Consider the following 70012-nt stretch of genomic DNA (forward strand, 5'->3'; position numbering starts at 1 on the left):
CCTAGAGTATTGCAATAGCCTTCAAATTGGCCTCCTTGCCTCAGATCTCCCCCACCCCCTTCACTCCCAATCCATCCTCCTTTCAGCTGCCAAAGGGATTTTCTGAAGACTCCCAGGTCAATAAAATACAGGGACTTCCTATTGCCTCCAGCATCAATTATATGATCCTCTCTTTGGCATTTAAAGTTTTTCAAACCCTGGCCCACTTTTATCACAAATGACCCCTACATTCCCCTCTAGGATCTTTGCATGGGCTGCCCTCGTGCCTGAAACTATTTCTCTCCTTACTTCTGCCTCCTAGCTATCAAGATCTCACCTGAACAATAGGTGGTGACCCTGGGCAAGGTAAGGCTCTTGAGGTGGGCTGCTTTACTCTCCAGCTTTCTGTTTTGCCTTTGGAGGTTGGGTTAAATCAAAGGTTCTCCCCCTGAGGTCTGCGAACTTGTTTGTTTTAATAGATATTTTCACATCTAGATGTAATTTAATAGATGTTTTAATAGAAATGTTGATGTCTATTTCAATCGAAACTTCAATGAATTCAATTTCAAGAAAAAAATTTTCAATTAAAAAAACAATCCCATCTCCCCTCAAATTCTACATTTTGCAAGAGATCCTTTTGTTCTTTCCTAATACTGATTATTTCCCTTGAGTTTAGTTGTTTTTTAGTGTCTCTTCTTAGAATGTGAGCTGCTTGAGGGCAGAGTGTAAAGACTTTGCTTTTGCTTGGCCCATAGTTGGTATTTAATAAAGCTTCCTTGTCTGACTGGGTAAAATCTAATTTCTAATGTTTTATAGTCAAACACAATGAAAATATCTTGTACAAATTCTTTCCTTTCCCGGGGCCTCAGTTTCCCCATCTGTAAAAGGAGGGAGTCGAACTAGCTGGCCTCAGAGGTCCCTTCCAGCTCAGGGGTCTGGGGTTCTTTTCCCATCCCGGGGCCCCAGTTTCCCCATCCCGGGGCCTCAGTTTCCCCATCTGTAAAAGAAGGGGATCGGACTAGATGGTCTCAGAGGTCCTTTCCAGCTGTGGTCTGGGGTCCTTTCCCGTTCCGACGCCTCAGTTTCCCTGTAAGGGCCCTTTAAATGGCCTGCGCCACAGCGCATCATTGAGGCCCGGAAGTAATTTCTGTGGATATTAGGACTGCCTTGTAGGTGGGATCCTGTCCATTTTGAGATAGCTTCGTAATGGGTGACTCTCTCCCTGATTGGTTGTGTGTGTGACCTCACAGGCCCTATGTAAGCCCACTGCAGGCAGCAGTCGCGCTCTTTAACCTGGCGTTCTCCACCCTGGCTTCCTAGCCTGGGTGGCCAAGCCGAGATGGGTAGCCAAAAGAGGTAAGGATTTTGGTAGTGAACATGTGGGTCTTCTGACCAGGTGTTCACTCAGGAACCAACAAGTCAGGGCATCAGTCAGGGCATTATGTGAGTAGGTATAATAAAGGCTTTTAAGATTACACGTGGCTGTTCTTGAGTGCACTACCGGTTATTAAGCTATAGATTCAAGAGATTGTGGCCAGAGACCTTTGAAGGACTCAGAGGAGGCGAGCCGGGTAGAGTTCACACTCCAAAGGACAGTGGTCAAAGGTACTCTGGTGGGTCTAGGACAGACTAGTAATTGTAACTGCCAGGAGGGCACATTACATTTCCCCATTTGTAAAAGAAGGCGGTCGGACTAAATGGTCTCAGAGGTCCCTTCCAGCTCTGGGTCTGGGGTCCTTTCCTGTCCCGGGACCTCAGTTTCCCCATTTGTAAAAGAAGGGGGTCGGACTAAATGGTCTCAGAGGTCCCTTCCAGCTCTGGGTCTGGGGTTCTTTTCCCATCCCGGGGTCCCAGTTTCCCCATCCCTAAAAGAAGGGGATGGAACTAGATGGTCTCAGAGGTCCCTTCCAGCTCTGGGTCTGGGGTCCTTTCCCGTCCCGGGACCTCAGTTTCCCCATCCCTAAAAGAAGGGGTCGGACTAGATGGTCTCAGAGGTCCCTTCCAGCTCTGGGTCTGGGGTTCTTTCCCATCCCCGGGTCCCAGTTTCCCCATTTGTAAAAGAAGGGGGTCGGACTAGATGGTCTCAGAGGTCCCTTCCAGCTCTGGGTCTGGGGTCCTTTCCCGTTCCAATGCCTCAGTTTCCCCATTTGTAAAAGAAGGGGGTCGGACTAGATGGTCTCAGAGGTCCCTTCCAGCTCTGGGTCTGGGGTTCTTTCCCGTCCCGGGACCTCAGTTTCCCCATCTGTAAAAGAAGGGGGTCGGACTAGATGGTCTCAGAGGTCCCTTCCAGCTCTGGGTCTGGGGTCCTTTCCCGTTCCAATGCCTCAGTTTCCCCATTTGTAAAAGAAGGGGGTCGGACTAGATGGTCTCAGAGGTCCCTTCCAGCTCTGGGTCTGGGGTTCTTTCCCGTCCCGGGACCTCAGTTTCCCCATTTGTAAAAGAAGGGGGTCGGACTAGATGGTCTCAGAGGTCCCTTCCAGCTCTGGGTCTGGGGTCCTTTCCCGTCCCGGGACCTCAGTTTCCCCATCCCTAAAAGAAGGGGTCGGACTAGATGGTCTCAGAGGTCCCTTCCAGCTCTGGGTCTGGGGTCCTTTTCCCGTCCCGGGACCTCAGTTTCCCCATTTGTAAAAGAAGGGGGTCGGACTAGATGGTCTCAGAGGTCCCTTCCAGCTCTGGGTCTGGGGTTCTTTCCCGTCCCGGGACCTCAGTTTCCCCATCTGTAAAAGAAGGGGTCGGACTAGATGGTCTCAGAGGTCCCTTCCAGCTCTGGGTCTGGGGTTCTTTCCCGTCCCGGGACCTCAGTTTCCCCATCTGTAAAAGAAGGGGGTCGGACTAGATGGTCTCAGAGGTCCCTTCCAGCTCTGGGTCTGGGGTTCTTTCCCGTCCCGGGACCTCAGTTTCCCCATCTGTAAAAGAAGGGGGTCGGACTAGATGGTCTCAGAGGTCCCTTCCAGCTCTGGGTCTGGGGTCCTTTCCCGTCCCGAGGCCTCAGTTTCCCCATCTGTAAAAGAAGGGGGTCGGACTAGATGATCTCAGAGGTCCCTTCCAGCTCTGGGTCTGGGGTCCTTTCCTGTTCCAATGCCTCAGTTTCCCCATCTGTAAAAGAAGGGGGTCGGACTAGATGGTCTCAGAGGTCTTAGCCGGTTCCAAGTCAGAAGGTGGGCGGTTCCCGGAGGACCGGCGGGGAGGGGCGGGGACGAGGGGGTGTGGCGTCCTCAGCTCGCGCCAATTTCAGGCCGGCGTCCCCGAAGGCGGGGACGTTCTCGCGATACTTGGCCGCCCAGCCCGGGGAGTCCCAGTCCGGGCACTCTCTCGTCAGAGCGCGGCTTCGGGCGGCGCAGTGCGCAGGCGCGGCCGGTGGGCCGGCGGGATTCCCGAGGCTACAGCGGCGGCCGCGGCCGCCGCCCGACGCCGCCGTCTGCCGCTCGCCGAGCCGCTCGCCGCGCTCCGAGCGCCATGGCTCCGGCCGCGCTGGGCTCCGAGGCGCGCCTCAGCCTGGCCACCTTCCTGCTGGGCGCGTCGGTGGTGGTGCTGCCGCTGCTCACGCGCTCCGGCCTGCAGGCCCGCACCGGGCTGGCGCTGTACGTGGCGGCGCTGAACGCGCTGCTGCTGCTGCTCTACCGCCCGCCGGCGCGCTACCAGGTGAGCCCCGCCGCGGGGCCGGGCCGGCCGGGGCTCCGCTCCGTGCGGGCGGGGGGCCTCGGCCCGGGGGGCGCGGGACCGGGCACCTCACTGGCGAGGGGTCCCTCCGCTCGGGAGCCGCGGGGCGCCCACGTGGGTCACCTCCGCGCCGGCTGGGGGCGGACTTCGGGGCACCGGGGCGCTAAGGGGAGCGGCGGGGCCGGGGCGCGCGTCTGTCACTCCTCGGGGGAGCTCGCTTGGGGCCGCCGCTGGGAGGAGGGGCTGGGGGCCGCTCCGGGAACCAGGTCCGGGGGACTGACGCGGAAGGGCCGCCTGCTGCAGTCGGGGCTGGGGGCTGGGGGCGCCGGGGAACCCCGGCTGCCATTCCCTTTCCAGCGATGGGGATGGGAGGGTCGGTACAGGAAGTAGCCGTGAAAAGCTCGCCGAGTGAAACCTGGTTTCACTCCGTGTGAGTATGGGGAGCTGTCACTTTGGGGGTCCAGGAAGCCTCCTGCCCCATGGACCTTGGGGGTCTTGTGAGTAATGGGGGCTCCTTGGGCAGGGACAGAGGGTCTTGGACGAGCTGCTCCTGTTCCCAGCTCGGTAGGAAGGACGTGGGCCCAGCCCCGCATGAGTCCTGGGGGCAGTGGGGGAGGCGGTGGTGGGGCAGGCAGAGCCCCCCGTGCAGTTGTGAGAAGCGGAGTTTGGAGGAGCGCGGGGCGGCTGTGGAGGGCTCCGGTTTCGGGTGGGGGCCGCAGGGTGCGGAGGGGCGCCCGGCCTGGGCGCAGCTGTGGAAGTGCGCTCCTGGGTCAGTCCTGAGTATCCCGAGAGCCCCTGGGGAGGATGTGTACAGTTAGAGGAAACAGTTTCTGTGGGGCACGACGGGAGCGGGGATTATAAGGCCCCGGGCTATTTAGCTGAGAGTTTTAGAGGGAGTGCTACATTAGGGGGGTAAGGTGGGTGGTAGAGAGCAGGGATGAGAAAGATTGATGGGGGAGGTCCCTGGGAGGCACTGGGGACAGAACTGGTTAATGGGGATGTGGCTGGCGCTGCCTTGGCGGGTGGAATTAGGCTGCTAATCAGGATAAAGGGAAGCCGGGGATTATGGGTCAGGGGGATTAGTGCCCGAGTGGTGGATGAGGAGAGTCTGGGGCTTCCCTCCCTCAGGAGAGAGTTCATGTGAGACTCCATGCAGTCGGGTGTTGTTGGTGGGGTGCACAGGGGGAGACTGAAGAAATGGATATTAGGGAGAATAAAGGACGTGGGCATGGGTGGGCCATGGAAAGGGAGTGGGGCCTGGGTTTAGGAGGGCCGCAGGCTGTGCTGGAGTGGTGGTGCCAGCGAGGAGGGGACACTGGGCATTAGGGGGTTTAGGGGAGCTGTGTGTGCAGGGTATGTGACAGGGGCATGACGGGCTCCAACATTAGAGCTGGCTGGTGGGAATCACTTGTTCGGTCAAGTTTAACTCTGTGATCCCGGTTGGGGGTTTTCTCGACAACTCATTTTATAGATGGGAAAACTGAGGCAAATGGGGCAAAGCGACTTGCTCAGGGTCACATAGCTTTGAACTCGGGAAGATGAATCTTCTTGCTTGAGGCTCTGACCACTGCCCCATCACCATCATAGTCACTCAGGGATAGGGCCGGAGAGCGGGCGCTGGCATTGGCAGGGGGGCTCAGTGCAGTGGGAGAGGTTGTTAGGGATGCCTGGAGCTGGGCAGTAGTGCCAGACCCTGGGGGAAGGGATGGAGGCTGAGGGAAATTTCCAGTGACCCGGGGATGAGGGCTGGGAAGGATGGGATCGTCGGAGTGAAGGACATGGGGCAATAGTCAGGGCCAGGGTTAGTTGGGGTCAGAGTGGGGGAAGGATTAGGGCAGTTGATAAAAATTGAAACTCAAGGGCTGCAGAATAGAGATAAAGTGAGGGATTCAGGGTGGTTGAAGGTATGGCCACTGGAAGGTTGGGGGTAGGGAGCCTTTGTGGGTGTGAGGCAGTTAGGGGAGGCTGCGGTGACAGGGGGCTTTGAGAAGGGCCAGGACCTTTAGGGGACTGCATTTCTGGTGGGAGTGGATGGAAGATCGTTATGGGAGCAGGGGAGCCCCTTGTGTTCTCCTCCACATTCAGGTCTGGTGGCTGAGGGGGCAGGGGAGGTCTTTGGAGGAAGGCCTGACACCCTCCCCAGCCCGGGAAGTGGGTGTTATTCACAGTTGGTGCTTGTCAGCAGCTGCAGCAGAGGCAGATGTGTGTGGGGTGCAAACATGTGACTTCTTTTATGTAACTGAAGGTGCCCTGCCAAGTTAAAAGGGCCAGTCCCTGCCTTGGCCCCAGAAGCTCGTGCCCTCTGGGGCTCTGCCCTACATCTCAGGGGTAACCTTGGGGAAGTACACGTTCTTTGGTTGTCCTCTCAAAAGATTAGATTCACTAATCCCCTTTACAAAATCCTGAATCGAGGCTGGGGAAAAAAGCTTGTCTTTGAACTGTCTGAATGTCTGTATAAAAGGTATTGCCACATCTGGGTCAGCATTCGCAGGTTTTTGCATTGTGGTGCAGAGTCCTGTGGGGACTGTGAGGTGATAGAGCCTCTCTCTCCCCTCCCTCCCTCTCCTCTTCCTCTCTTTCTCTCCCTCCCTCTCCTTTCCCTCTCCCTCCCTCCCTCCCTTCTCTCCCTCTCTCCCCCTCTCTCATTCAGATAGCCATCCGGGCCTGTTTTCTCGGCTTCGTCTTCGGCTGTGGATTGCTGCTAAGCTTTAGCCAGTCTTCTTGGAATCACTTTGGCTGGTAAGCAATAAAAGATTTGTTTTCCAGTGAGCGGGTGGGGTGGGTGGGTATGGCTGGATCAAGAATTAGAACTAGTGCCTCATTACCCCTTTCACCTCTTGGTCACAGAATTCCATCTCTGACTTTCCGAAGGCTGTTCTGTACTTGTTATCAAGTCATACCTTTCCAGTTTCTGATCAGACTCCTAGGTCTCGGTTATTTGGATGAATCCTTCTCATCTGGCCCTGTTGTTGTCAGGAGACAGGTCTGAATGACCATCTCCTGAAGGTGTCCTTCACCTGTGTGTTCAGTGATGTGTCTCGTCCTGACCCGAATGGGATTCAGAGCAATGACATCGAGGTGAAAGGCTCTGTTTGGATTCATAGGCCTTTTCCATCTCTAATTTCTATTAGGTCACAGCTAGTGCATCCCCCACGGGCCATTGTAGGATTTTCCCCTACAATATGATTTCAGTCCCTTGAGCCTTCTAGTCCCTGACCTGGATTTGAACCAGTGACCTAAAGGTAAAGAGCTTTATATCCTATTATCAGTACTGTGAGCCATCTAAGCCTTCTTTGCTGGAATTATGTTGCAGTTATGTTAACTTTATAATTGACATACATTGTAGCTTTATTTTGTGCTGTTACTCCATTTTCATGCTTTCTCACATGTAATGGCCATTTTTAAGAGGTCTGAACAGCGAACAATACAGTAACCTAATGTTTTATTGTTTACGGAATTGAAAAACCAAGTCCCAGTAAAAATTCTTGCTATACAAAAGAGGAATAATTCTGCAGCCGGTGCTCTGGTGTTGGCTGTGGACCAGGCGACAGCACCCATTTCATAGACTCCATGAACAAGTGAACAGCATCACAACCTAGTTCACTCTAGACTTTGTCATCTATCTCTCCTTCTCTTTTTTCTTTTCTTTCTTTTTTTTTTTAGGTATATGTGCTCCTTATCATTATTCCATTACTCTGAGTATTTAGTGACAGCAGTTAATAATCCCAAAAGTCTCTCCCTGGACTCTTTTCTTCTGAACCATAGTCTGGAGTATACAGTAGCTGCTGTCTCTTCTTGGATAGAGTTCACAGTTGAAAATTACTTTTGGCCAGGTTGGTATGTATACCCTTTCCCCTTGGGTATGGGATTTTAAGGAGAATAGCGTTTGACTTTCTCAGGGGGGGTATAGATAAAATTTTTTTCTCCCTTCATCTAAATCATTTAGGAAGGATGAATCTTTCTGCTGGGTAATATTCCTTGATTTTGAATTCAGGGCAAAATCACTGACTTTTTTTTCTTTGATATCCAGATATGATATTTTATTTAAATCCCCAGCCTTCTTGTAGTTGCAGATCAGCTGCTGTGGATCTTTGAGGCATTCTGGTGAAGCTTAGAGACCGCCCTTTTTCTCAGAGTCATGTTTTCAAAGTGCAAAAATAGAATACATAGAATTACATTAAAAACCAGTTAAATAGAAATAGTTATTTTAAAACTCCCTTAAAAAAACCAAATCCGTTAAACTCTCGTTTCTGTAACATACTCCGATATTGAGTGACATTAAGACTGTGGTTTTGTGAACTACTAAATAAAAGGTTGGTTCTCAAAGTCAAGTTCGGAAGTTGCCTTTTGAGGGCCCTGGCCAAATGTGCTTGATTCATTCCTGCTATTTCCTTCTTTGTTGCAACCATGATCAAAGTAATGGATGATGGGGTTGATGTTCCTGGCAGCTGTGGCACATAACTGCTCCTACAATGGTCAAGCTGATTACTTAGAGGAAATAGAAATTATGTATTGGAGCATTGCCCTTGAATTCCTTGCCTTGTATAGAAGCATTTTATTTTATGTAGATGTATGGACTATCCGATTTAGGAATATTGTGCTGACGTAATTTGGCTGCCGCTATATCATGAGTGTTAACATGTGACCCTGGCCAAATAATTATGTCATCTTTCTGTCTTTGAAAGATGTAATTTCTTGGAGCTGGATTTCAGAGAGGTAAGCTTCCGAGTAAAATAGTCTGATCTTTTTTGTTTTCTCTTGTGTCTTTTATTGCAGAAATGAAGCAGATAGTGTGGCTCAATGTCACAGGGCTGCTTATGGTGGTTTTTGGGGAGTGTCTTCGGAAAGCTGCCATGTTTACAGCTGGTTCTAATTTCAACCATGTTGTTCAGAATGAGAAATCAGAGACACACACTTTAGTGACAAGTGGTGTGTATGCTTGGTTCAGGCATCCCTCTTATGTTGGATGGTTTTACTGGAGTATTGGAACCCAGGTACTGTCTGTAATTGGGAATCCTTCTTTCCTGTACTTTTTTTTTTTTTTTTTTAATCTGATTTTAATTGTAACATGTAACATATACCTGAAGCCAGGAGTCAATAGGGGGTTTAATAGTGTGGTCTCTTCTGCTTGATTAGAGTCTCCCTCCACTCTCTCCTTTGCCTCAATATAGCAGGGTGGTGACCTTTCTTCCTGAAGTTGAAGGCACCAGAATATAAGCTGTGTCTGGTTCCCCCAAGCCAGAAGAACTTTCCATATAGACCCAGCATGTCAGTCCTTTGAGAATAAACATTGCTCCTTGGAAAGAGAGCACTCATCTTGTGGGTGAAGTTTCCCCCTGCAGGAACTCCCAAAGACCTTCCAAATAGTAGAGAGTCTGTATTAGTGAAAGGAGTACCCACAACCACAAAATCAGTGTGCTTTCCCAAAAGGGATGAAATAAGGTGGGTCTCAAATGGATGTTCCCTAAATTTGCAAGTGCCAGGGGAATATGGCTGCTGCTGCTGCTGCCTGTTTCTGCTTTCTTCTATCTTGAACAGTGAGGGGGACAGGTGATCACCAAGGTGCTAGGGAGAGGCTGGCCAAAACCTAGGGAAGGCTTGCCTTGCTAATTCAGCTCTGTCACTGGTTAGCTCATTTAATGAGGTCACACTGACCCTTTGGTCCAATGTGACCTAAATAGCCTCCCTCTATTCCTTGACCATGCATCATTACATTGCTTTTTGGAAGCCATCTCTAAGATGGAAAGGCCATCAAACAGGGCTCAGTAGGGGGAGGTCAGACCTGATCATCCACAGAGAATCTACTCACTCTCCAGATTCTACTTCATTCATTACATAGCATCTTATTGCCCTCAGCTACTTCCTCTGGCTTTGATATTTTCCCATGACAGTATTTGAAATCTTCTGTAGCTGTCAAGTCTTCGAACATCCAAAATTCACACTTGGCTTGATTCCTGAGAATGTGGACATTTCTATCAACTGCTCTGAGATGCTGTGAAAGATGTGCTTAGGGATTAGAGGTGGGGGTGGGATTGGGATGGACACATTTAAGGGAGGAGGAGGAGGAAGCTGTGGCTTTTTATTTTAGTTTACTATTTGGCAACTGGAAGGAGAGTCACAGTATCTGGACATTTATTACTCTAACTCACATTTATATATTTGGGAAGTACTTTTCACATATTATTTCATCTAATTCTTACTCTATGAGGTAGATGGGGAAAGCCTTCCCTGTTTTATATATAGATGTGAGACCTGAGGTTGGTGGGAGGGGAGGAGGCTTTCCCAAAGTCATAAAGCTTGTAATTGTCAGAGCTGGGATTTTTAACTCAAGTCTCTGCCAGTCCTAAATCCAATACTTTCCATTAACCCATCCACCTTCTCCAAGGAGTAGAAGGAGAATGGGAGATCATCTGATATTTCACCCACATCTGTGAGGGAACTGAGCCCCCCAGTGCTCAGTTTTTAATTTCTAAAAGGCTTCTCATAAGTGATAAACAGACAAACCTAGATTCAAATTCAAGGTTATTTAACTAATTGCTAGATTGATCTCAGCTCCTGAAGAACAGTAATAAGGTTCCTGAATAGTCCTCTCTGGCATAAAAAAATGACTAGCACCCAACCCCAACCATCTACTATCATCCAAGAGAGTGACTTGGGGAACTTAATGGAAACTGGATTGATTTAATAGATTCTGAAAACTTTAGAGCTGGAAGGAACCTGAAGAGAGCATTTCATGTAATCATTTGTAAAGTTGGTTTTGTTGATGGGAGGAAGGAGCCACAAAGAAAGGGGAGGAAGGAAAGGGAGAGAGAGAGAGGAGGAAGAGGTAGGGAGAGAATGAGTGAATATGGGTGAGCTGTTTGTGTCCCGAGTTCAGTACTCCTAATTTCCTCTTTTCCTTCCTTAGGTGATGCTCGCTAATCCAGTATGTGGTATTGCATATGCTTTGACAGTCTGGAGATTTTTTAGAGATCGAACAGAAGAAGAGGAAATCTCATTAATTCACTTTTTTGGAGAAGAATATCTAGAATATAAAAAGAAGGTGCCCACAGGCCTACCTTTTATTAAAGGAGTGAAGGTGGAACTCTAATCCAAAGCATGGCATGAAGGGTGACGGTGTCTCTCAGGAGGTGACGCCAGCTCTGGGCACATGAGGAAAGGAGCCACATGAGCTTCTCTGTTAGAAATGGAAGGATTCTCTTAGTCATTTTGTATTTTACCAATTATGCTGTGGAGAAGCACTAAGGGCTGGGCAGTCAGAAGGCCTTAAAATGGGTTCGAGAAGACACAGATCCATACTCATCCCTGCCCATGACAGGTAGGACTTGTAGCTAAAAGCAAACTAGGAGGAAGTGACTCCATCTCCTCTGGTGGTGTTCCTCAGAACAGAACTTGGTGACCAGCTGCTTAGCCTTTCCATGGCCCACCAGGGAGGAGCTGGCTGTGGAAGAATCTGCAACACGGGTGGATTAACTGCTTCCCAATAGTAATGCTATAAAAAGGCAAAAAAGGTGTTGTGGGTGTTTGGTGGGGATGGGGATATAAGTGCTTCTTATTTGCATTAGAAACTGGATTGTCAAAGTTAATTTAACAGGCAAGCTCAGACCTCACTGCTCTGACCTCTTGGTTTCTCTCCTTTTCAAGTGCATGAGCATCGGTACCATGTTGAAAATATTTGCTTATAAGATGCTTTGGCTTTCCCCATTTCTGTAAATTTTTTTTAGCAGCACTGTTATTCACTCATTTTATTTTTTGTTTTAGACTTCACATGTATATTTGGCAGCAAATAGGTGTGGGAACTTAACATTTTAAAATGATTATAGATTGTCTTAAGGTGAGTGAAAACTCTTTAAAATTGAAAATTTTCCCTACCAGGCAAAATATGTAACTAGCAACTTTCCAAATCCAATGACACGGTCCATGACCTTGGTGGGAAAATTTATTTCCTGCTTTTTATTCCTTCCCAAAGGGTGGCGCTTGTGAAAAGTGAGATACTTCCCAGTATCGGGACCTCTTTTCGTTGCTGTCAGAAAGAGGGAGTAGGGAACAGAAAGTTTTCATTGCAGATGTTTTGAAAAGCTCTGCTGGCCATTACTCACCCGTTTAATTGCCTGCCTATTGGCTGTACTTCTTGCATTTCATCCAAAATTTACAATCTAACGCTGTTAACCCCCAGTTCTTGGTGGTTCTCTTTTTCAAATTCCAGCGTGCTTCATGATTTTTGGCATTTGATGATATGTTACTACAAATTTGAGTTCATTTATGAAAATCAATTTTCTAATCCCAACTGGGATCCTTGTCGTTCTTTCCCAATGCAGGGGAAATAATTGGTTTTACAAGTCAGATGTACAAGCTTTAAGAGGTAAAATGCCTATTGGATTCTGGAATCGTTACAGAGTTAGTCTGGGTATGAGATCCTTTAAAGTGACACTAGCTAGCTATGAACGTGAAGGCATCTGGGGCCAGTGGGGAGAGCATTTCTACCACTGATTCACCATGAGGCCTTGCGCAAAGTCAAGTAACCCTTCTGTGCCTAAATCTCCCCATAAGCTTTGTGGGGATAATGACACCTACCTCACAGGGGTGTTGTGAGGATTCATTAGAAAGAATGTCTCTTACACATTTTTAACTCAGATGAATGAGAGAGATGTTGTCTAAGAGAAAACTACAATCCATGCAAAATAGAAAAAATGATTGTGTGTACCCATTATATGCACACACACCTAATATGTATGTTCCAAGCGTCTTAGGTCTTACCAATTTAGAAATGTTACTTATTTCCAGGTTTCATGGCTTCATTTATTTTCTGTTCCTATATACCAAAGAGGCTTTACAAGTTCTTTGATTACTGGTAGGAAAACTTGCTGGTAGGAGAACTGCATGAAAATTGCTAGACTTTCAATTGCTTTAGTTACAAACTTGAGATAAGATTAAGAAAAAGGCACTTGCTGAATTTGTGGTCCTTGGGGTTCTTGGCAGCAGCCCTTTGGCCCTTGATGGTAAAATTATGTGCACTGTTAGTGGCTCCAATTGAGTTAATTCCCACCTTATTCTTCTCCAAACTCAGCTGAGCTGAGAGACCGTCATTTCCCCCCCTCCCTCCCCAGCACATGAGGAAGGATTTTTCTTTGCTTGAATCCAGCAAGGACCAAATCCAGACTTTCATTTCTTTTTTTGAAAGCCACACATTTTGAACTTTAAACAGCTTTTATGGTGGCATGTGCTCTTGGGGTGGAGAGGAGGCAAGTTAATTACTATACCTGTGTTTCGTGGACCAGAAGCCTACAGGTATCAGGGTGTAATTATTTACTCATCCTCTTAGATCCCCAAGTGCATTATCTTCATTTGACCAAGCCCCAATCCCAGGCTACCCTAGACCTCCAGGTCTTCAGGTTGCACTGTGACATTTTGCTGCTATTCAGCTGCCCTGGATACTGTGTTTCACTCTGGTTTATAGAAAAACCTTGTGGCATTCCTATGGGAGCAGGTGAGAAATCAGTCCTACATTAGGGCAGATGTCGGCAATTACTCACAGGGAGAAAACAAAAATATTTGAGGGCAGGATTTGAGTACTTATGACTTCCATCTGATACCATGAGCTTCAGTTTCATTTAAAATATATAAACTTAGCAATAACTGTGTACAGTACAGATAATTAGATGGATAAGTTCACTGCTTCTCTGGCATTCACTTTACACTTGACATCACTAATTCCTTCTAAATAATGAAGTGGCAGGAGATGCTTTTTTATATTTCAAAGTTTTTTAATGGATATATATATATATATATATATGTAATATGTATATATATTCTTATCTAGAAAAGGAGTCCTGTGAAACCCTTAGGCCCAGAGCTGTGCAAAGCAGCATTTCTTTAGCCGGCCTTGCGGTTACTCACAGGACTCTTCAATGAATCAGGTTGGGTTGAGTTTACAGGGAATGAGTAGGACTAGGAGCCAAATCTCTTTTTACAAGGTCAGTAAATGATGACATGAACCTGACTGTTCCTTAGTACAAATTGCTGCTGATGCCGAAAAGGTAGTCAATTTTATTAGTCCTGTCTTTCCCTCCATTTACATAATATTCCTAATTCAGCTAGATTTCTGAATGGGGGGGGAAGTATATATACAAATATATTACTAAACCTATAGGTTATTAATACAAATATCTTTGTTTAAGGCTCAAGGAAACCTTAATCCCAACTCACATAGGCCATCACCTCTCAGTAATGAGTCCAGTCAACCACTGTTCCTCCTTGGCACTTTGTTACTTACTGCCTGGGGTAGTATCTGAGCTCCTATTCTATGTGGCTTTTGTACTAAGTTAGGGATGCTCTAAAAACCTGAGTGTTTCTCCCTTGGGGGAAGCTCATTGTATCATTGTTCTGCTCCTACAAAGGCTTGGTTACTTGGGATGGGCTAGGGACATGGTCCTGTGTGCCTGATTCTTGGAAGCTTGCCCCAGACCCAGGATATATTCAATTAATGGAGTAATTATTCTACTCTTCTTTTTACATGAAGAAAATGTTTATTTAAATATTTTTAAATGAATTTTCTTTCACAGATATTGATTATTTCCAATTCTTAAATAAAATTATTGATTTCAATATTAAGAATGTGTGGAGTTTAAAACACATTTCTCTCAAATTGCCTTGGATGCCAGGATGCTGATCTCTCTCTGTCTTTTTGTCTCTGTCTCTGTCACATACACACACACACACACACACACACACACACACTCACACTCACACACACTATAAGTTTGATGTGTGGAGAGGGGGGAGTATTGGTGACAACCAGGAAATCAGGAAAGGTGGCAGCAGAACTGAAAGTCCAAGAGGCAGAGCGACAACATTCCAGGTTTGGGACCAGCCTGTGCAAGGTCCAATTCTGTTAAGGGAACACGTTGACCTGTTCATCTGGGAGTGGGACATGTATAAAAAAGAGAAATGACAAATGAGATTGAGAGGCTTTAAATGCCAAGCTGGGGAGTTTTACATTTTTCCTTAGAGATCATCTGTAAGGGGCCATGGAGCTTCTTGATCAGAGAATGGTGTGCTTCTGGAAGAGAACCCTGATAGCTGAGTGGAGGATAGAGTGAAAGGGGCTAATGATGGAAGCAAGGAGATAGTGAAGAGGCTATGGCAGCTGTCCAGTGAGAGGTGGTGAGGGCCACAATGAGGGTTAGATGAATGGCTCAGGTGCAAGGTACATTGTAGCAGTGCATTCTGCAGAACCTGAGAAAATGACCAGAAATAGAGATGCTATCCAAATGTTGGCATAGAATAATGAAATCTGGGCAAGTCTTGATTTTGCCCTGCCTGTTTTAGTATTTCTTATCAGACAGGGCTTGAATCCAAAGCCTGCAAGGCTTAGGCTGCTTCTGCTAGGTATTAGTTATGAGACGGTCAAAGTCTCTGGTGGGATGCTGGAAAGTGCACAGGACTGAATTAGATGGGCACCTAGGTTAACATTGCACACCCATATGTATGTGCATCTTAAATAAATGACAACCATTACTGAACCTTTCCAAAATGAGTATTCGAAATATTTCATTTGTTTACTTCTAGATCTTTAATGCAATTAAATAATAAACTCATCTGCTTCTGTAGCCATAGTTACCAAGAAGAGGGATGTTTGACATAAGCTACCTGTTACTCAACAGACAGGAAAATCAGCTTCTGGATGGACCAGTGTGAAATATGGGTCTTATTGAATCAGAATGGGGGTGGGGAGGTATAGATTAATTTGGAGTCGTGCAAATTAATTTCTTTTAGAATATAAAAAGCTTTAATCCAAGTGGCTTTTTAATTAGAAGCAGTATCTGCCGAACTATGCTTTCATGTAGCAAGTGAACAAATGATAATGGCTGTATTTGGGGGAGAAACTGAATACAGAACTTGCTTTTGGAGAAGATAATCTTGATAGTTCTTTCTGTCACACACTTTATTTAGACAACTTTCCTGCTGAAAGAGAAGAGAATCTGGAAAGATTTGTTCCTTCCCTTTATGCTAAACCTAAACATTAATTAAAGAATAAACCTTTCCAAATTACATGGCCCTAGTAGGAAGACTTTGGCTGAAAAGAAATTGGAATTAACCATCTCTTAGGGGTTTTGGCAAAACCTCCCAAAACTGGGCCTAGGACTGGACAGATGGCTAAGGGATAATTATTGACATGTCCAGTGAAGATAGATTTTCACTCTGGTTTGAAGTTTAATTGAATAGAAGAGAGTTTCTAAATCTCATTACCCAAAATGGTAGTTTGATGCTATGGCTCACTTGTGGGTATTCAAAAAGGAAAAAGGGCAAAGTTAGCTCAAGCAAGAATAAAACCTTAATTTGAAAAGCCTGAGCTAAATCCACAATTTATTGTTGGCAAAATTACCCGATATATTCAATAAAAGTGATAGAAGGAAACCTTTAAATTTCCTTTAAAAAAAAAAAAAAGCCTGATAAAAGTAAGTTCCTTTAGCTAAGATATAGATTCTTTGCTAGCTGTGATATCCCAATTTCTCTCTGGATTTGTTCATGGCTTTTATTTTTCAGAAGTTCTTTTGAGAGTCTGTTCGGAATTTGGTTGTCCCTTCTGTTGTACTCCCCGTATCTTCTCTTTTCTCTTCAGAATTACTTGTTGGATCATTCCTAAAGAATGAGATTCACATGAAATTTTATATATAACTGCCACACTCCCCTCCCCCATTTCATGATATCCCCATATTCCTAGGGTTTAGCAGTTGGAGAATGAAACCTGACATGTCCCTTGCAAATGGGTCTTACCAAGGGTATTTTGTTTGCACAATATTTCAGCCTACCCTTTACACTGCAATTATATTGGAACAGGTAAGTTTCAATCAAGTTCCTTCTCACATTTAATAGAATTTGAACTATTTTACTCAAATCAATAAATCCTGAACATCCACTGGGCAGCGGGAACAGGATGTAAAGGTTACATAAAACAACCCTGATCCTCATGGAAGAAACAGTAATATTTTGAAAAGCATCTTTGCTAGCTAGACCTAGATATGTGATCTAGAGCCTTGAATCCCTTAGTGCCCCGAATCTTCTGGACCTGATGGCTTCTAAGATCTGTTCCACCTCATATGATCCAACATAAAATAAACAGACCTAAAGAGATTGGAAGTGGGTGGGGAGCATCAGAGAAGGCATCCTAAAGGAAGTGGGTTTTGCCCCAAGCCTTAAAGGATGGATAGGAACTGAGAATGCATCAAGTCAGTTTCAAAAGTTTGTTGTTTATCCATTCAATTATGTCTATTTGTGACCCCATTAGGGGTTTTCTTGGCAGAGATACTGGAGGGATTCACCATTTTCTTCTCTAGCTTATTTTACAGATGAGGAAACTGAGGTTAACAGGGTTAAGTGACTTGCCCAGGATCACACAGCTAATAAGTGCTGAAGATCAATTATCCCTATTCCAGGCCCTTGCTCTGTGCATTATTGCATTTACTAGCAGCCATGAGTCAAATTGCCAGGCGTAACTTAGGGTTCTCTCTCTTAATATGTTGCTGTTTAGAATTTTTCAAGTTTTAATTCTGCTAACTAAACAGAGGGGGGAAAAACCTTTTTGCATTGACTTTTCTCTCTAGGCAAGACATTTTTCATCTACCTGGTTTGATTCTCATTGATCACCACCATATCTTCATATATTTTTTGTAAATTCTCCGATTGCTCATCAATAGGTTCTTGGAATCTGTCAGAAAGAGAGTCTTTTAACTGTAACCCTTTGAAGGAACCAAAGACAGCAAACTCACTCTTGACTAACAAGTTTAAGCAAAGACATAGTGGGCTTTAGTTGTGAATTCCCTCCTTGCCCAGGTCTCCAGGAGTGTCTTGAGGTCTGGACTGTTTGTAAGGATGCCAGATCTTTTCCTGCAAAAATGACTACGTTTTACCACTCTTCCTGGCAAGCCTGTGATCTCCTTTTTGGTTCTTTTTTAAGTCCAGGTATGTTAACCTTGAATTCTGGGGAAGTTCTCACTGATACAGGTGGAACATGCCCCTGCCAGTTTTCTGACTGTTTTAGGAGCTACCCCACCCACCTTGCATCTTACAAAACATCCGCCACAAAAGCCTTTGCCGACATAAACCTGCAGATCCAGCGTCTCCACTTGTTCAAAAGTAGGTGAGGAGTTACCACCTTTTCTTACCTTGGCTCTAGCCGTTCCTTCACTTTAGCGATGGAGCGGACATAAGGGGTGATCTGCTTGGTGATATTGATCAGGTAGCTGTTCTCTTGTCTCAGCTGGAACAAATCGTAGAGCTGGGCTGCCCAGAACAAGAAAGTTCAATTTGAAGAATGGCCCTTACCCATTAATTTTTTATCATGGCACGAACGCATTTGCAAAGAGTTTCACAAATATCTCCACAACAGGTGCCATTATTGTCCCCCTTTCACACAGGAGGAAACTGAGACAGGTTAAGTGGCTTGTCTGGACTTGGTCACCTGGCTTGTTGGTGGAACTACTCAAGCTCTGGACTCCAGGACCAAACTCTATCCCCATTTCCACCCAGCTACTTCCTGGGGTTCTTAGTCTGAATTTGAAATATCCATCTCCTTTGCCTAATTTAGAACCTTTCTCACTGATTACCCATTTCATCTTGGGACAGGAAGGGAAGAGTAATAGGGCAGTTAATGAGGATGTTAGTTTACTCCAGATCTATATGCAATACCATCTAGTCAGTGCAATTTTCTGGGATGTTTTATTTCTTATTTCATATTTTAAACAATGTTTTATTGGTGCTTATGAAAAATCAACATCATTTCCCAATGACTTTCCTCTTCCTAACCTTTTTCCAGTTAATAAATCGGTCCCCTGGGCATGGCTGATAGGGGATGCTTCATTCTGCATTTGTATTCCACCATTTCTCTAGTGAGAAATTAGAGGCATCCTTCCTACTCAGACCCCTGAAATAATGTTTGGTCACCATCAACGATACATTTCCTTTTCAATATGACTACAACATTTCCCTTCCTATTTATTTTTCTCTAGTAGATATCTTCTTCCATCATGCAGGAAATTTGTTAGGATGAGTCAGGGCAGTTTATTCCCTTGGCAGGCACAATTCCTTGGGTACCTTCATAAATTTCTTGCTCATTTGCTATTCTCTGATAGGTTTCTTCCCATGTCTGAAAGAAAAAGGGAAAGAGTGGGACTGGCCTGGCCATCAGAGCACTGTGCTGTAATAACAATAGCTAGAATTATGCGTGTTACAAGGTTTGCAAAGCTCTTTACACCTCCACCCTGGGAAGCAAGTTCTAGGATCACCTCATTTTACAGAGCTGGAAGCTCGGCCAGGCAAAGAACAAATGGCTTTCCCAGGATCACATAGCTAGTGTCTAGGACCATATTTGAACCCGGGACTTACTGACTTCAGCCTCAATCGACTGGGGATAGTGGTCACTGAGCCACTAATCCATCTTATGCTTCTCTCTAGCGTCTCCTATTGAAAAGGATACCTGCTTTAACTGGGCTCTAAAGACCTTTCACTTCTATATATACATGCAAAAAGAATCATTGGTCACTTCCCTTCTGGCTCCAGCCTCCCCTACCACTGGGTATCTTCTGGTGGAGGAGGAAAGACACTCTGGGGACATTTCTTACCTCTTCAAAGACAGGTCTCATCATCTCTACCGAGGCGTACTTGGAAGCAATGTGCCCGTCCACCTGTAGGGATTTCTGCAGGATGTCACTCATGATTTCTGCCTTAATGAGGGAATGGTGCTTGGTGAGGTCCCGATGCAATTCTTGTACTTGGTCCTTCAGATTCTGGATCTCAGATTGCAAGGTCTGTGTTCAGAGAAGCCCAGGTTTGGGAGTGAAGATAGGAAGGGAATAAACACTTATATGGTGTCCACTGTGTGGCCAGCTGTGCTAATGTAAAAATTAACAAATACTGTGTCAACAACCCTAAAAGGTAAGTGGAGGTGTGAATGCAGCTTTTCCTGACTCCTGGCCCTGTGTTCCATGAGTTGTGTCTGGTACCCAGGCAGAGGAGAATGAGCTCTCAGAAAGGGCTTCAGGATCCCAGAGTAACTAATTTTTTTTTTCTTTTATCTACTTCAGGGGTCACCAGAGTTTTTGCCTATTCTCATGATGCTGTAGTCAGGTACCTCCAATGGCAGAGTACCGGCATCTGGTGGATGAGAGGAATCCGGATCTTTGTGACCCCTTTAGTGTTTTCTTGGCAAGATACTGGAGTGGTTTGCTATTTCCTTCTCCAACTCATTTTACAGCTGAGGCAAACATAAATAAGTGACTTGCCCAGGGTCACATGGCCAATAAGGATGATGGGTGTTCCTAGTACTAAATCCAGCACTCTATTTATTGTATCACCTGGCTGCCCACCATGAGAATAGCCTGGAATTGGATATTGTATGAACACTCAGGATAAATTGCAAAGGTTTTTGTCTTTTCAGGAATCCTGCAGTATTCCTCCCTCATGCCCTGAGAGGCCTCCTGTACTGACCAAGAAGGGGAGACAGGTTGCTCAGCTGGCCCCTCACCCTATATGTCTCCTCATAGTGGCGGCAGTGCTCTGTGAAGGGGGTGTCACTTCCCTCTGCCAGCAGCACCTTTGTACTGATGGATCGGTGCAGTGTGGGCTTGTGGATAGGTGACCCAGACATCTTTCCGCCTGGGGATGGGCAGCCAGAACTAAGCAGAGCCTTGGTAGATGAACACCCAGAAAGCCTGTGGAGAAAAGGAAGTGACAGTACTGATGTGTTGGGGGACAGGATGGAGATGGATTCGCTATGTCTTTCACCCCTAACACCAACGGCCGAATTCAGTATAAAGCCTGGACCCTCATCAGCAAAGCTTAGGAGAAAGCTTATCAGTGCAAACCATTTCTCAAGGACACATTTACCCATAGTCCCCTGCTCAGTGAATCTGTACTGGCGCCCTAAACCAGGCCCAGGGAGTGTGAGTGCCCACACAGGGTTATATGGAAAACTGCTTTGGAGACTTGCTGCTTTTCTCATGTCCTTGCAAATCCCACTTTATTTCTTTTATATCCTGCCATTATTTTTCTGAGAGAGAAGTATTCTGTCTGGATACATGGTATGGAGAGGGCACATGCTACCTCAGGCTGGGTGGACTGGCTCTTTCTCAAATTGAGCAAACAGGATTCAGGGAGTGGAGCTTCTCATCTGCCTTTGAGGCGGGAGACCTTGCTCCCCTCCCTGGGGACTGAGTGGAGCATATTGGGGGAAGCCAAGAATCAGAAGTGACGTCCATCAGCCTCTCCCTGGGCTTCCTTCTCTTACCTGAGCCTGCTTAGCCCCGTATTCCCCCAAACCACTAGAGTCCTGCTCCCAAGCCTTTGGCGGTTCCCATGATTCTTAAGGAGTGGGCGTCCTTCCTGTCTGGGAGGTGCAGCCGGTGTTTGGGAGGGAAGCCCGAGCCTTTGGCAAATAGCCACGTAGCTCTTCTTCCCTCCGGGCCTCCCAGGCCCACTCCCGCGCCTCCCTCACCCTGGAGCTTCCGCTGCCGGAGGTGACTCATGCGCCGAGGCTGCAATCCCGGGTGGAGAGTGCCCCCCGGGCCTCAGAGCCAACCTTAAAGTTTCCCCGTACAGCCCCCGCTTCCCACTTCTTCCGGGCTCCATTATCAAACCAGTCTCCAGATGGCCAGGTAGACCTCGGCCAGGAGGGCCCACGGGAGGGCCGGGAGGGGCCCGGGGAGCCCGCCGCCCCAGACTTCCGCCTCGGCTCCTCTCCTGGCTCGGAGCCAGGGCCCGGTGCCCAGGTTCGGAGACGCACCGCACCTTCCCTGAGGGGGGCGTGCCCTCTCCGCAGCCGGGCGCTCGCGGGAAGCGCTGGCCCGGGCCGGTATCCACCGTGTCAGTGAGACGGTGCCCCCGTGCCCACCCCGCCAGGGAGCCGACCTGAGGGCTGTGGGGACAGGGAAGGGCCACACTCCTCACATGGTGGCTGCAGCCCCGGGCGCCGGCGCCCTGCGCGCGCCTGGCAGCAGCAGCGGCTCCAGACAGCGGGCGAACTCGGCGCGGTGATCGCTGGAGATCTGGGGGGCCATCGGAGGCAGGGGCTCAGGAGCGGAGCTCGCGAGCCCGGAAACCCCTTGGCTCAGTTCCCCGCCCCCCTCACCCGGTCCCTGGCACCCGCATCCACCCCAGGTCCCCGCGTCTGCACCTTACTGCTCTGCGCGGGCTGCAGGCGGTGGGGCCGGGTGACGATGCCCTGGAGCCGGTCCATCAGTTCCTGTGGCAGCCGGAGGGGCGTTTTCAGGGCGCTGGGACTTCCCAGCCTCGGGGGAGTCTCTATTCCGACCCGCCCCCTCCCCCAGTCATTCCCTAGCTAGTCAGAAGCCTGGCGGTCTTCTGGGGTCAGGGAAGGCAGAATGAGTACAGGGGGGAGGGGCGCCCTCAGCCCTGTCCCGCACTCAATCCAGCTCTCAGGGAGCCCGAGTGCAGAGACCTGGAAAGGAACCAGATGGGAAAAGGAAAAGGGAAGGTCCCTTCTGGTCGACCTCCTTCCTCTGTGGTGCCAGGGGCAGCAGAAACAGCCGAGGCACACAGGGCTAGACTAAAGGCGTTTGGGTCACTCGGTGGAGTTTGTCCCAACTCCCTTGCTGCTCCTTTCTCTTCCTCCAGGTTCTCCTTCATCTCCCCATTCCCCTACCAGATAAGTCCTTTCTCTCTCCCCAGCCCCCAACCCCTAAATCCTCATCCCCTCAGAGGAGTTGTTCTTGGCAAAGAAATCTAGTTATTTAATCAGAATCATCCACGATGATGTCTGTGAGCCCCCAAGGCTTCCATTTGGGTTTTAAAGCTCCTGGAGGGAAGGGCCTGTTTCAGGTCTGTCTTTGTTTCCCCAGCATGATTCCTAGTAGGTACTCTGTAGATTTTTTTCTTGAAGTGGATGAAAAAAGGAGTTGGTCAACCCCAGTGATTCTGCACTTGGTGAAAAGCATGGGGAAAGATCAGTGAGCAGTGCCATCTGCCTTACTCCCACTCCCATTCTCAGAGAAACCTAGACCAGTGGTCCTCGAACTTTTTAAATAGGGGGCCAGGGGGCAGCTAGGTGGCACAGTGGATAGAGCACCAGCCTTGAATTCAGGAGGACCCGAGTTCAAATCTGGTCTCAGACACTTCACACTTCCTAGCTGTGTGACCCTGGGCAAGTCACTTAACCCCAGCCTCAGGGAAAAACAAACAAACAAACAAACAAACAAACAAACAAATAAATAGATAAATAGATAGATAGATAGATAGATAGATAAATAAATAAATAAATAAAGGGCCAGTTTCCTGTCCCTCAGACTGTGGGAGGGCCCGACTATAGTAAAAACAAAAGCTCACTCTCTATCTCTGCCCCTCGGCTCATTTGCCTTAATCCGGTGGCCACAGGTCCTCAGCCGCTGCAGCTAGCCCCAGGGCCGTAATTTGAGAACCCCTGCCCCCAGACAGTTCAAAAAGGTTGCCCAGCCCTGACCCACAGGTGAATACCATCCCTTTCCTGAGGAGCCCTCCATGGGGTGACTCACATATCCCAGGTCCAGGAACTCTGCCTTGTTGGCGGAACTGAGGAAAGCTGAGCAGGTGACCAGGTGGACCTATGGGGACAAGGTAGGGCCCACAACTGATCACCCACATGGGCATCTGAGTGGAAAGAATGATTGCCAAGGAATGATGCTGAAGTCCATGGGAGAGGGGATTCTCTATACAGCTGACCTCCCAGGTCCAAACAACAAAACTTTTTTATTTGTGTATGAGTCATGTTCCCTTCCTGTCAGCTAACCTCCGTGGGGGCAAGGGCCTAGACTCATTTAAACTCTATACCTTCCCCAGTTTAAATCAGGGTTCTGAACAGAAGAGACCCCAGTTTTCTCAACTGGAAAATGGGATAATAACAGCACCTACCTTGCAGGTAGGTGAAGGATCATGAAGATTGAATAAGATAAGATTTGTAAACAGTTGGTGCTATATAGATGCTTATTCCTTTCCCTTTCCTCATTTCCTAAACATTTATTGAATGTTGAGGGACATTCAGGTGGCATGGAAATTCTAGGTGAGGGAAAGAGGAGGGAAGTAATTGCCCAGATATCTCTTCCCCCACCCCAGCAAAGAACTTGCTAGTTCCCTGGCCTTGCTCACTTTGGGTAATCAGGAAGCTGACTCTGGCTCTTTACCTGCAGTGTGGGCAGCAAGGATAACAGGTGGGAGAGCTGATCCTTGAAGGCCTTGTCTTTCTCTTCATACTGGCTGGGGAGGCAGGAGAGGTAGGTCAATGAGCACCCTGGATTCAAGGTTCAGTATGAAGAAGGGGGAAGAGAAGGGAATATGCATTTATATAGCACTTCCTACATTCCAAACACTTTATAAATATCTCATTTGATTTTCACAACAACCTGCAAGGCAGGTGCTGTTATAGTTCCAATCTTACAGCAAAGGAAACTGAGGCAGACATAAGGTAAGTGACTGCCCAGGGTCACCCAGCAAGTAAGTGAATTTGAACTCAAGTCCTCCTACTTCCAGGCCCAGTACTCTATTCACTGTATCACTCAGATGCTATCACTTAAGCTGAATTCACTTAAGAACTCTGGGGATTCACTCCTCCTCACAGTGCAAAAGGAGAAGGTTCTTGATTCAGGCTCTAGACTAATCCCATGATATTGGAGAGATAGCTAGCAGTATCTCACATTGGTGCATTTTAGAAAATGGTCCTTTCCCTTTGGATGAAGATGCCCCATCTCAAGAACTTTCTTGAACACGATGACAAACACTATGGGCATGCAGTTCTTAAATGCAGTTTATAGGGAGAGTGCTAGGAAAGTCCCAATATGGGGGAAGCAGTGGACTTGGGAAGAATGATCTAGAAAGCAGTGGACTCGGGATGAATGACCTGGTGTGAGTCCCAACTCTGCTGTGACCCTAGTTTTTTTGGGTCTCATTTTCCTCACTTATAAAACAAGCAAGAAAGCTCCCACTACTTACCCCACAGGATTGTGTGAGGCAAGTGCTTTTTCAACATTTAAATGAACCAATATGATTCTTGGCCCTACCAACCTCCGAACTGCCTTCAGTAACAATGCCTTCCTCTCCGTCAGCTTCTCCTACAAGAGACCCATAAGGCAGCAATCTGAATTTGGGTGGGGTAGAGGGGATAAAGGGTTGCCCAGCCTACCTTTGGAGGATGGGAGTCTGCAACTATTGTTCAAGAAAGCAGAATGGGTTGAGAGTTAGGTAGGGTAGAGAGTTCCCTAGCTTTGAAGGTCATCAAGTAGATAGTGTAGAAGGAGCCCAGGTATGAGTTGGGACAAATGTGCATCTGAAATTCTTTCCAGCTCCAAGGATTATAGGTTCGTATGGCTCATGTGGCCATCTTCATACCTGGCTCTGGTGGCCACCGTCATACCTAGGCGGAACCTCGGGAAGGGCCACAATGGATGTCGTCTGGCTCTTGGAAGGGGGGGGGGGGACTTACTTGCATGCTGCTGAAGAGTGTGTGGATGGCGCTCTCCTCCTCGGCTGCACTGCGCCTTACCTCCTCCACCATGGTCTGCAGCAGGGTGATTGCCTCCCGAGTGGAGGTCTGCAAAGCCTTCACAGCCTTGGGAAGAGGGGCAGCCTTGAGATGACCGATCCCTCTTCATCTCAATTCCTCCCAGCTCCCAAAAGCCAGTGCCAATTACTCACCATGACAATTTGGTCCAGCTTCTCACAGCCCTGCACATAGGCTGTCTCTATGTCGATACAGTGTGCCCGGCTTTCCCTGCAAAGATGACCTGCCTCAGGAAACCCCTAGACATCCTTTCATGGGACCCACAAATCCCTCCCTTGTTCTCCTGATATCCCAAGCTTGGGTTCTATGGAAAGACTGATAGGATAACCAGTTGGCGTGACTGTCAGACTGGATTCTCCCTCCCTTCCAACCCATCCCTGGGAAAGGATGAAGTTAAACCCCAACCAAATAACCCCAGACCCTGTCCCAGAATCCATGGTCAAAACCACAAGTTGATCAATTCAAAGTCCTTCAGTAGAATGGCAAGTCCATGAAGGTGAGACTGTTTAATGCTCCATCTTCGTATCCCAGGTGCCTAAGGATAGGGATGGGACCTGTGCACCTTCTCTGGTAATTGTAGCATTACAGATTATGATGATCACGGATCATACACCAAATAAGTATCTGAAGGTTGATTTGAACTTGGGTCCTCAATAAGTGGTTATTCAATAGAAATCCACAATGGAGTGGAACCCATTTGTCCTTTCCAGCCTTTATTTTCCTTCAACTATCTACTCTCCACTTAAACTAGACTAGATTCTTCCCATCTCCTTTCTCTAAGGATCCAACATTATCTTGCTCCACCATATTTTTTTTTCTGTGTGAAATTTCTCACCATTCAAGGTCTTGCCTAATGATTCCTACCTTATACTCTTCTTCCTCCGAGAAGTTTTTCCTGATCTCTACAATGTAATAACAGTCATGATCTTCCACTCTTGTTACTCACATAGAATTTAGGAAATGTGGTTTATCGATTTGTACTTAATCTAGTACACTGTCAGTTCCACGAGAGCAGGTGTCTCCCCCAAAATCCAGCATGGTGCTTCATCAATGTTAGTTGAAGGATGGGAAGGAAGGAAGAAGAGAATGAAAAAAGAAAGGAAAGAAGGAAGGAAGGAGAAGATGAAGGGCAAGAGTCTAGAGAAGGAAACAAGGAAGGAAGGAGAAGAGGAAGGGCAGGAGTCCAGAGAAGGAAACAAGGAAGGAAGGAGAAGAGGAAGGGCAGGAGTCCAGAGAAGGAAACAAGGAAGGAAGGAGACGAGGAAGGGCAGGAGTCCAGAGAAGGAAACAAGGAAGGAAGGAGAAGAGGAAGGGCAGGAGTCCAGAGAAGGAAACAAGGAAGGAAGGAGACGAGGAAGGGCAGGAGTCCAGAGAAGGAAACAAGGAAGGAAGGAGAAGAGGAAGGGCAGGAGTCCAGAGAAGGAAACAAGGAAGGAAGGAGAAGAGGAAGGGCAGGAGTCCAGAGAAGGAAACAAGGAAGGAAGGAGAAGAGGAAGGGCAGGAGTCCAGAGAAGGAAACAAGGAAGGAAGGAGAAGAGGAAGGGCAGGAGTCCAGAGAAGGAAACAAGGAAGGAAGGAGAAGAGGAAGGGCAGGAGTCCAGAGAAGGAAACAAGGAAGGAAGGAGAAGAGGAAGGGCAGGAGTCCAGAGAAGGAAACAAGGAAGGAAGGAGAAGAGGAAGGGCAGGAGTCCAGAGAAGGAAACAAGGAAGGAAGGAGAAGAGGAAGGGCAGGAGTCCAGAGAAGGAAACAAGGAAGGAAGGAGAAGAGGAAGGGCAGGAGTCCAGAGAAGGAAACAAGGAAGGAAGGAGAAGAGGAAGGGCAAGAGTCTAGAGAAGGAAACAAGGAAGGAAGGAGACGAGGAAGGGCAGGAGTCCAGAGAAGGAAACAAGGAAGGAAGGAGAAGAGGAAGGGCAGGAGTCCAGAGAAGGAAACAAGGGATGAAGAGAGGAGAGGGGAAGAAAGGAGGAAGAGACAGAAGTGGAAGAGAAGAAGGACCTACGTACCCCTGCATGTCCCGGAAGCATCGAATGCACAGCATGGACTTCTTATCAGTGGAGAACATAATGTAAGGCTCACCATGCAAAGCTACAATAGGGAGACAGGTTCACTGGTTGGTGAGGATAGCAGGATAAAATGGTACTCGGTGGTTGCTTATTTCACTTGGGGACAAGAATTGGACACTCACAACATTTCTTGTGGGTGTCCTTGATACGTTTGCCCAGGGCCACAACATCGTGACGGGAGAACATTTTGGCTCTGTGAGTCTCCTCCCGGCAGTGAGCACAGAGTGGCTGACCACAGGTGTTACAGAAATAGGTGGTCTCTGCATCCTAGGGAGGAGGAAGAGGAGGGAGAAAAAAGAGTTTGGGCCAGATGGATCGAACCTGGATCAGGCTTGTTTCACATTTGAACTCAAGAAGCAAGTCTTCTTGACTTCAAGATGGGTGCTCTTTCCCATGCTCCACCTGGTCCGTAGTAGGTGCTTTGTAAATGTTTAGTAACTATTAACTATTGGTAGATATAGGTAATTCTTTAATGAGGAGCCTTCCAATATCAATACAGGTCACCATCTTCTCTGAAATTTACAATTCACCTAAAACACCGAACAAGATGAAGTGATTTGTTCTATAAGAAGTTAAACTCCCTGGGTCTCAGTTTCCCCTCCTGTAAATGAGACTTGACTAAAAAGCCTATGGGATCCCTTCCAGCTATAGCTCTATAAGTCTGTTATTCTAGGGCCGGGACTGCAGCCAGCATGTGTCCGAGATGGGGCAGGGTCTTTGTGGCTTCAAGGCTAGTTGCTTCTCCTGGAACAAACATAACCAGGCTTAATAAATGTTTGATAAATGAATGACTCAATGAGATTGGTGCAGGATATAGCAGAGAGATTGCTTGGTTTGGAGGCAAACTATGCATTTAAGCTCTTCAGACTCCGGACAAGTCATTTAAATCTCTGAACGCTATTAATCTACGGTCTGATTCCAGTTCTTGGCTTAGACACATGTTTTGTGACTCTGGGTATTTTCCCCATCTGTAAAATGGGAGGAAAAAACACACCTACTTGTGCTGTCTACTTCACAGAGTTGGTGAAAGAAAGTGTTTTGCCAACCTTCAAGTGTTAGAAAAAGGTGAGCTGGTGCATTTAGTGTCCCAACAGCAGAGGGAGTGGGTGGAGAGCTGGCTGAAGAGTCAGGGAGATTCAGTCCCTAACTAAACCCCGGTAAAAGCCTCTCAGTGCCCCAGGGAACTCTAATGCTATAAACTGTGGAGAAAGTGGCTGCTTGCATTGGCGAAGGGGATTTCCTTGTTGATGAATTCCCTGTGCTGTTGAAATCATAGATCGAATCCCTCCCTACTCCTCTGTTTTTGTTTTTGTTTTTTTGTTTGTTTTTGCTTTTGTTTTTGTTTTGTTTTGTTTTGTTTTTTGTTTTTTGTTTTTTTTTGTTTTTTTGTTTTTTTTCCCTTGGGCTTTTATTCAAAACCTCTTTTCACAGAAAGGGAAATTGATGCCCAGAAAGTTTAACTTTTTTATGCAACAGATATCAATATACATTTGCAGAGGGAGTTTCCTAACTGGGAACTTGTTTACATCAATAATGACAGATTAGTCTACCGATCCGTAAATGAATATTTCTTTTTAATTAATTAAAACAAATTCAAAAACAAAGATGGTTATTATTGTTATCCAAAATTCCAAGATATCATCTCCTAAACAAGAAAAAAAAATCCCTTATTTTGGGAGGCAAAAGATAACTTACTGATCTGTGAACAAGGGACGAATTGTCTTAAATCTCCAAGGAGACTGAAGGATTTAGAGTTCCTAGAGAGTTCCATTTTGCCAGTAATTGGTAAAGATGGAACTTGCACCCAAGTCTTCTGATTCTAAACCTTTTTTTTTTTTTTTTTTTTTAAGGATTTAGAAGCATTTAGAGCTGGAGAGAGTTCTTAGAGAGTTCCATTTTGCCAGTAAGTGATAAAGATGGAACTTGCACCCAAGTCTTCTGATTCTAAACCTATTTTTAAAAACCCACTAATAACTGCTCATATTTTCATAGTCCTCCAAAGGTTCTCCAAACACTCTCATCACAACATTCTTGTGAAGTAGGGACTGAAAGTATTATTTTCTCCATTATACAGATAAGAAAAGAGAAGTTATATGACTTGTTCAGGTTCAGTAAACACCAAGGGTTGGTTTCCAACCCAGAGTTCTTTCGATCTCAGCATTCTGTTATCTCTGGTTTCAGCCCCCAGGAAAGTGTGGGTGGTCATGGGAAAGGAGTTGGGGTGGGGAAGTCCAGTGACTGAACCTTAATGTGTGTTGGGGGATAGAAGGGTGAAATTTGGCAGCGCAGTTTAATGGAAACAATGCTGGGTTTGGAAGAAAGGAGCAGGGTTCAAATTCCACTCTTCCCTCCCCTTCCCCCAGTCTCCTGATTTATAACTTGAGACGAGTCACTTGTGTATTAGCTTCAGTTTTCTTGTCTGTAAAATAAAGGGATTAAATAATGTCTAAAGTCTGTTCTAGTCTTAAATAAATGATCTTATTTCCCAGAGTTGTTGAGAGGACCAAATTAGATATTTGCAAAGTGCTTTGAAAACCTTGAAGTGCCATTAAAAGCTATTAATATAACGCTATATATTAGTGAGTGCTTTAAGAACAGGGACTGTCTTTACACTTACAGTACTACCATCATCATCATCATCATCATCATCATCATCATCATCATCATCATCATCATCATCATCATCATCATCATCATCACTGCACCATCACCACCATTATCATCACCAGCACTACCACCAGCAGCAGACATCTGCATCACCACTACCACCAGCACCATTCTCCTCCTCTTCCTCCTTCTCCTTCTCCTCCTCCTCCTCCTCTTCCTCCTCTTCCTCCTCCTTCTTCTTCTCTTCCTCATCCTCATCCTCATCATTTATCCACGGCTCTTAGCGCAAAGCTTGGCTCACAATAGGCGCTTAATAAGTGTTGATTGACTGACTTACTAAAAGCAAATCTTTTGGGGCAGCTAGGTGACACAGTGAATCGAGCACCAGCCCTGAAGTCAAGAGGTCCTGAGTTCAAATCTAACTTTAGACACTTAACACTTCCTAGCTGGGTGATTTAACCCCAGTTGCCTCGGGGGGGGGGGGGAATAAAAGTAAATCTTTTTGAGACTAAACGACGTCTGCCCCCTAAGCCGACGCTTCTCCGTGGTTATCCTCCCCAGTCCCTCCCCCATTCTTCCTTGCCTGGCTCTGGCATTCCAGGTCGCAGTTGGCGCAGCGCACAGCCTCCTCGGAGTCCGAGGAGCCATCCACCAGGAACTGCAGCAGCCGGTCCACGGGAGGCAGCCCGTTGGCCCCCTTCACCACGGTCTGGTGGCTGCGGACGGGGCAGAGGCTGGAGGCGAGCCCGGGTCTGGTTCCCCTCCCTGGTCCGAGCCCCAGTTCCCTCCCGACACACTTCCACACCAGGCCCTAAAAATAGCGCAGAGGCGCCCGGGAAAACGGCCGTCACCTGCCTCTAGTTTCGGTTATAAATAGCTTCCCGGGCCCACTTCTATCGCATCCCTCGGACTGGCCGAATGCTTGCTTAAGTGGGACTTCTGCATTCGGGATCTCAAAGCTCATAAAAGCCTCCCTTCTCTCCCCTTACATAAGTCCCCTCTCTTCCCTCTCCCCGCGGCTTTAACCTGGCCTGGGGGTTTCAATATTCACTCAACCCCAGCGCTCTTGGGAAATTTGGGGTGTTTAGCTCCCAGGCTCTAAGGTCCGGGAAAGCGGCGGTGTAGACCCGATCCCGAAGTCGGGGGATGACTTGGCAGAAAGTCGGCTGTTCCGCCGCGGGGAGTGAAGGCGCATAGTTGTGCTATCTGGGGCCTCCCGCAGGGCTCCCATTCCGGGGCTGCTTAGTTTCTGCGCTCGCCCATCCCCCTCTCTGCAGCCTCCCTGGAGGCCAGGGAGTGATAGGGAGCGAGCTGCCCCGAAGTGAAGACTCTCCCCCGCCCCCCAAGCCTCCCAAAGCAGGAAAACTTCCCCCTCTGGGGCAGCCTCCTCCCAGTTTCCGGAGCATTGATTTCCACTGGGGGGGGGGCAGGAAAGCCTCGGAGACCCTGGCGCCCCGGGCCTTGCGCCCAGCCTCGTGGCCTCTCGGGGCACAGAATCCCCTCACTGGGCTCAGACCCCTCGCTTTGGTTCCCGCCAGCCCAAAGCGACCTGGGGCCAGCCCCGAGCCTCGGGCCCCCCGGAAGGCGCACCGCTCACCCACAGAGAGGGCAGGCGAGCCGGCTGTCCACGGCCCGGCCCCGCAGGCAGCTGGCGCAGAAGTTGTGGTAGCAGTCTAGCAGACACGGGTGCTCGTACTGCCCGTGGCACAGGAAGCACACGAGAGGGTGCCCGTTGGAGGCTTCCAGGGCAGCGAGGCTCTCCAGAGGCAAGAAGATCTCACCCGACATTTGCTGGGTTGGGTGGGAGAGGAGGAGGAGGAGGAGGAGGTCACCGGGGAGAGACCCAGTCAGGTCTGCTTTGACCTCGGCTTCCAAGGACACCTGCCTGGGATCATAGAGATGGGGGGAGTAACACTGAAGGCCCAGCAGGCATCCTGGGGATCATGGTGGCTCAGCGCGCGCGCGCAGGGAGGGGGTCAATAAAAATCGCTCTTAATTTGAGGGACCCCCGAGTTTTGGGCAAATATAACTCTCCCCTCCGGGCTGCCTCCCACCGGGACTGTAGCCATCGCCGACGCCCCGGCCCCGTTGGAGAGTTGGGGAGACACTTCTGGCGCCCACGGCCCACGAGAGACCATGGACGCGATCTCGTGGATAAGATACTTCATGATTCCCCTTGGGGTGAGAAGGCAGGCAGGCAGGCAGGCAGGCTGCAGTTCCCCTCCTACCTTCTCCGCAGATGTTCCCAAGGCACCTTTCCCACCTCTGCGCAGTTGTTACTCCAGTTGTTGGGGAAGGCGCTGGCCAGGATGCCGGACTAGGTTCTCCACGGGCACAGAGTGGGGCATCGGGTTCCCCGTGGATGCCAGAGCTTGTCCCTCTACTCGGGGGAGATCATTTGGTCGGCTTCTGTCCTCTCGGGGGCAGGAGGAGGGGCGGGCATCGGGCCTTCCAAAGGCCAGGGGCTGGGCTGGACGGCATATGCCCATTCCTGAAGCGGGGCGGGGCAGCGGGAGGCGGTGGGGTGGGAGTCTGGCACTCTTTGGGGCAGGGAAAATAGACCAAGGAGGGAGGAGGGCACTGGGGAGTTCTATGGCACCTTGGGGCAGAAGCACGGACTGCTCTTGTGTGCTGGGACGGATCTCTTTATCCTTTTTGGTCTGGCTGGGCCCTGGACTGAGAAATTCCAGACCTCCTTTCCTGCCTCTCTTCCTCTGACCCTATTCTCTATTCAGGAATCCCTCAGCTGGCGTTCCCTGGGTCGTGCTCCCTCTGTATTGGGCTCCATTCTACAGAGAACAAAGACCTGGTTCCCAGGAACACTGTCTGCAAAGCCCACTTCTGGCTACCTTCCTCCTCAACCCGGATTTGGAATCCTCCCACCTTGGCCAACAAACCTGTCACCATTCCACTTAAAATGTATTCCATCAGGCCTTGACAGAATGATCCTCATACTTAGAAAACTTTCCCTCCCCCTCATCTTTTCTTGGAATCCCCAGTTTCCTTCAGGTTTTGTAAAATAGCTAGCATTTATATAAAACAATTCGAGTTTTGCAAAATTTTGACAAATATGTCATGGGGCAGCTAGGTGCGCAATGGATAGAGCACCAGCCCTGAATTCAGGAGGACCCCAGTTCAAATTTGGTCTCAGATACTTAACACTTCCTAGCTGTGTGACCCTGGGCAAGTCACTTAACCCCAGCCTCAGAAAAAAGGAAAAAACAAAAAAAAAACAAACATTATGTCATTTTATCCTCACAATAACCCTGGGAGATAGCTACTATTATTATCCCCATTTTACAGGTGAGGAAAAGGAGACAGGCAGTAAAGTAACTTACTCAGCATCAGACACTATTAAGTGCCTGAAACTGGATTTGAACGTACGTATTCCTTATTCTTAAAGTAATATTCTTGCCATCTCACCTAAAATTTAGCTCAAGGGTGACCAGCCACATAAAGCTATTTCTAGTCAACCCCATTGTTAGGAAATCCTCTCCTACAGTTTACAAAAAGTACTTTGCATTTTCTTCATATATTCCTTGTATTTGCATGTCTATCTTTATGTAGTGTACAATATGAGATTCCTTGTTTACTGTAGAATGTGAGCTTCCTGATGGCAAAGGGTGATTCTTTTTTTGCTTTTATATTGCCTGTATCTAGCTCACAGTGGCTGGATTTTTGCAGAACCTTAAAGGCGTGGTGAATTGAATTAGCAGAATTATGCCAGATTTTGTTTTCTAATCTTTAAAAAAAACTTAATAGTATTTTAATTTTTCAAACACATGCAAAGACAGTTTTCAACATTCATCTTTGCAAAACCTTGTGTTCCAAATTTTTCTCCTTCTCCTCCTCCCTCCCCCTCCCCAAGACAGCAAGCAATCCGATATAGATTAAATTTGTTCAATTCTTCTAAACATATTTCTGTATTCATTCATACTACTTAAAAGGGGGAAAATACAAAGAAAAAAAAACCCAAGCAAACAAGTAACATATGTTTTCTAATCTTAACTGGATTCTCTATTGAATCTCTATGGTACTCTTTCCTTGAACATTTCAAACTTTTTTTTTTCTTCCCTCAAGTCTTCCATAGAATATTTTTCTGATTTTCTCAGCTGAGGTTCTTATGTCTTATATCACTAAAACCCAGTCATCCCATGTAAGCTCTTTTTTTTTCCCCTCTCCTTATCTCACCACCCTCATATATCTCCTGATATCTTCTTCTTTGCCCTATTCTCTGATGAAGAGATGGCCCTTCTGTTAGGCAGTCAATCCTGTCTCCATCCCAGCACTTCTTATCACCCCCAGCAGATTGCCCTCATATCATCTCCCCATATCTCAAATTTTTGCTCTCTCTCTGTTTACTAGGTCATTCCCCAACCTCTCTTCCTCAGCCTTAAAAATGATCACTAGATCATATCATCTGTCTCTTCTCTCCCCAGCTAAAATCCTTGAAAAGAGGCAATTCCAATAGACTTGTGATGGAAAGAGCCATCTGCATCCAGAGAGAAAATTAGGGAGATTGAATGTGGATCAAAGAATTACATTTTCCCCTTGTTATTGTTGTTTGTTTGCTTGGGATTTTTTCCCTCTCTTTTTTGTGTTTTTTCCCTTTTTGATCTGATTTTTCTTGCACAGCATGATGAATATGGAAATATGTTTAGAAGAATTGCACATGTTTAATTTGGATTACTTGCTGTCTTGGGGAGGGAGGAGGGGGGAGAGAAAGAAAAAATTGGAAACACAAAGTTTTGCAAAAGTGAATGTTGAAAACTATTTTTGCAAAATTCAAAGCAGAACCCCACAAAATAGAATTTTTATTGGCTTAAAAAATAAAGTCTTTGAAAAGACTCCATTATGGAAGTTGGAAAAATCCATCTCCATTAGGTGCCTCCATTTCTGTTCACTCACTTCCAAACCCTCTGTCTTGACATACCTCCATCCAACTCAACTGCTTCTTACAAAGTTACCAGTGATCTAATTGGTCAATTGCATAGCCTTTTCTCTTTTCCATATTAACCACATAGCTAAAGAAAACACAGACTAAAAAACGTAAAACAAGAACAAATCAAGATAAAGTTAAAAAAAAAAAAGTCTGTTTCAATTTACATTTGCATTTTGTCAGTTCTTTCTCTGGAAGTGGATAACACTCAGAGAGGCCTTGAATCATTCATTGCATTGCTATTAGCTTGTCTTTCATAGAAAACTTTCCTGGCCTCCCCAGCTTTAATTCCCTCTTCATGTCAACTTGTATCTACTTTGTATGTGTTTTGTGTGTGTGGATATGTTTATATTATCTACTCATAGAGCCTAATGAGTGTGGAACGAATGAAAGCTTATTTCTGTCTTCAGCTTTGCTCCACCACAAGTGTTTTCTTCTGCTAAACCACACACCTGAAAGGTGATCACTCTTTAGCTTGTGACCTCTGTTGCAGGTTGGAATTCAGGCTCATCAATTTGCCACATCCTCTATAACCCAGAACAACTAAGGAAGCTCTATGAAGCACATTCCCATTTATCAATCAGCAGGGATGTTTGTTCTGCTGCTCTTGTTGCTGATTCCCTGGATACACAGCCATGATGATGATGAAATACCACCGGATGCCATGATTCAGTGCATCCTGGGAGCCCAGCTCTCTGACTTGTCAGGCAAGATTCCTCTAGCTCAGGGATCCTGCTGACATCTGACTTGGGTACTTAGCCAGCCTGGGAAGTTACTTTATAAATCTCTTTCCAATATCAATATATTGGCTTCATCACAGAAATCCCCCCGGGGTGGGAACTTCCACTCTCCATCTTCCATCTCCATCCTGCCTCTAAAAATGATTTAATTAGTTCTCTAAAAAAATAATTTTGTTGATGGATTTATTTTAATACCATAGTCATTTCTAGTCTAATTAATTATAAGTCCTTCCTTCCATCAGTCCTTAATCCTTCCACCATAGTCACATTTCCTGCTCTACTCCCAATGCCAAGGAGCCTTTCTTTGAAACCAAGAAAAACAATAGCCTACTGACTCAGACATTGTGTACACATTTCACATTCTGCATCTGACTCACTTATTTCCTCTGAAAATGTTTTCTTATGTTTTCTCCAGGAATATTGTTCAATTGTTTAGTCTTGTCTTAACTTTCATCACCTCGTGGCCCATATTATCCATGAGGTTTTCTTGGCAAAGACACTGGAGTGGCTTGCCATTTCCTTCTCTAGTAGTTAAAGGCAAACAAAGGTTAAATGACATAGCTAGTTTAAGTGTCTTATGCTTTTTCCCGGGGGAGATCAGTCATTTCTTCTTTCTTGTTCTTGTTCTTGTTCTTGTTCTTCTTGTTCTTCTTCTTCTTTCTTATTCTTCTTCCTCCTCCTCCTCTTCCTTCTCCTCCTCCTCCTTCTTCTTCCTTCTTCTTGTTCCTTCTTCTTTCTTCTTCTCCTCCTCCTCCTCCTCCTCCTCCTCTTTTCTTCTTCTTCTTCTTCTTCTTCTTCTTCTTCTTCTTCTTCTTCTTCTTCTTCTTCTTCTTCTTCTTCTTCTTCTTCTTCTTCTTCTTCTTCTTCTTCTTCTTCTTCTTCTTCTTCTTCTTCTTCTTCATAGCCTTTATTTTTCCCAATACATGCAAAGATAATTTTCAACATTCAACTTTGCAAAATCTTTTGTTCCAAAATTTTCTTCCTCCTTTCCTTTCTTTTCCCTCCTTTACACACAACAAGCAATCCAGTATAGGTTAGAACACCTGCAATTCTTCTCAGCATATTTCCATATTCATCATACTGTGCAAGAAAAATCAGATCAAAAGGGGACAAAAACCATGGGAACAACAACAAAAAAAGGTGAAAATTGGCATGCTTTGAAGATTAGTCATTTCAATTGTTCAGCAGGAGGCTTCATTTTAGGGTTATGTTTGTTGTTAATTCTTGAGGTCATTGAGTATATTATATAATTTGTAGATTTCTCATGAAATTTGATGTGTGTGTGTGTATATCTAATATTCCAAGTGAAAGATGTCATGGCTGCTAGAATCTTTGAGTTGGAAGGGAATTTGGAAGTATACCTGATCCAACCCTTTATTGGGGTGCAGGAAAGAGTGGCAAGGTGAGGCTTAAATGTAGGTCTTTTATTAAATGAAAAACAAGTATCAAGCACTACACTATCCTAGTGGATCTCACCCTGGTCTTGGAGCCAAGAAGATATGGATTCAAATCCTACCTTTCATGGGCATCTAGGTGGGGAAGTAGGAAGAGACTCATTTTCCTGAATTCAAATCTGGCGGCAGATGCTTTCAAGCTGTGTGACTCTGAACAAGTCATTCCACCCTATCTGCCTCAGTTTCCTCATCTGTAAAAATTAAGTTGGAGAAGGAAATGGCAAATCAGCCCAGTTTCTTTGCCAAGAACATCCCCCAAGATCACACACCTTTTTTGGATCCCAGTTTCCTCATCCATAAAATGAGAGGGGTTACGTCTATACTCCTATGACTTGGTAAGTTTTAACTACGTATTCCTAGATACATGATTGGGGGGTGGGGCAGGGGAGATTTATTAAGAGCCTACTGTGTGCTAGGTGCTGGTGAGAAAAAGACAAAAACGAAATAGTTCTTACTTACTCTCCAGGAAATTGCTTTCTACTCAGGGGATTGTGTAAAGAGATAAGGAAAACAAAGTATCTATTAAGTAAACTTTAAGCAAGTTAAGTGTAGGCAGAAATGTGTAATGGCTTCTGGTAACACGAGTTGGGGGGAAAGAGACAGAGGAAAAGAACAGGCTTTGATTAAGCACCTATTAAAGCAAAGAGCTTTACAAGTATTATCTCATTATCGTCCCCTCTCATGGGGGGGAGGGGACTACTATTATTCCCATTTAACAGTTGAGGAAACTGAGGCAGATTATTCAGTGTTTTAGCCAGGGTCCTTCAGCTCGGAAGTGTCAAAGAAGTCACAAAACCCTCACCACCTGCCTCCTTTCCCACACTTTATTCCAATGATACGGCCTCTTTATTGTCCCATTTTTGCCTCCTTTTGTATCCTCTGCACCAACACTGTTGGCGCACAAGATTGTCGTTGTTGGTAGTATTTTATTTTTCCGAATACGGGCAAATACAGTTTTCAATATTCATCTTTTCTCCCTGTTCCCCAGACAGAAGCAATCAGATGCAGATTAAACACGTGCAGTTCTAAGCGTGGCATTTTCTTGGTGAGGACATTAGAATGGTCGGTCATTTATTTTTCCAGTCCATTTGACAGGTGATGAAATCGAGGCAAACAGGATTAAGGGACTTGACCAGGGTCACCAGCCGAGGTCCGATTTGAACTCGGGGCTTCCTGACTCTGCTGGACCATTTGGCTGCCCTGGCATAGAGTCAGAGCTTAATCGATTGGTTAATTACATCCATAAGTTAGTCAATTGCTTCTTAGAGAGCGTAAGGGTTCGCAGAGCATTCTCCATATGTTATCTCATTTGATTTTCATAGTAACTCTGGGAAGTAGATGTTCTTAATAAACCCATTTTACAGAAACAACAACTGAGGTACGTTGCAAAGTCTTGAACAGGGAGTGTCTGACTCTAAAGAAGAAACAGCCCCTGCCTTCAAGGGACTTACTTTTAACCGAGGATACACGTTTACAAATCGGTAAATACTCTATACTGAAGAAGGAGGGGGGAGGGGCCTCGCGTGCACTGAGAGCATTTCCCCCCTCCCCCCTCCGTTCTTCTTGGAAGAGTCCACAAAGCCGGGCTCCCCCTTGCATTCCGTCTCTAATAGAACGTTCCGGCTTCCCGGCGGCGGAAGGAAGGAGGGAAGTATGCATTGCAGGTAACACAAATCGCTCCCCGATCGCCGAGCCCAGGGAGGAGGCGATGGCAATCCAGAGGCTCGATTGAGGGATTGGCTGTGCCTGGACCCTGCGTGCTGGGCGTGCTCGCGGAGGGTTTTGCGCCTGCGCGGTGCTCGGCGGTCTCTTTCTGGCTCCTCGATCGCCATGGCGCCCGTGGTTAGTATCGCGCTCCGTGCGCGGCCTTCCCTGCGGGCCGCCCCGCGCTCGCCCTTGGGCTCCCGGGGCTGCGGTCCGACCCTAACCCTAGTTGGGGGGTGGGTGGGGTGGGAGATCGGGGCCAGGCTCGGCCGCCTTCGCCCCCGCCGGCTCCGCCTCGGCGCCGTCCGGTTGCTGCACGCTGCTTGGGGAGGAGGCCGAAGTCGGGGCCTGGCGCCCGGAGGGGCTCGGGGCAGGCTTGGGGCCCGCTGCCCGCGAGCGCCGGCTTCTCTCCGGCGCTCTGGGCCCCCAGCCCCGGGTGCGGCCTCGGCCTCTGTTCCCTGGGTCTCCCCTCTTCGCGAGCAGTGGAGCCGTGGCGGGGGGGGGCGTCCTGGGGCATACCACCTGGCCACCGCCCCTGCTTCCCTTGGCCGGCTTAGCGGCGGGACGGGGGTGGGGGGAGTCCGAGGTTCCCAGGAGTCTAAGGCGACTTCTAGGCGGATCATCAAACTTCTGAGCCTCAGTTTCCCCTTCTGGAAACGGAGAACCGCCGCTGGAACGGCGGCGGCCGTGTTTGAGAGAAGAAGGAAGTCTTGCGAACTGCAAAGCGTGTGAAGACGCGGGCTTGCGAAGTTCGGGGACTTGCGTGTCCGCGAGCCCAGTTCATTAACGGGGGTCCCTTCTTCCGGGACTGAGCCACGAAGCCCGTGTGTGGCCGGAGGGCCCGAGCGAAGCCGGGAGGAGCTGGGTTCGAGTCCCACCTCGTGCCTCGGGTTGTGTAATCCTCGGCTCCCGCCTCGCTTTCCGGGGCTTGAGCTTTAGCCTGCGAGCTTCTGGAGGGCAGGGGCTGTACTTGGGTCAGTTTTTGCATCCCTCCCCCCAGAGCTCTGCACAGCTGAGGGAGTGAGCGAACACATGGCAGGCGTCAATTTCTTGCGGTCACGGGAGGAGGTCAGTTTCTTGCTGGGGGATTTCTAGTACCGGCCTACCTTCATAGACTGAGTGAGGAAGCTCGGCTTTTTTGATGGGAAATTCTAGAAGAAAATCATCAGCTTCACGATATCATTCAAGAGTTACTGGGTGGGAGGGAAAAATCTCCGTAGTTGTCCCAGTCTTTGTATCTCATCTGATAGTCCTGTGACAGGCAAGGCATGTACCCTCTCATATATATATATCCTCCAAGATTTGGAATAGGCCCCTCGAAGTCTTCAGAGTTTTGTGATTCTAAAATGGGTGGTCTTCAAGTACTGGAACTATTCAGGAATGGCGGAATTTTGTGAAGTGTTATTTATTCTTTTTCCATTCTGATCTGTGAAAGGGATAACGTCCCCCTTTTCCCATGGTTGTTGTGAAGATCAAATGAAATAATTACGAAGTGTTTAGTACAGTTTTTGGCACATAGTAATTGCTGTATAAAATTAGCTGCTATTATTGTGTAGGGAGCTTAGGGAAAGAATTTTTCCTTAGTCTTTGAGCATGTGGTAGCCTTGCTCGGTTTCTATTTTGAATGTTTTTAAGAGTTGAGTAATTGCAGTGAGTGTGGGGGTAATACTATATATAATTGGTGGCTTAGGGGACTCCTGATTAAAGATTAACCCTATTTAATGTATTAAGAAGGTTTAAAAAACCCTATTAAAAAACCTTTGAGAAGGGTATTGAAAATGAAAATGAAAAACTTAGTCTATCAATTCTAAAATTGTTCAGTACCGACTGTGTATCGATAAGTCACTGGAAGTGTAAAGATGCAAACAGGACAGCCCCTGCAGCTTAGGGGTGGGGTTAGGGCACTAGATACATATCATCGGTCTACACATCAGGAAATTACTACAGATAGGAGAAAAGTTAAACAGTGACCAGATTCTAGGAGGGAGAGAGCTCTCTTAGGGCTTCTGGGAAGGTTTCAGGGGCAGTATGATACAGCAGAGGGCTGCTTCTTGCTGGGAAAGGAGCAAGAAACCATAGACATGAAGTCTTAGAAATAATATAACTTAGTATTCAACAGGTACAGAGTAAAAATAAAGTGAAATTCAAGGATGGTTTGACTAAATCCAGACACTTATTTCCATGCCAGTGATTTTTAGGCCATTATCCTCTTGGTATGAAATAACTTATCCTCTTTTATAGAATGTCAGACTAGAGGAATCAATCACTGTTTAATTCTTTTAAAGTTAGAAGTTTTAGGGATTTTGCTTTTGACATAGGTTTCCTCCTCCCCAATTCTCTGTTTGGGGATTAGCTACTTACAGACAATATTTGTGGTTTTTTTTTCTGCAGAAGAAATCAGTGATGAAGGGCGGCAAAAAAAAGAAGCAAGTCCTCAAATTCACCTTGGATTGTACCCATCCTGTGGAAGATGGGATTATGGATGCAGCTAATTTTGTAAGTTACACTCCTGAAGCTATTCATTTCTTACATGGTAATAAATTTTGCCATAGTTGTTTAAGTATAGGTGTGAGTTTCATTCTTGAAAAGACTTTTCAAAAAAAAGAAGGGTCAAGAATCTTAAGTAGAAACGTTTAAAGATGGGAGAAAAGATATTTTGGTGGCTAATTTCTGGACTTTGATTGTCTGAAAGTGATGACTTCATGCCTTTTCATAGGATTAGCATCTCAGATTTGGAGGTGAAGTGGATAGTGTCTGGCTTGGAGTCAGGAAGTCTCATCTTCCTGAGGTCTAATCTGGCCTCAGACACTTTCCAGCTGGGCAGCCTTGGGCAAGTTAGCTTTACCCTGTTTGCTTTAGTTTCCTCCTCTGTTAAGAGTTCGAGAAGGAAAAGACAATCCTCTCTGGTATCTTTGCCAGGAAAGCTCCAGTTGGTGTGGGACATGACAGTTCACCGTACTTGATGATTTGTTTTTAGATTTTGGAGTGCATTTGGGTATCTTCTGAATTAAAATATAATTGCCACTTTGGGTTAAACTCTTCTGATCTCTTTTTTTTTTTTTTTTTTTATTATATATATATATATTTTATAATATTATCCCTTGTATTCATTTTTCCAAATTACCCCCCCTCCCTCTATTCCCTCCCCCCGACGACAGGCAATCCCATACATTTTACATGTGTTACAATATAGTCTAGGTACAATACATGTGTGTGAATATCATTTTCTTGTTGCACAATAAACATTAGAATCCGAAGGTACATGCAACCTGGGCAGACAGATATTAGTGCTAACAATTTACATTCCCCTCCCAGTGTTTCTTCTCTGGGTGTAGCTACCTCTGTCCATCATTGATCAACTGGAAGTGAGTTGGATCTTCTTTATGTTGAAGATTTCCACTTCCATCAGAATACATCCTCATACAGTATTGTTGTTGAAATGTACAGTGATCTTCTGGTTCTGCTCATTTCACTCAGCATCAGTTGATTTAAGTCTCTCCAGGCCTCTCTATATTCCTCCTGCTGGTCATTTCTTACCGAGCAATAATATTCCATAACCTTCATATACCACAATTTACCCAACCATTCTCCAACTGATGGACATCCATTCATCTTCCAGTTTCTAGCTACAACAAAAAGAGCTGCCACAAACATTTTGGCACATATATGTTTCTTTCCGCTCTTTAGTATTTCTTTGGGATATAAGCCCAGTAGTAGCGCTGCTGGGTCAAAGGGTATGCACAGTTTGATAACTTTTTTGGGCATAATTCCAGATTGCTCTCCAGAATGGCTGGATTCTTTCACAACTCCACCAGCAATGTATTAGTGTCCCAATTTCCCCACATCCCCTCCAACATTTGTCATTATTTGTTCCTGTCATATTAGCCAATCTGACAGGTGTGTAGTGGTATCTCAGAGTGGTCTTAATTTGCATTTCTCTGATCTTCTGATCTCTTTTTGAGCTAGCTTCTTTCAAGTACTAAATTATTTGCGTTTCTGTTTTGTTTTTTCTCCTTATGCCCATGAAATCCATTTCTGCTTTGTGAGGCTACTAATCAGCTCTTTGGTCTTACTTTGCTTTCAGCACTTATTGGTGAGGAGAGTTCACACATAACATTGTTTGGAGAAGACTCCCCAAAAACCTTTTTCCTCCCCAATGCCCTTTTGTATTTTTAGCTCCTCAATCTCAGGGAATTCACCTAGTGTTAAAAAGAAAATATAACAAAAGTATTTGTGAAAGCAAGATTCCTAATCCCCGTTTTGAGCAAGGCTTTAAAGAACATAATTGGTATAGTTCCTTGTAGTTTGTAGAATGTCTAAATTGAGAGCCTGAAAACCCGTTTCATCCAAAAAGCTCTATGCCATCCAGACAAGTGGTGGTCCAGAGTGAGGAAACAGTGGTTAAGATGCTGGGGTTTAGATCCAGGCTCTGCCAGATATCCCAGCCAAGTCACCAGTTTCTGGGTCAACCATCAGATTAGGGGGTCCACTTAGAACAATTAAGGTTCTTTTCACGGCTCAGTATTTGACTATGTTCTTTGTGGAAAGCTCCCTTTTTAGCTCTGAGACATTTCCCCCCCCCAGGCAATTAGGGTTAAGTGACTTGGCCAGGGTCACACAACCCGGAAGTGTTAAGTGTCTAAGACCAAATTTGAACTCAGATCCTCTTGACTTCAGGGCTGGTGCTCTGTCTACTTCACCAGTTAGCTGCTTCCAAATGAGGATATTTTTTATGTCCAGCTGAAATCCACCTTGGCTGCTGTCCCTCCTCCTTAGCTGGCACTCACATGTCCTATCACTGCACACACAGGTGTTGCTGATTGTGCCTTCTGTGATGAAGAGGAAGATTGCTTTTTCCACATCTCATTTCAGCTGGTCTTTGTTGCTCTTGCACAGCAATGCTTGGAATTTTTCTCTGATGAACTTGTCACTCTACTGAGGCAGTGCTCCACCCTTTCTCTCCCCATCCACTGACCTTCCCCATCTTCATCTTCTGTTGTACTTCAGTGGCTCTTGGCCCTTCCCAGATTTTCCTTTTACTCTGCTCTCTTTCCCCTTGTTCAGATCCATTCTTTCACTGCCCTTTTGCTCCTACTTTCCTTCATTCTCTTTTTGTTCTTTTTAGTTTTCATTTCTTGTCTTTTTCCATTCTCCAGACATGACCTGGTCTTCCCCGTGTTTAAGAAGTCTTTGTTTGGTTCAACCAAATTCCTGGGAAGGTCTGTGTCTGTACTGCTTGCCTCCATTTCCCTGCCTTCTATTTCCTTGAGTACTTCCAAGGTTGTTATGAGGATCAAATGAGATAATATTTTTTTGTGTGTGTTTTTTTTAATAGCTTTTCATTTTTCTAAATATTTGCAAAGATAGTTTTTAATATTTACCTTTGTAAAACCTTGTGTTCCAAATTTTTCTCCCTTCTCCCTCTCCAAGACAACAAGCAATCCCATATAGATTAAACATATGCAGTTCTTTTAAACACATTTCTCCACATTCGTCATGTGCAAGAAAAGCCAGGTCAAAATGCAAAAGAAAAAAAAGCAAAAAAAAGAAAATACTATACTTTGATCCACATTCAGTCTCTATAGTCCTCTCTTGGAATGCAGATGACATTTTCTATCCCAAGTCTATTGGAATGGCCTTGAATCAACTCATTGTTGAGAAGTCAGGTCCCAGTCAGGTCCCTCACAGACGATCATCACATAATCTTGTCATTGCTGAGTACAATGATCCTGGTTCTGCTCATTTCACTCAGCATCAGTTTCCTGTAACAATCTCCAGGCCTTTCTGAAATCATCCTGCTTACGGAACGGTATTCCATTGTATTCATTTATCATAACTTATTCAGCCGATTGAGCATCCACTCAGCTTCTATTTATGAGGTAATATTTGTAAAGGGGCTTTTCCCTGCCTGGCCTATAGTGGGTACCCAATAAATGCCTGTTTCTTCCTTTCCCTGCTCACCTCTGCCATTGAGGATGCGTGGCTTTCTTCAAAGGCCAGTTGAGGTTCTGTTTCCTATTGAAGGTCTTTCCTAATCCTCCCTTTCCACTCCTCCTCCTCATGTGTTAATGCTTTCTCCTTCTTTGGATTGCTTGCTGTGTAGGCACTCCCTGTTGGTGGAAGTGACGAGAGAATGATGGTCTGGGCAGACCAGGGATGGGGGGGTGCTGTGACTGCATCTGTCCTGAGCAGCTGTCAGGGTTTTTCTTTTTTTGTTGGTTGGTTTTTTGTGAGGCTTTGGGAGTTTAAGTGACTTGTCCAGGGTCACACAGGGTCAAAACATAGCTATATTTTACTCCATTATTATTTGTGAAGTTGATTTTTAAAACCAAATTTAAGGCACTGCCTCCACTCTTCTGTTACTTCTTATGTTTAGTTGTATGTCATCTATAATGTAAATGTGATGAGCATCACTGAAGCCATTGATAAAAATGACCCTTCAACCTCTGGCCCTTCGACCAGTAATTGTGTGATGGTTTACCCTTCATGAAGGTAACATAAGGAACTTTAGCTTATGCTTTCTGGAAATCTCTAATTCTCTCTTCCAGTCTAGTAAGAATCTTGGCGTGACTTGCTCCTCATGAAACAGCAGCCGCTCGCTTCTTCTTTAGCCATTAACAACCTTGTGATGCTTCAGGATTTGATACTTTGTAGGGTCCAGTCTGCCTCCTATTTTTGATAATTTTGATAATTAGAATATTATTTGCTTTTTTCCCCCCATGCACTGTAATTTCCTAGGATGGACATTTGAGTTAGATGACTTGAATTTACTATTGTGGTGTGATTGATGTGATTTTTTTTTTTTTTTTTTTTTTTTTTGTCTTGTGTAATGAACTTTATTAACTGTTTGTTGTGGCTTTTCTCTTTGGTAGAAAAATTAGAAGCAAAATAAGAGCTGAGCAGGTCTTTTTTCTGTTCTGTCCATCTTTGGCTATGGTTCCATTTCTTTTAGATCATTTTCACATTGCCCCACCTACTGACCCCCAATAATTTATGAAAAAAAAAACAATCGTTTTTGAGGGCATGTGGGCCCTTCCTAGAGGACCCGACAATGGATTCTTCTGCATCCTTTTTTTTTTTTTTTTTTTTTTTTGCTTTCAGGTTCTCTTGTCTTTAAAGCGTGGAGGTAGTTGGTAAATAATAATAAATTTGTTGTGTACCTACAAGATATGCGCTCCTTTCTTTGTGATTGGAATTCTTTTTGTTTATAACTTGTAATGATAACATAAAAAGTATTTGTAAAACTTTACACAGTCTTAAAATGCTATAGTAAAGCTACCTAGTATTATTTGAACTGCTACTATGTTCTTTGTGTTTACCATATTGCTTCTTCCCACAATGCTTCCTTGTTGCAGTTTAGGGTTCACCCATGACCTAGTTGTTTGTGTTGAGCCCCATCTCATTATCTTCCCTTGCGATGATTGCTTTCCATCTAGCTGGATAATTCCTTTGGCCCGTGCTTCTAATGTCTTGTTCATTCCTGTATCCCCATTTTAACCTCGGTGTTATTGCAATATTTCTATGCCATCAACAACCTAGTCTATCCTGTACTGTAATATTTGTAAGTGGTAATTGTGTTTGTTGTGATGAAAAATCACACTGTCCATTTCTTCTGTACTTTATGAATCTGTGATGATCCCTCTTGGTGTGAATTCCCCTCCCAGGGAATTTTCAGGTTAGATTCTCTTCCCCCCCCCCCCCCCCCCCAGGCTGGAGTTAAGTGACTTGCCCAGGGTCACACAGCTAGGACATGTTAAGTGTCTGAGACCAGATTTGAACTCCTGAATTCAGGGCTGGTGCTTTATCCACTGCGCCACCTAGCTGCCCCCCCTCAGGTTAGATTTTAATTGCAAATCTCCATAGCGTTAGTGTCCCTCACCCATCTTTGGTAGTGGCATCCTCCCATATTTTCTAGGAGGTGAAAACATAACCCTCATGGAAGTTACAAGAATAATCTCAGTGCCATTGGTTTTATTATATTTATAAATTATTTCAAAAATTGTAAATTCATATTTGTATTGCAAATAGTCCTTTATGGCTATAATTGTACTTTTTGGGTCTTGGAATTTGGACCTCTCAGGACTTCAGCTGATGGATCCTAATTGCTTATGGATGCGGTTTCCTTACATTTAGAATCTAGAGACAGTTGAAATAATAAGTGTGGGGGGGCGAGTCTGCTGTGCAGCCAGACGCTCTCACCAGGCCCTCTCTCGGTTTTACAGGAGCAGTTTTTACAAGAACGAATCAAAGTTAACGGAAAGGCTGGCAACCTTGGCGGCGGAGTCGTAACCATTGAGAGAAGCAAGAGCAAGATAACCGTGACGTCAGAGGTTCCATTTTCTAAAAGGTGAGAGGGGGCTGAATGTGGAGGAAGTGAGAAAGTGGGGCCTGGACACAGGCGGGCCCAAGGCCCAGGCTGGCGGGAGTGGGAGAGGAAGTGCTTTGCCAGAAGAGTAAGCGGGGTTAACAGTTGGCGAGGTGTTAGTCATCACCGCCATGGGATTAAAGGAGACAGTCATTATGCCTGAGACTTGTCAGCTCTCCCTGAACATGAGCACTTTATATCAGACAGCAGTTTCTTACCTTACCCATGCACTTGGGTGCGGTGCCTATCTACTGGATTTATCCAGGACATACAAATAGGAAGTGACATCACAGCTCCTAAGTTTTGGGGAGGTAGGGAGGCCCTGTAGATACAGGTGGTCTCTTCAGGGAAGCTTGTACTAAATCATAATAACTACGAGATGTCTTTTTTAGCAATTTCATTGGAAATGTTACCTTTCCCCAGTGTTTCAGCATAAATTGGAAGAGTTTAGGGATTTATCTTTGATCATTGAATTTCAGTGTTAATAAATTTGTCTAGTCATAAGGAACTCAGGTTAAATGTGGGAGCCTTAAGGGGACATTCCAATTTTAAAATGTATCTTCATGTTTGCCTCTGGAAATAGTCTTTCTCAGATGAAAGTAACATTGGTTTTTGCTGTTTCAGGAGTATCAGTTACTTGGTTACATTGATATTTTCTCTCTCAATGCTAATAGGAAGCTCTTGAATTTACTTTCATCTCCAGCTAAACTCTGGCTAATGGTTTTCCTTTGCACTCAAAATCAGCTCCCCATCTGGATTCAGGGAGTCCCCTATGTTTATTCTGAAAGAAAAGTACATAGAAACACAGAGCCTTAGGAAATGGCAGGGCTTCTTGTCCTCATCCCCTGCTTCTAGGTAGCCCATAAAAAAATTCTTCCAGTATGGGGTATGTGCAGTGCATCTCTATTCAGTGCCCTTAGATTGTCAGGGAAAGTATCTAGAGAATTCTTTACTTTTTCAAAGTTTTAACACCTTCCTTCCCTTTGCTACAGAAAAGGTTTTCCTGTATATTTAATCTGATTCTTTCTCCACTTTAAACCCATTTCAGTTTGTTTCTAGAGGGAAGGGAAAGCAATTAATCTAGACCCATACATTCTTGATCTTACATTTTTTTTTTCCCTCTTACTAACCATCTTAAATTCTTGAAACATCTTTTCTGTTTTCTAATTTCTGTTTTCTAACTTTTTTATTATTCCTTCTGAGAGTATAGGAAGAACCTTGTCAGTATATAGAAGATAGCAGCAAGAGTATATGTGGCAGTAAAATGTAATACCCTGGAGCTAAGACTACTGTTTGTTCCGTGTTTCTATTTAGGAATTTAATTGGGTGATGATTTTTAAATTTCTTGGCTTAGTGTGGGTGATCTTTTCCACTAAGTTGTGTAGGTGTGTGAAAATCCTTTATCCCAGTGACCTTTTGGGGCTTAACACATATTTAAAAACCTGTCATCAAATAATAGAAGAACCCTGGCTAAGATCCAGAGTGGAAACTAGATGGTAACCCATTAAAATGGCTGCAAATCTTTTTTTTTTTTTTTTTTTTTTTTTCATTGTAATGGTTGGTATTTTACCATTGGACACAAATCCATTCGTTAACTTTTTAGAAACTAACTTAAAAGGCAAAATAAGTAAATACCAGTAGGTATCTGCATCGTGAATAATAGTGACTTATTTGGCCACTGGTGGAATGAGGTTAGCAATTAGGCCAACCGATTGAACCTCCAGATAAATTCACCCTCAAGAGATGAAGTATCATTTTAGGGCGATAGTCTTTTTTCATTTTTCATTTTAAAAATTTTAAATAGTATTTTATTTTTCCAAATATATATAAAGATAGTTTTTAGCATTCATTTTTGTAAGACTCTTGTGTTTCAAATTTTTCTCCTTCCCTGCCTTACCTCCCCCCTTCCCAAGACAGCAAGCAATCTGATAAAGGTTAAATATGTGCAAATCTTTGAGACGTTTCCATATTTGTTAGGTACAAACAAATCAAACTGAAAGGAAAAAGAAACAGATTATACTATGCTTCTATCTACATTCAGTCTCCATACTTCTCTCTAGATGTAGATGGCATTTTCCATCTTTGGGTCTATTGAGATTGAAGAGTTGATAGCATTTAGAGAAGATCTATATATGATACTATTTAGGAGACAACTTAATGTTGACTTTAAAGAATTCTGTTTTATTTTTCTCACAATTATATGTAAAAACAGTTTTTCAGATCCTTCCTCTCTCCTTCCCCACTTCCTGCATATAGGTTACACACGTGCAGTCATTCAGAACATTTCCATATTAGTCATTTTTGTGAAAGAAAACAAAGACCCCACCAAAACAAAACAATAACCTTGACTCTTGCAAGAAGATTCAGAGTAAGGGAGATAAGCTATCTTGGAACTTTTTGGAAAATGGAGTTAGAAAAATTAGACACATTAATATCGGGTACTTGTCTCTCAGCTTGAGATCATGACATCTCCTTGCAGCAATCCTTAAAAGCCATGTAATATTCTCTGTTAGATGGACAGCTTTTCTTGCCTTTATCTCTTCTTATTACTATTCTTATTACTGCTGCTACCCTGATACTCAAGTCTGGTTTGGGCCCCGTACTTGGGGAGTGCTTGAGACCAGTCCTCAGATTCTACTCCCCATGCAAGGTGGGAAAGACGATGAGCTTTGGGTCTGGGTGTTGGCCTTCGTGGTGAGTGTGTTGGAAGGGAGGCCTCTTGTTTGGCCTGCCATGTGGCCTAGTCACTGAGCATCCTCTCTCTGCAGGTATTTGAAGTACCTGACAAAGAAATACTTAAAGAAGAACAATCTTCGGGATTGGCTCCGAGTGGTGGCCAATAGCAAGGAGAGTTATGAATTACGGTACTTCCAGATCAACCAGGATGAAGAGGAGGAAGAGGAAGAGGATTAAACCCTCTTGGGTCTGGAAACCTTTTGTATATGATCTTGAATAAAACTTGAACCAAAGTGGTGGTTATCCTTGTCTTTCTGCACTGTGGATTGTACAGGATACTGGAAACAATTGGAAAGGGCTTGGTTGGGCTGCTGTGCACTCATCAACATTGAGCTGCTTCTTCTTGGGGATTTCAGTTTGGAATGTAACAGTGCCAAATTGGAAGTGAAAAAAAAAAAAGTCATTTAAGGGACCTGAGGCAAATTCTGACTGCTTTGAACAGGGGCCTTCTGCTTAGAAGAAGGCAGTTAGAGATTTGAGCCCTTCCACTTACTGACTTTGGAGGAAAGTATTTCCCTCAATGAATAAATCTTGTCTGTCTCTTTCCTCAAGGAAATTGATATACAATTGAAACAAATCTGGGGGCTCTTAGTTCATTAAAAAAAAAACAAAAACCAAGAGTTGATTACCCTTTGAGGCCCTTTAAATCAGATTGGAAACTTAAAAGTACTTAAACTCCTGGGGCATTTGGCCGAATTATTGAATTTTTTGATGGAAAAATTAGACCTGGACAGGAAGCTGCTTTGAATAGCCCTTTTCCTATCCAAAGTAAAAGACAGTCCATTATCTTGAATGACAATCTGTCCTGCAGAATGGGGAATGGGGTGTGACAAAAATATGATTTGAATGGAGTAAGTCTGTACAAGGATATATTAGTCAATAGCCATTGTTGGAAAAATCCTCGTTATTTTTGCTGTTCAGCTGCAGACAGTGGCCTCCAGCAGGGGGAACCAGAGATAAGGAACAGGCCTGTTTTTTTACCTAGCTGTAATGGTGGTCTACATTGGCTAGACCAGTGGCCAACAAGAAATACTTCATGTTGATAGAGTGTGTCTCAAGAAATGTTAAGAGGAAGCAATTCCTACCAGGCTGGTTCTAGAATAAAAACCGACAAATTGCCCTCCGAGTTGGCAAACTAAAGGAAATAGAATAAAGCCTGTGTTCTTGGGGAGGAGAATGAGATAATTTGTCTCTATTTCGATTTTCAATTTGCCATGTAAAATTAGAAATGGGGAAGGGATATAATTGAAATTCTAATGACATTGCAGTGAGGCAGAGGGCCACCTTGAGATAGACTTAAAGATGCATTTTCCAAGTATTTTGGGGAACAGTTATGCTGGAGTTCTCTCCTGTTTACAATTAAAGGTTCTTGCATGTGTAATGCTCCCAATGCCTGCAGCCAATTTCCCTGGCTCAGCAGCATGGTTGGAGGTGGTGGGCCGGTAGCCAGGAATCAGCTTAGACTAGCTCTAGAATCGACTCACCTGGGAGGGGTCCAACTTTAACCTCCTACTTGCGGGTTGAGGTAATCATGTGAAAGCTTGGTATTTGGACTTGAGGAAAATTTGCCCGGACAAATTTATTGCTATGTAAATAAAATATCCCTGAAAAACTTTCTATAAGAAGAGAAGGATCTCCCCAACTTAGAAAGTCTGGGTCATTCTTTAGAGTGGCATGGGGATTATATATGGCTTTATTACACTTATTAAATTACATTAAATGTTAGCTGTGAGAATATAGCCTGTTCCAGGGATCATCCATCTACCTGAGAAAGCACTGTCTGCAGAGGATTCTAGTGAGGTAAAATGTTCTGGGTTGAAAATTGGCTACTAAGAATTTAAAAAATTAAAGCTCATCCCAGATTTTTAAACTTGTATAAGACTTAAATTCATTGATTTTTTTTTTTTTAAAAGATGCTTTTTTGAGCTCTTGTAATGAGGCATTTGATCATATTTTATATTAAAGTGGCTAATGTGGCTATGGTTCTTGTGCGAGGACTATTTTTTTTAAAGACCTGACTGTTTTTTTTTTGTTTTGTTTTGTTTTTGCTATTTGTTTTTTTTTTTTTTTTTTTACATTACACTCATTTCCCAGTATAATCTAAACCAAGTCTATCTTACAGTTTGTGCATTACTCCATACTGGATTTTGAAGTTGGAAGTTCCTCAGTTCAGACCGTGGTTGGGCTCTTTACTGCTTATGTGGCTTTGGGTAAAACATTTAACCTCTGAGATCTCAGAGGTCATGATTTCTTCCCATCTCTTCATTTTAAAGATGAAGAAATTGAGACACAGAGAAATTGTAAGTTGCCTAACGGTTACACAGCCAGGAAACAACAAATCTGTCCAGAGCGATCCCTTTCTAACTGTTAAGTGAGATTTGGGTTTGTGACCTCAGAGATGCCTTTCAGCTCCAACTCTGCCTGACTTCTACTGGAGAGGTGGGGTGGCTTTCACTTTCATGTTTAATCATGATCCAAGATTGGTCAGTGTAATTCCATTTTGAATTTAGCTGCCTCTTTTAATGTCACTTAAATTTCCTTCGATGGCTTTTGCATTCCCCCCATGAATCTCCCTGTCCTATTGAGCCCTCCTATGTGCCAACATTGAAACAGCCATAGTGACCACATCAGTATAAACCTCATGTCACAACATATTTCCCAGAGCTTTCGACTTAGTGGATGGAAGGAGCTGAGACCATCAATTCTTTAGGATATAGATTGGTTTGGTTTTTTGCACTTAATTTGCCTTGTTTTTAGTTTTTGTAGTCATTGCCTATATTCTCATACATTATTTCTGCTTCTCTATTCATAGCAAGTCTTCCCCACATTTTAAATTCCTTCTGATGGTCATTGCTTATGGCACTTGTAATACTCCATCACGTTCATATGACAAGTTGTTCAGTTGTTCCTCAGATGATGGGTACCCATTCTTGTTTCAAAGCTTTGCCACGATAGAAGGTACAGCTATGGATATTTTAGTGCCCATGGGACTCTTCCCCTTTGGTTCTGACTTCTGGCCATATATCCAATAGAAGAATCACTGGGTTACTGTGTAGGGATAGTTTAGTGACTTTATTTAGCTGATTATTTATTGGTCTCTACAGCAACAGAAATCCAATCTCTTGGAGTTATCCAAATATTTCTTCTTCAAGTGAGTATGTGACAGGTTACATTTTTTCTGAAAGTGACATTTGTCCATCCTGATTCAGTGCCTGCCATATGTTGGACATTTCCTTTTTCGTGGTTGTGAGACGGGTGCTAACAAATTCTGGATAGTACTTTAGATTTACTTTCTCTTCGGTACATGGATTTGCTAAAATCACTTGAACATTAGATTTTTTTTGAGCTCTTGTAATGAGGCTCTCCCAGTAGGGAGGCTGCAGGAACACTTTGATTTTTAGTTGGATTCATGGGGTACCACTGCCCATGAGAATGAAAATCTGAAGTGTGATTTTTCAACTGCTAAAGCTGAATTTTGGACCATTTGTTTTTGGAGATGCTGCCCTCCCTATCTGATTGACTAGTGGGTGATCCTGCTTGGTTTGAAATCACAGTAGCATTATAGACCTGCATTAAATGAATCCATGATTTAAAATGTTCAGGGTAGTTGATGTTCGCCGTAAAATACTTCTTCACTGTGGATGTTGTAAACATTGGCCATTACTTGAATGATAACAATCTGAAATGCTGACTTCCATCTAGAAGTTCTTAACGCTTAATATTTGTTCACTCTCAGCCTTCAAGGTCATTTTTCTGAGTGTCCCTTTTCAAGTATCAAAGGATTGGGTTTTTTTTCCCCTATAGGTACCAAACAGCATGATGGTAATTCTAAAGAAAAAGCTTCCATATATCAGAATATTCTCTCATGTTATAGAATTTATCAACCCTTTCAAAACCAAAAATTATTTTTAAGGCCCATTACTGATATTACCTGTGTGAACTGAAGGTCCAGGGATTGCCTACACAGATTTGTACTTCCTGTATGACAGTATAGACTTGTGCTTATTTGTAGAATTAATGAACAAAATGGAAAAAAAAAGTGGTAAACGAAGGAAAATACAAATTTATGAAATCCACAAAGGGCCAGATTTAGTCATGTCTCTAATGTTGCTTTTAGAGTCTTAATAACTTGTAAGCTTGATTTGAGTCAACAGACTATTGGGCCACATTGGGTTCTCCGGTCAGGTTACATCTAGAGTAGTCATTTTAGTTAAAGACTGACAGACTGGAGGACACAGAAATAGGGTGATAAGGATGGCAAGGGATTTTGAAGCCATGCTAGATGGGATCATTTAAAGGAATCGACTGGTGTGGAGAGGACGGGCTTCATTTTCCTGGTTTTCAAGTCTTTGAAGGTGCCCAGGTCAAAGAGGGCTGATTGTTTCTGCTTGGCTTTGGGGGCAGCACTACCCATAATCCCAGGAACCTGCAGAAAATAGAATGAAGGTTGATGTAAGATGACCGCCCTCGTGCTTCTTTCAGCTTGAAATGTATGACTTTTGTGAATTTTCCCCTTTTTAGTTTATTTTCTTTACTTAAAAGTGTGAGAAAGACAATTGTCATCCTGGTCCACTTGAAAGTTAAAAACTGGGATTTTGGCTTATTTCAATGACCACATAAGGAACTTTTACCTAGGCACAGTTCTAGGCTCTGCTGGCCATGCAAAGGAAAGTCTAGCACACCACCCTCAGCTTGTAACTTGCAGCTTGTGTAATAGTTGGGAGATTCAGGGGCACCCTACATAAAAAGTATATGGATCACAAAGCTAGGAAGTAGAAAATTGAGTTCTTTGCCTCTTCCTTTGTGACTCATAAGTCACTTTGTGACTCATAAGTCATTGAGTAACTTGTGCCTCAGTTTCTTTATCTGCCAAATGGAAGTAGCTGCTGTCTTATCTACCTTTATGGAGATTGTGAGAACCAAATGAGGGAATATTTGCTATTATTCAATTAGATAATTAAGGAAAATAAGCAATTATAGAGTAGCTAACTTGTGCTGAATACTGCTAAGTGCTTTACAAATATTCTCATTTTATGTCCTCACTACAATACTGCAAAATGGGTGACTTGTTATGGAGGCATATAGAGCTTTATAAGTGGTTTGCCTAGGAATCATATAGCTAAAAGTGCCTGAGGCTGGACTTTACCAATAAGAGCACCTTAGTATCTGCCTTCAAATCTAGTCTTGGCCACTTTCTCTGTGACTATTCACCTTTAAAATGAAAGCTGTGTGGACATCCCCTAAAGTCTCTTCCAGCTCTAGACCTTCAATCCTCTGCTGTGTCAACCCTAGAATTAATAGAGCTGGCAGAGACCTTTCAAGTCCTTCATCTTTCCTACTTGAAGGGAACTGGAGGCTGAAGCTTAAGGTCCCATAGCTGATTAGTGGCAGCAACAGGCTCCAAAGTCAGGGCGGATCATTCCATGGCTCCATGGTGGTTCCATTGGTTTCTGTTTCAGTAAACTTGGGAATCTGGCTCCATTGAGGTCTCTATGCTGACTGCCCCCATGTAGCACCTTGGCTATAGGAAAGACTGAATGTGTCCCTTAGAGAACTTGCTGAATGGGAGGAAGCTTTGGTTTTTAGGTTTTTGATTATTTCACTGCCTTTTAAGGGACTAAGCACTTAGAGCAGTAGTCCTCAAACTTTTTAAATAGGGGCCAGTTCACTGTCCCTCAGACTGTTGGAAGGCCGGACTACAGTAAAAACACTTACACTGTCTCCGCCCCTCAGCCCATTTGCCATAACCCAGCGGGCCACATAAACGTCTTTAGTGGGCCACATCTGGCCTGAGGGCCATAGTTTGAGAACCCCTGTATTAGAGCATCAAGATGATCTACTGGAGTGCTACGTGGAAATTAGGGCTAGCCCAGGAATATGGGATTTGTATGTATCCCAGAGATGTAATTAATACAAAGTGAAAGTCATTCAGGGTCCAAGGAGAATCTTTAAAAAGAGAAAATTTTTTTGTGTATTGTGGCTACTTCCTAGCAATGTTTCCCTCCTCCTACGAAAATAACCTTCCTTTCTAATGGTGATCTGTGCTTAATCCAAACTCCTTGATACTTTGGCCAGATCTGATGACATGTGCCTCATTTTGTGTCTCCTGTCTCCTACTTCTTTGCCGAGAGGATTTGTCTTCACTTCTTTTAAACTACATGTAAAAGTCCTGCCTTTCCCGATCCCTCTTACTATTGGTGCCTTCACTTTGGGAAGATCTCCACTTCTCCCCATTCAACCTTGAACAGTTGTGAACAAGTTGGGACTGTTTGTGTATTTCTTGGTATTCCTAGTGTTTATCCCTTTCTGCCTGGCTTTGGGGGCAGCACTACCCGTAATCCCAGGAACCTGCAGAAAATAGACTGAAGGTCTATTTTCTACTTAACCCGGCACATCATCCACTTAATAAATACCCATTGATTTGTTGACTCTTGAGTCCTGATTGATCAGAATTCCAGTCTTCAATTTCCATTCCATTAATGTGATCATTGTGTCATCTTTTCTTAGTACTTAATTGCTTTGCTCATTCCAGTGTTCTCAGATTTCTTTGAATTCTTCATATTTGTCATTTTTATGTCAAAATGTCAGTTTTTTTTCCAGTCATTTCCTAATTAATGGACACAGTTTTCCAACATTTATCATACATATACTACTTGCAAAGCCCTGTACCAGGGATTAAAATATAGAAGCGAAATGAAAAACGTCTTATTAAAAAAAGAAAATCCTGTCAGTGAATTCTTAGAAAAAAGAGGCAGCATATCAGAATGGGTAGAGAGCTGCCTGACTTCAGAGTCAGGAAGAGCCAAGTTCTGGACATCCCTGTAAAGTCTCTTCCAGATCTAGATCTCTGATCCTGTGCTGTACCACCCTAGAATTGTAGCGCTGGCAGAGCCCTTGACATCTGTGACATCCTGGCTGTGTGACCCTTGGCAAGTCATTTGACTCAAGTCAGCAATCAATTTGTTAATCACCTGCTATGAGTCTAGCATTACTTTTTTTTTTTTTTTTTTTAATAGTTTTTATTTACCAGATACTTGCATGGGTAAATTTACAAACATTGACAATTGTCAAAACTTTTTTTTTGTTGTTTTTTTTTTTTTTTTTGTTTTTCCTGAGGCTGGGGTTAAGTGACTTGCCCAGGATCACACAGCTAGGAAATGTTAAGTGTCTGAAACCAGATTTGAACTCTGGTCCTCCTGAATTCAAGGCTGGTGCTCTATCCACTGCAGCTCCTAGCTGCCCCCAAAACTTTTTTTTTTTTTTTTTTTTTTTCAATTTTTCCCCTCCTTCCCCCCCCCCCCCCCCGTTGGCAGATGTATTGGTTACAATACATGTTAAATATGTTGGAGTATAAATTAAATACAATATATGTATATATGACCAAACAGTTGTTTTGCCGAACAAAAAGAATTGGACTTTGAAGGAAATCCAAAATGCAGGCGGACAAAATTAGAGGGATTAGGAATTCTATGTAGCGGTTCATAGTCATCTCCCAGAATTCTTTTGCTGGGTGTGGCTGGTTCAGTTCATTACTGCTCTATTGGAACTGATTTGGCTCATCTCATTGTTGGAGAGGGCCACGTCCATCAGAACTGATCATCACATAGTATTGTTGTAGAAGTATATAAATAATCTCCTGGTCCTGCTCATTTCACTCAGCATCAGTTCATGTAAGTCTCTCCAGGCCTTTCTGAAATCATCCTGTTGGTCCTTTCTTACAGAATAATAATATTCCATACTATTCATATACCACAATTTATTCAGCCATTCTCCAGTTGATGGGCATCCACTCAGTTTCCAGTTTCTGGCCACCACAAAGAGGGCTGCCACAAACATTCTTACACATACAGGTCCCTTTCCCTTTAAGATCTTTTTGGGATACAAACCCAGTAGTAACACTAGCATTACTTTTAAGTGCAGAGGATACAAAGAAATATAAAATGAAGTCAGGAAAACAAACAAGATGAAAATTTGTCCCTTCTCTATTAAGGAGCTTATAATCCAATTGGGAATATAATGCAAATGTGTAATATATGTATAGATCCCTCATCTGCTAGTTTTACAACTGTTAAAATTTGCTTTAGCCTAATCTAGCCTATTCCTGAAATGTTGAAGTGTCAGCTACTCTTTGTGGTCACTTTTGTTAATGATACATTTTATAACTGAACAGGAGTCAAGGCAATCTCTTAGGCTTGGAAGCTATTCTATTTCCTTAAAAAAAAAAAAAATCAGGACATTTGCCCTTTTCCTCATGCTGTAGCACATCTGTTTTCCACTGCCCAAGTCTTTGTTTTTATAGCTGAAGAAACTGAAACCTAGAGAAGTATATTATTCATGACTCTGTAGCTCCTTAGAACCAGAACTGAGATGGGAACCCTAGTTCTTGATTCCAGATCTAATGTCCTTGCAACTTCACCAAAGTGGAATCCACAAAATGGATTGTAAACCCATTGAGGGCAGGGACAAAGGTTGAGTTTTCCTGTTGTCTCTTCCCATCTGCTGGTACAAACTAAATGCTTAATCAGTGTTTGTTGACATGAATTGCTATAGTGATTTTGATACAGTTCATGATATGAAACCAAGATGTTATTTGTGTAGAGTTTCTAATTCTGCTACAGCAGCATTATTTGCCCCCCTCTCTATACTCAAACAGCCTCTCCTGTTTCAGGTCCTTATCACCTCTTTCCTGGACTACTGTAATTTTTTTTTTTTTGGGGGGGAAAGGAGGCCGTGGGGTTACATGACTTGCCAGAGCCACCTAGTTAAGTACTTGAGGCTATATTTGAACTTAGGGACCAGACGCCAGGATTTTCTTTGTTCTACCCACCTAGCACCCCTTAATTTTCCCTGTGCTTTACTCTTTCCCTTTTGTGATCCATCTTCCATGCAGCTGCCAAATTGATGTTTCTAAAACGTTGTCTGACCAAGTCACCTTCCTCTTTATCAAAAATCTTTGGTGGCTCCCTATTTATCTCTACAGTAGAAGTCAATATTCTCAACCTGACATTTTAAAGCTCTCTACAAATATTCTCCCTTCACGCCTATCAAAGTCATCAGCTAGTGTGACTCCCTACACAACATTCCACTTCCCACTTCTGTACTTTTGTCTAAGCCCAGACCCACTTCAATGTATTTGCTGCCGTTTCTCCTAATAGAATCCCTAGTTCCAAGCTCAGTTCAGGTGTTCAAGTCTGTCATTTTTCACGGAAGTAGACTGGGATAGCAGGAAAAACCCTGGCTTTGGAATCAGAGGCTCAGGATTCAGATTTTCCCTTTGACACACATTTCTTCCTATTTAAAATGAGGATTTGGACTAGAGGGTCCATGAGATCCCTTATAAACCGGAGAGTCAGCCTCTTTGAAATGACTTACAGTTATTTGTACGCATATCAAACATCTCTCTCTAGTAAAAAGTTTCTTGAGGGCAGGAATAGTTTTGTATTTTTCTCTCCGTACATCTAACACTTAGACACAGTGCCCCTGTACATAGGAGGTGCTTAATAATTGTCTCTTCAATTAAACTTCTACTTGGGCTTGGAAAGGTAGGTATTGAATGGTGATAATGGATGATGAGACAAGAAAATCAGTGTTTCCCCAAAGTGGGATCCAGCACCCCCAGTTCTTTGAATTCCCGGTCCATTAATTATTAAACATTGATTATATGCAGACCAGTGTGCCAGAGCAGATGCAAAGTTTAGATAAGACAGTCCCCTCATGGGGTTTGCAAATGCCCAAAGCCAGATGGTACTATTGTGTTTGGGTTGGGTGTTATTTAGAGATTAGGTCCAGGGGGAAAAAAGTGTGTATTCCGATGGTGGGGAGCCCTGACTGTATTTGCTGGCTGGTTTTATTTGGGGAAGCTTGGTGGTGACTGTTAATGGTGATTCACTCTGGAGGTGGCTTCTCTTCCCCCCCCCCCCCCCCCATGTAAGACAAGAAAGTGGGACTTGGAAATAGACGTTAATGATATCTTGCTAGGAAAAAGAAAAAAACCCAAACCCAAAACATGTGAGCTGCTGATGCTGGGTTCCCCTTGGCTAGGTGCTCAGTGGAAGCAAATGGATGGGATGTTTTCCTCCCAGGAACCTTAAATAAGGAGGAGCCAATTGGTTTGTTTCCTAGAAAGCCCCGAGACCGGCACCTTCCTGGCTGTTTTCAGTCTGCCTTCTCCGAGGCTCGGAGGTATACAGTTCAGCTCCTTAAATATCTCCATCTGCAGCAGGATTTAAAAAAAGCTGGGCCTGGAGGTAACCCGAGATGCTCAGCTGCACTGTGGTCCAGGCAGAGGCGGCCCATCCCAGCAGCCTCCGTCCTCCCCACGCCCCGCTGCTCGTGTGAGCCATGAGGACCTTTTATCTGTGGCTGGCTGGCAATTAATTTGGCTGTGGCTCGGAGGGATTAAGCCCTGCCCGATTTCTTTACTTCCCCGGGGAGTTCCGGGCCCTCCAGCCACCCCTGACTAGTTTTCAGGCATTTAAAGGCAGAATCCTCTGAACGTTCTGGCCAAGAAAAGGGCAGTCCCGGGCAGCATTGCCCCCACCCAGGGCTCCCCCTGCCCCTTCCTCTGTCCCGGTGGCAGTTTCTCAGATCCCAGGAGGAACTCTGGGAAGATTCTTTAACCCCAATTTAAAGCGATGATGGGGGTGGGGGTGATGAAGTCTTCTGCCCGATAGGTTAAGTGCCCTGCTGGCCACAGACTAAGCCGGTGAGACCTTTGATTGATTGATCCTGGAAGGTAAACGTGGCTTCTCCCCGGTGGGCGCGGACTATCCGGATGCCTGCTCGGTGCCCGGGCTGGAGATGCGATCCCAGGCGCTGGCTCGTGGCTGAGCCTCCGGGAGTGGGGGCGGGGGCGCGGGGCTTTCCTTCAAACTCTGCCCCCTGGAGAAGGGCCTGTGCCAGCGCTTTTGCCCGGCCGGGCCCCAGGGGGCCTTGCGAGGGCGGGCTCCCCGCACGTGGCTTCTGAAAGTTCGCCAGCAAATCAGAGCAGCTCCATGTCTTCGCAGGGAGCTCGCTTCATTATCAGGGCTCTGTTTTGACAGCTTTTGCTATTTTTTTTTTTTCCTCCCCAGCTCCGGAGTGGGAATTGGGCCGCCTTTTGTAAGAGTTCGCGGCCGGTGGCTCCCCCTTTGCCTGCCTTCCCCGAGGCTCGGCTTCTAGAGGAAGGCCCGCGGGTGGACGGCCACACACTTTGGCCCCGAGTTGAAAATGCAGGTGGACGTCTGTCTCCCGAGGGGATTACTGAGGAGAGCCTCGTTTAAAGCCAGAGTGGGGAAAGGGGCTTTGGAAGGAGGCTGGGGAACCAGGGCCCAAGCGGCTGCAGGGGCGCTGCCCGGGGGAGGAGCGAGGGGGTTCTCCCTGGAAGGGCCAGGGCGGGACCGTGGCCTTCCTGTCCCCCCGGGGTCCCGAGGTGTGCACTGCCATTTGTGGGGGAGGGGGCTGGGAGGTGTATTCCACGTACTGTGAGAGGAAAGCGGGGAAGGCGCTCATATCCCAGACTAGCTTTATTTCCAGGTATTCTCCCCCCCTAGAGCTCGTGGGACCTGCCCCCCACCCCTCCTGCCCTTCGTGGGGTGGGGTCCGGCGCATCGTGCCCCCCTCCCTCCCCCCGTGCAGCCCCACTGCATCCGGCCATCCAGACTAGGAAGGGGGAGCCGAGTCCCCCCCTCGGGCCTTTGGGTTCCTCGGACGGAGGGCGTATCTTCCCGCCGCCCCCCTCCCCACTTCCCGGCCCCTGCCTGTCACTCCCTCCGTTTCCTCTGTGGCCTTAGAGGGGCGCTCAGCCGTCTGGCTGGTGGCTCCGCGAGCCTCCCGGCCACGGCGGGACCGCACTCCTGTCGGGCCCGGGCTTCCACTACCTTCTCGGGCCCGACCCCCTCCGATTCCTCCTCCCCCACAGTCCCGGGCCCTCTCCAGACGAGTCCCCCCAAGTTGGTCCCGGGTGCGAACTCCTGGTGCTGCCGGAACGATGGGATGCGGTTGCCACGGCAACCAGACTGGACGTCACAATCCGGGCATGTGTGCCCCCACCCCCCCCACCCCGCCCCCCCGCCGTGCCGCCGGCGCTGCCGCCGCCGCCGCCTCCCTCCCTCTGCCGGCGGGCGGCTGCGGGACTCAGGCTGGGCTGCGGGGCGCGGGTGGGCGGAGCGCTCCGGAGTGACCGAGCCGAAGCGCTCGGGGGGCTTTTGGTGGAGCTTAGCGACGCGGGCGGGAGAAGGAGGGGATCGGGGTCCGGGGCTGAGATTTGGGGGGGGAACGGGGGGGGGGGACGGGTAGCCGCCATCTTCTCGCCAAGCCGGCCTCGCCCGCCGCGCCCGCAGCTCCGGCAGCGCACGGGTTAAGCCTGGCACCGCGCCCCGCGGGGGGGGGGCTCCCACCTCCCCTCCCCTCCCCCCCGTGCCGGGCATGCGGGGCCCGCTGGGCACAGAGGAGGAGCCGCCGCAGCTGCCCGAGGAGGAGGAAGAGGAGATGGAGAACGACGAGGACATGTCAGGTGAGCGGGGAGCGCCCGAGGTGCCCGGGTGCCGGGCACAGGCATGGTGAGCGGGAGGAGGACGACGCTGGGCACGGGCCCCGGGGCAGAAGCGGCGCTCGAGACCCGCTCGAGGGAGGAGGGGGAAGAGGAAGGGGAGCTGCACGGGCTGGGCAGGGCGGGAGACGGATCTGCGCCAGGTTGTCTCCCGGGGAGGGGGCGTTGCGGAGGGCTGGGGCCCCAGCCGGGGAGCCCTCAGGCTGGGGCTCTGGGTCCTGGGGAGGCTGTGCGCGCTTCGGGCGGCGGGGTGGGGGGAGTGATCGTGTCGAGCTGAGCGCTTGGGCTGGAGGCTGGGCTCGGGGAGGGTGGGTGGGGGGCCGTGGGCAGCGCCCTGGTTGCCCTCTGTGCGGGAGGGGGCTGGGCCACCTTTTCCTCGTCTCTCTGGGTAGTAGAGCCGAGGCACTGGGCTGAGAGAGGCGGGAAGCGCCGCCGGGGTCAGCCCTTGTGCCCTTGAGTGTGGGGTGTGTGTTTGTGGGGACTTGGGGAGGGGGGACGCCGTGGGACGCGCCCTGGGCGATGGCACGGGAGGCTTTGGCCTCCGGGTGTCTCTCCACAGGAAAGGGTCCCGGGCCTTGGGCCGCCTCTCGAGTTTCGGCCTGAGGGTGGGGGTGGGGCCCTCCGAGGACTCCCTCCGAGAAAGAGCCGATGTTGGAGTGGGCGAGTGGTGGGGCTCCGGAGCGTTTGTGGGTAAGGATTGGCCGGCCCGGGCTATTCCCTTGCCAAGTAACTAAGGACCTAGCTGGCATGGGCTTGGCCCCTTCCTGGCGCTGATGGCCACACTGTGGTGTCCCGTTCTGCCAAAGGCTGGCAGAGGACAGGTGGGTGTCTGGTGTCGGCCCAGAGGATGTCCCAGCAGCTCGGATGGTGGAATGGCAGGGCCAAGGACTCCTCGCCAAGCTTAAGGTCCCTCCCCAGCCCCAGCGCTCACACTGTGTGCCTCTCCAAAGCCTGAGTCCAGACAGTCCTTTTTCCCTGAAGACCTGGATGGGGGGGAGGGGAATGTGCAGGAAACACTGCCTCCCGCTGGGACAGATCCCTATGGGGGTTCGGGGACTGCCCCTCCTCCCCCCCTCCTCCTAGGCCCACCACTCCGTAGTCCTCCCTTTGCTCTTTCTTCTGTGGACTTCAGGGCTACTCAGAAACCAAACGGCAGAGGTATAAGTAGCAACCCTCTACCTGGGGGTCCCAAGTGCAACCTTGGGGCATGGATGGGGGAGGGAGAGAAGAGGCCGATACTTCCTCCCGGAAAGGGACTTTCAGAGGCCAGGGTCTTCCCCTCCCACTCTCAGTGTGCCAGGCCCGGTTTCCCTCCTCCACCTTTGGGATATTGGAGCCCCAGACTGGAGTTGGGGCCTTTCTGGACCTCACTTGCCAAAGCTGAAACACACCTTGCTTGGGAAGTTAACCCTTCTTGTTGAGTTCTGCTCTGTCTCTCTTCCCAGCCTGTCCCTTCCAACCCCTCTGCTCCTCAAACAGAAATGAAGTTTACCAACTGTTTATTGGCTTCCCAGACACCCCAACTTTGGGGATTTATGATTATTGTGAAATAAGCTTCATGTTGGGAAGAAACAGGGACACGGTTCAAAGCCCTCACTCCAGTTTATCCAGCAACCTGTGGGGTTAAGAGCTCTCATTAGCCAACCAAGTCAATCACCCACTTGTGGCTGAGCTTCCTCCATGTGCCTCCTCATTTTCCCCCTCTCACGCTGCTCCATCCACCTCTAAGCATTTCTCCAGAATCCCCTCCCTCCCTCCACCTTCTTCTGCAGTCCATTAATGGTTTCTGGTCCTGTTATTGAGGCCAAACGGAGCCTAATCCTTCAAGTACATAACGGCTCCTCAAATAACAGCTGAAGACAGATATTGTTTCCCTCCTAAATCTTTTTCTTCTCTGGGCTAAACCAAATTATGGTTCCTTGATATGGTGGGATTTCAAAGGCATCGGACACAAGCTTTTCCTCATCCTCCCTTCAAGTTGCCCAATGTCCCACCCCTTTAAAATGATGTATTGTTTTATATGTACATACCTACACACACAATTTTATATATATGGTGTCTCTCTGGTGGAATATAATTTCCTTGGGGGCAAGAACTGGTTTGTTTTAAGTCTGTGTCTCTGGTGGAATATAATTTCCTTGGGGGCAAGAACTGGTTTGTTTTAAGTCTGTGTCTCTGGTGGAATATAATTTCCTTGGGGGCAAGAAGTGGTTTGTTTTCAGCCTTTGTGTTGCCAGTACATAGCACAGAGCTTGCTATGCAGTAGGTTCTTAATAAATGCTTGGAGACTGATAGTTGGTTCTGGTTGGCTGCCTCTGGCTATCTGCTAGCTTTCTAAACTGTAGTATCTAGAACTGAACACAGCATTGCAGAGGGCAGAGGATGGAGTGGGACTCTCACCGCCTCATTCCCTGACTCTCCAGGCACACTTTTCAGTTGTGATGAATATCTGTGATTCCAAACATTTTCTGATCTCACTACCCTTCCCTTGGAGGGAGGGATTGTCCTATAAAGGAAAGAGTGCCATATTTGGAGTCAAAGATCCCACGTTCAAATCTTAGCTGTCATTTATTCTTGGAGTGTCCCTGGATAAACATCGACTACTGTGGAACAGTTTCTGCACCTGCAAAATGAGAGGATTGGGCTGGATGGACACCACGAATGCCTTTCCTCAGAGCTCTGTCACTCTGTCTTGAGAGTCAGCAGTAGTAGTTAGTGCCATTCTAAGCGCTTATCTTTACCATTTCATCCCAAATGACTCCCCATTACTCACTTTTATCTTCCAATCAAATTGGAACTCTTTTCTTTCCTACTCTTCTTCATCTTGGAACTTCCTCCTTCTCCCCCTCTACTCCTGCAAGCTTCCTCTGTTGAAATAGGCCTTCCTCTCTCGAAGGTAGAACCTCCTCTTTGATCTTTGCAGATAAAAATGGTCTCTTCCTTCTCAAACAGAAACTATAAATTGCAGAAAAACTGCCAATCTGTATTGGTGGAGGAACTGTCCAGAGAAGGAGTTCCCTGTATGACTGAAATCGTAGGTCTGGCCTCCAACAAAAAGCTCTCCTTTGCTCTTATTTCAATCTTTTAATGTATCCCGGTTACTGTTGCTCACATGCTGCCCCCCAAACTCCCACTAGATTGGAAGCTTCTTGAGGGCAAGGGTCTGTGTGTTTCATTCACCTTCATGTCACAGTGCCCGGAACAGGGCTTCATAAATGGTAGCTACTTAATAAAAATATTCAAAATGATCGATCGATGCTCTGGAAGGAGACACAGACTTGGAGTGAGAAGACCTGGATTGGCTCCTCAGTCCTACTTGGATCATGTCCACAATTTTAGATCTCAAGTTCCTCATGTGTCAAATGAGATCACTTTCTAAAGTCCTTTTGGATTCCAAACCTGACTTCTAGTCCCAGTTCCGCTCATGACTGGCTGTGTGTGATCTTGAGCAAATTGCTTTCTTTCCCTCAGCCTCAGTTTCCTCATTTGTAAAATGAGGAAAACAAAATCTATTCCACCCCACTGGGGTGAGGTTAAAGAGCAAATTAAAATATGTGAAAGTCCTGGGAACAGCAGGAATCTACAAAAGGGAGGACCAAGGATCATTCTTCTAGGGCTCCATTGAATGGCCCCAACATCTTTTTTTTCTGCAAAAATATTTTGACTTTTCCAGGGGCCACACAACCAGTATGGGGAAATTCCCAGGGAAATGCTGTGCTTGCCATTCAGGAAATTGGCTCAGCCTGCCCAGGAAGGACCTGCTTCAGATGTTTCTACTCCCCCAATCTCTTTTGTAGAGCTGAAGAAAGAATGTTTTTTGGCCATGTGCCTGGCAAATGATTATCTCCACATGCTTGAAAACAGCTCTTATGTCCTCTTGGAGCTGTCTCTTTTCTAGGCTAAACATCCCCAATTCCTTCAACCCCTTCTCATAAACAGACTCAAGACCCCTTCCCCTCCTGGTTTTCATCCTCTGGACACTCTATCTACCTTTTAAGTGTCCTTCTTACTAGATGATGTGCAGAAACTGAGCCAGTGCTCTAGATCTGAAAACACCCATAAATCAATGAGTCTACTCTGCCTAATTCTGCCTCACCATGTGTCTATGGCTCTCTGCTGCTTCTGGGATTTTCTCCCTACTCCACCTCTTTGCTCTTGTTTTTGTTTTCCTCCTATCCAAGTCCCATTCATTGCCTAATATCAACAAATTGTACAGATACTTTCCTATTTTTAGTGTGATAAAAGAAGTCACTGATTGAAGTTAGAGAGCAGGGTTCAAATCCCAGGGCTAACATTTAAGCTAGATGACCTTCTCTCTTTTTTTTTTTTCTCCTATCCAAGTCCCATTCATTGCCTAATGCCCGAATATCAACAAATTGAACCTTCCTATTTTTAGTGTGATAAAAAAAGTCACTGACTTGAAGTTAGGGAGCAGGGTTCAAATCCCAGTGCTAACATTTAAGCTAGATGACCTTAGATACATCACTTCAGTTCTCTGAACACCAGTTCCCTCATGTGTAAAATGGGGCCTTAGATACATCACTTCAGTTCTCTGAACCCCAGTTCCCTCATGTGTAAAATGGGAATTATAATCCACCAACCAACCCACCCACAAGCATTTACTATGTGCCAGGCACTATGTCAAATGCTAGAGATCACCCAGACACAAGTGAAAAGGATTCTTTAGGGAGCTTATATTTTAATGGAAAGGCAATATACTCATATAATACGGAGATAACACAGTATTAGTCAGTGAACAAACATTAAGTGCCTACTGTGTCAGACACGGGGTGGTTGGATGGCCTTCATAACATCTAGGAGGTGATGCCGTGCCATGCAAGTAAATTGGATTTAAGTGAGGGAGGGCTGGGCAAAGTCACAGTCTCCCTTTCTCCTCTGGAGCCATCTGGGGCCAGTGGCAAGATATAGATCAGGATGACTGGAAATGGACCTCCAGACACTGGGAATACAAATTTAAAGATAGATCTATAAAGAATTAAGTATTAAGAGGTAAGCTAATTACTATACTAAACTCTGAGGCTATAAACAATTAGAAAAAAAAAATGGCCACCATTCAACTTACATTCTAAATGGGAATGGGAGACAAAAATGCATATGCAGTTCATCATACGGACAAAGTGAATGACTGCAAAGTGAATGACTGCAAATAAACTGTTCCCAAGGGACACTCGCAGGCTCAAGAAAGGACACTCTAAGGCTTAGTAAAGGCTCAGAAAAAAGGTGGCACTTGAGTTGATTTCTCCTCCCCTCCCCCCCCCCCAGAGGCTGGGGTTAAGTGATTTGCCCAGGGTCACACAGCTAGGACGTGTTAAGTGTCTGAGACCAGATTTGAACTCGGGTCCTCCTGAATTCAAGGCTGGTGCTCTATCCACTGCGCCACTTAGCTGGCCCCTTGAGTTGATTTTTTGAAGGAAAGCAAAAATTCCAAAAGGCAGAGATGAGGAAGGAATATGTTTCAGGCAAGAGAAACTGGAAAGTACATGTGGCATTCAACAAATATCTCTATTGCCCACCTCAGGGGGTTCCCGTGGTAATTCTAATTTCTATCTCACTTGCTCATTGCACAACCCCCATCTTTTGCCCCTCAGCTACACTCAAAACAGCGCTGTAACATAAATGGCATTATCTCCATTTTACAGATACAAAATTTGAGGCTTAGGGATGGAATTATTTGCCCATGGTTACACAGCCAATCAGGCAGCTAGCTAGCTAGAGGGACTGACATCAGAATCAGGAGGAACTGAGTTCAAATACAGTCTCTTTTTTTATTTTTTTATTTTTTTGAGGCTGGGGTTAAGTGACTTGCCCAGGGTCGCACAGCTAGGAAATGTTAAGTGTCTGAGACCAGATTCGAACTCCGGTCCTCCATCCACTGCGCCACCTAGCTGCCCCAAATACAGTCTCTAGCTGGGTGACCTTGGCAAGTCACTTCACCCTGTTTGCCTCAGTTTCCCCATCTGCAAAAGAGCTGGGAAAGGAAATGGCAAATATTTGCTAGAAAATTCCAAAAGGAGTCACAGAGAGAGTAGGACAAGATTGAAATGGCTTAATGGACCTAGTCAAGAAGACTATTTTCTGAGTTCAAATCCTTAGACTGTTAGATGCAACTGGGAAAATGAACACAGAGTAAAAGACAGTGTCAGTGCCAGAGCTACCACTGAAACACAGGTCCCCTTGACCCCAAAGTCATTTTCCATTAAATCAAGTGGCTGATGGGAAATGGGAAAGCAATAAGATAAAAAATAGAAAAATCATTTTGTGTGGGTGGAGTGTTGAGGTCAAGAATGGTTTTAAGTAAGGATTCACATCTGAGTTGAGTTGGAGGGGTTTTTAATAGGTAGATATGAGGAAAGACAGCATTCCAGGAAGCCTGGGCAAAGTTGGGATGTGGTATGGGTGTTATGTGATGAAAGTCGAATCAATTCGGTCTAGAAAAGGAAGACTGAATCGTACCATGGATGCTTTCAGTGCCTTACAGATGAGTTTATATTTTTTATACTCTTATGATAATTGGTAATAACAATAGGGGAAGCAAGAAAGCTTTATCAGAGGAGTGAGATTCAGACTTGGACTTCAGGAATATCCATTTGGTAGCTTCTTTTGATGGTTTGCAGAAGAAAGAAACTGACTGGAATATTCCCAGAGTTTCATGCTGTCCTAAAACTTTCTAACCCTGGAAAGACTTTCAGACTTTCATTGACTTTCATCCCTAAGGAAGGGAACCCCATTCATTACCTCTCAGAGTGGTCCATTCCACTTTTGTAGAGATCCAATTGTTAAGAAAGTTCTTCGTTATAGTAGACCTAAATCCAGACTTTTTATTACTTCTATCAGTTCCCTTAGAGTGTTCCTTTTGAGGCAAAGACAAATTTACATGTTTTAAATTCTTAAAAGACATGTTTTAAATTCTTAAAAGACAGATAGTATTCCAATTCCTTCCCTTTAGTTTTCTTCAGTTTAACAGTTCTCTAGTTCCTTCATCTAATCCGCACACTAGTCTGTTGATGAATATTTATTAAGTACCTACTATATGCTTGAGCAGCTTGATGAATAAAGCCTGGAGTCAGAAAGTTGTAGTTGAGTCATTAATGTTGTGTTCTACTCTTTGTGATTTCTGATTTAGGCTTTTCTTTACAAAAATGCTGGAATGGTTGGCCATTTCTTTCTCTAGCTCTTTGTACTGATGAGGAAACTGAGGCAAAACAGGGTGAAGGGACTTGGGCCAGGTTCACACAGTTAGGAAGTATCTGAAGTCATATTTGAATCCAAATCTTCCAGATTTCAGGATTGGTGCTCTATCCACTGCATCACCTTGCTTCTCAGAAAGACCAAAGTTCAAATATGACCTCAGGCACTTATTGACTGTGTGATGCTGGACAAGTCATTTAACCCCTTGCCTGCATAAAACTGGAGAAGGAAATGACAAATGACTCCAGCATTTTTGTCTGTAGACAGTTGGTCCACAGGGTTATGAAGAAGTGGACATGACTGAACAACATATGCTTAGGAACAGCATATGATATGAACACCTTTTGTCATTTGAGTTGTCCCCTATTGGACTTTGAACACCTTTTGTCATTCTATGTGTATATATATATATATATATATATATATATATATATATATATATATATATATGTTTTATGCATATGTGTATGCATATATACATATGG

At 45.6% G+C, this 70012-nt stretch overlaps 4 protein-coding genes across 17 annotated transcripts in view; 3 read left to right on the top strand and 1 right to left on the bottom strand.

The window, feature by feature from the left end:
* The first annotated feature begins 3336 nt into the window (after positions 1 to 3336).
* On the top strand, positions 3337 to 14244 carry ICMT (isoprenylcysteine carboxyl methyltransferase). The gene is made up of 5 exons (XM_074307799.1): positions 3337 to 3621; positions 6290 to 6378; positions 7303 to 7472; positions 8416 to 8633; positions 10547 to 14244. Exons 1-5 carry the CDS (start codon positions 3436 to 3438, stop codon positions 10727 to 10729), a joined length of 846 nt encoding a protein of 281 aa, XP_074163900.1. The 5' UTR covers positions 3337 to 3435; the 3' UTR covers positions 10730 to 14244.
* A 1160-nt stretch (positions 14245 to 15404) lies between these two features.
* On the bottom strand, positions 15405 to 31686 carry RNF207 (ring finger protein 207). Its single transcript, XM_074307801.1, is given in 18 exon segments — positions 15405 to 16237; positions 16239 to 16281; positions 17264 to 17347; positions 17805 to 17922; positions 18733 to 18784; positions 19260 to 19445; positions 20162 to 20348; positions 21583 to 21680; positions 21809 to 21877; positions 23163 to 23231; positions 23808 to 23880; positions 24685 to 24731; positions 25103 to 25228; positions 25315 to 25390; positions 27185 to 27266; positions 27367 to 27511; positions 30435 to 30567; positions 31449 to 31686. Coding segments are annotated over 18 exon segments (1842 nt in total). The 5' UTR covers positions 31640 to 31686; the 3' UTR covers positions 15405 to 16174.
* Positions 31687 to 38698: 7012 nt separating this feature from the next.
* Positions 38699 to 51766, top strand: RPL22 (ribosomal protein L22). Its single transcript, XM_074307802.1, has 4 exons — positions 38699 to 38826; positions 41080 to 41184; positions 46911 to 47035; positions 49822 to 51766. The coding sequence occupies exons 1-4, from the start codon at positions 38815 to 38817 to the stop codon at positions 49964 to 49966; spliced, it is 387 nt and encodes a 128-aa protein (XP_074163903.1). The 5' UTR covers positions 38699 to 38814; the 3' UTR covers positions 49967 to 51766.
* Positions 51767 to 62042: 10276 nt separating this feature from the next.
* The window catches only part of CHD5 (chromodomain helicase DNA binding protein 5), a 144894-nt gene continuing 136924 nt past the window's right edge, over positions 62043 to 70012 (top strand). For all 14 annotated transcript variants that reach the window (XR_012488593.1, XM_074306423.1, XM_074306432.1 and 11 more), the window contains exon 1: positions 62043 to 62282. Coding sequence is in view for 13 of the 14 variants with exons in the window: in XM_074306423.1 (XP_074162524.1) it covers positions 62195 to 62282 (88 nt within the window). In the remaining variant the exon portion in view is untranslated. The remainder of the gene's footprint in view (positions 62283 to 70012) is intronic.

Source organism: Sminthopsis crassicaudata, chromosome 3 (genome assembly GCF_048593235.1).
Source record: "Sminthopsis crassicaudata isolate SCR6 chromosome 3, ASM4859323v1, whole genome shotgun sequence".
Classification (NCBI taxonomy): domain Eukaryota; kingdom Metazoa; phylum Chordata; class Mammalia; order Dasyuromorphia; family Dasyuridae; genus Sminthopsis; species Sminthopsis crassicaudata.

Bases quoted from the DNA above. Each gene is read 5' to 3' on its own strand.
- ICMT (XM_074307799.1), top strand. From the start codon at position 3,436: ATGGCTCCGGCCGCGCTGGGCTCCGAGGCGCGCCTCAGCCTGGCCACC. The intron at 6,379-7,302 runs GTAAGCAATAAA...TTTTTTTTTTAG, and splicing joins TCTTGGAATCACTTTGGCTG to GTATATGTGCTCCTTATCAT. The intron at 8,634-10,546 runs GTACTGTCTGTA...TTCCTTCCTTAG, and splicing joins ACTGGAGTATTGGAACCCAG to GTGATGCTCGCTAATCCAGT.
- RPL22 (XM_074307802.1), top strand. The intron at 41,185-46,910 runs GTAAGTTACACT...TCGGTTTTACAG, and splicing joins TTATGGATGCAGCTAATTTT to GAGCAGTTTTTACAAGAACG. The intron at 47,036-49,821 runs GTGAGAGGGGGC...CTCTCTCTGCAG, and splicing joins GAGGTTCCATTTTCTAAAAG to GTATTTGAAGTACCTGACAA.